This window comes from Zingiber officinale, chromosome 2B (genome assembly GCF_018446385.1).
Source record: "Zingiber officinale cultivar Zhangliang chromosome 2B, Zo_v1.1, whole genome shotgun sequence".
NCBI classification, from domain to species: Eukaryota; Viridiplantae; Streptophyta; class Magnoliopsida; order Zingiberales; family Zingiberaceae; genus Zingiber; species Zingiber officinale.
This window is the reverse complement of record NC_055989.1, coordinates 2,041,927-2,112,282: the sequence shown is the minus strand read 5'-3', so window position 1 is coordinate 2,112,282 and position 70,356 is coordinate 2,041,927. Positions and strand designations below refer to the sequence as shown.

The window sequence follows — 70,356 nt, the reverse complement described above, 5'->3', positions numbered from 1 at the left end:
ACGCTCTACTAGTGGATATGCGATATTTCTTGGACGAAATCTTATCTCATGGAATTCGAAAAAGCAACCTACGGTATCTCGTTCAAGCACTGAGGCAGAATATAAAGCTATAGCAAATACAACGTCTGAGATTATTTGGCTTCAATCACTTCTCTCTGAACTTCATCTTGCATCAAATATTCCACCAAAAATTTGGTGTGATAATATTGGAGCAACATATCTCTCAGCAAATCCGGTCTTCCATGCTCGTACAAAACATGTAGAAATTGACTTTCATTTTGTTCGTGAGCGTGTGGCTACTCAACAATTATCTGTCTCTTATATCTCTGCTGAAGATCAAATTGCTGATATATTTACTAAGCCATTATCCAGACACCGTTTCAACAAGTTAGCAAGCAAACTCAACGTTAAAGATCTCCCGTTAAGTTTGTCGGGGGGTAATAGAGATAAAAGAGAAATTATCTAGATTAACCGGGTCAAATTACCAAATCAACTCAAATTAAGCATTAGGATTATTCTAATAATTTTGTTATAATTATTAGAATAATTCTCAGAATAATTTTTAGAATTATTCTATTATTTGTTAATTGGTTAATTGACCGAATACTTGTTTAAACCCTATATATTGTATTGTCCTTAGGGCAAATATCAATGAACAATAGATTTTATTGCTCTCATGTTATTTCTCGTTCTCTCCCTCTTCTTCTTCTAACAATATCATGGTGCCCTAATGTATTTACGAAGAGGGACTTTTGCATTTGGAATGGACTGGGTATTCCGAGTAAGACTTGAGATCATAGTTTACAAAACCGTGATCCGGATCGTATGATCGTACGATCCTATGATCCGGAAATCCAAAATCGATCCAGGATTGTGCAGAATCGCTTTTTGCAGTAGGATTGCAGTAGGATCGGAACAGAATCGGTAGGATCGGAGCAGAATCGGAGCAAAATCGGAGCTAGATCGGTGAAAGTTTTGAGAGGTCATAACTTTTGATTGGGATTAAACCACGGGGCCTATAATATATCAAATCAAAGCTCGTTCAGATATCTTTAATAAATTTCAAAGTTTATCCTTAACCATGTTATTTTAAACCTAAAAAATATCATTTAAATCATTTTCGGATGTCTAGAAGATTTTATCTTTTTTTTATTATCTTTTTTTCATCTTATTAGGGTTTTAAATTAGTTAAATATATGTTTAATTATTTTTGAGTTAATTTTTTATTAATAATATTCTGTCATTTCTTTTCTCCAAAATAATGAATTTTTGTATGTCTATTGTCTAATATTGTGTGGCATCAACCAGTCTTTAGAAGATTATTTCCGACGTTCATATTTGAATCAAAGGATTCAATAGCTTCTGTTATATATGTTGTTGGTCTTTAAATTGAATTATCTTATAAATCAAGAAAATATTTTTGATATTGAATGTGTTATTATTATTATTGTGTTAATAGAATTTTTATATTTTTTTCATTTTATGATATAAAAATATAAATATTATTACTATGCGAGAATGATAGTTGAATTACAAGTTAATTTAAATTTATACATATAGTAATGTAATTTGAGGTGTTGAGTTTAAATGATTATATATATATATATATATATATAATTAGTTATTTATTTATGTGTAAATGAGTTTTTTAGATATTTTTTCTAATTAATAATCATATATGATAATATTTTAATGGTTTTTGATAAGATCATACGATTCTACGATTCGATCCTGATCCTAAATCAATTTTATGTAGGATCACGATTTTACAAATTATGCCTGAGACAGAGTAAAATAGAGATCACTCACATTTACATTTTACTGCCTGTGTTGAAAATTTCAGCACTGTTTTAAAAATTTTGTATTGCCCAATTTTGATTTTGATTTTTAAATTTCGAAAAATCCCAACAATTTTAGAAAGTATACCTATTGTGATGTTTTGTACAAACAAAAGCAAATTTTGAAAAGCACTTTGTGTCCATGAGATTTTATTCATAAGAATTTCATTCGTTCGTATTGTGATGTTTTGTATTGCTGTATAAAAAGATAGGAAGAGTTTTTCTAAAATGGATAAAGACAACAAGGAGTTGGATCTTCCTATAAGCCTTTAGAAAAAACAAGGTACTTGCGCATGGCCATCATTACCATGCTATGTTCCATGAATTGTATTCTGTTCTAAAATTTAAAGGTAATTAAATATTTGATTCACTTTGTAATATTTCTTTTGGCAACAACTTATTTTATTAGATTTTTTTTAGTATTTTGGAACTTTGTTAGATTTTCTAGTGAACTTAAAAAAAAATAAGAGACTCAGATTTAAATGGATAAGTATTGTTGAGTAGTTAATCTTAACCCATATTCAAATGGAGACTTATTCACATATCACAATGATGTGTCATGTAGGTAACTTTGTTCTCACACTGAGACATGACACAAGTTAAAGACGTCTTCTTCGGAACCCTCGGACCATTGCCCTCTTGTTCTCTTATTTTAGTGCACCCTCCTATCACTATGTACGCTTGAAACATGCAAACTCGTACTATGTGTCAATCCCAACACAAAATTAGCTCAAGTCAAGAAGCTCAAGATTAAACCTGATAGAAAAACTAAGACTTTGAACATTGCAAGTATTGTTTAGTGATAATCTTAGCATATCATTTGATGCGGCGATAGGAGGAGGTTCACCTGGCACGGGGTCAACTGTTAAGGTGGAGGTCAAAGTCATGATGGTCAACGTCCAGGTGTCAAAGGGCCGAACAGAGGGTAAATGTAATGGCCGATGGGGACAAGTAGGTCTCGATCGACGGCAGATATGTTCGAGCAGACAATCCTTCCGACTCGGGAGAATATCATAGGCAGATCTCAAGTCATATTATCAAGACGCTAAGGGAGACCGGATAGTTTATCCGAACGGAGGGAGACAGGTTACTATATAGACACCGCGTGGAAGAGCAACTGAAGTGGACAGAGCGAAGGACTCCCTGCCGAGTGGTTACCCGCTCGACCAAGCAACGGGACCTAACTGTGGACATAGCAGAGTCCTAGCCGAGCTAATATATTTTTATCTTGGCTCTTTTTTTAAAAAAAAAAAAATCCAGAGTAATTTTATGAACCATCTATTTTGTTTACTTGAATTTGGTTAATGGGTATTTTATCTGGTTTAGTAGGAATTTTCCAACGAATCTATAATATCAAAATAAAGAAAGTACTTAATCATTTTTTAGTAATTTAAAAAAAAATGATAATATCAATTAGCCTCATTAACTATCTCTGGGGTGACCGGTCTGGTCCCACGGAAGTTTTCCACTGGTCATCAGGGTAAATCGGGAAGCGCACGCGACGACCAGCCCAGAAGCCCAGCATCTTTTAGTAATTCAAGCACTAAGGTTAGCTGGTACATTTAAAATATCTCTTTGCAAAGTTATTAGTACTTGGTTTTACTAATAATTATTTATGTATTTTTACACTTTATAAATCTCAAGTACTCTGTAGTTGAAATTGATGAAGTACGGTTCAAGTGGGCTGAATGCATGCTAGATTACATTTGAATAGGAAGGTATTCGATTTTTGAAAACTTTAGAGGATGCATGTATTTTCATGGAATGTAATATGTGGATATTGACTTAATGTGTATCTCTACAATATCTATTAGCTTTTTATATTACAAGAAGAATATTTATGTATTGGTTACATCGGTGGATATTAACTTGGTGTGTTTAAATACATCAGTGCATTTTTATTTGTGATTTGCTTGGTGACTTTATAATATTAACTTAATTTTATACTATTGGGAATCATATCAATTTCATACTCTTGCTCAATCACAATTTACAAACAGTAGAAAAAAAAAGTGTTATTACAGTAGTTTTAACTTCAATGACATCGATTTTAAAATATTGTCGCTAAGTGATATTACATCAATTAATAACTGATACGGAAACCGATGTTAAATGATACTACACCGATTAATAACTGATACGGAAACTGATGTTAAGTGATACTACACCGGTTACAAATCGGTATCTAAAATATCAGACTTTTTACAGTGTCTTCATAGACACCAGTCGATTTTGTCATAGACACCGACGAAAAATCGTTGTCTATGAACATTTTTCTTATAGTGCATTACCCGCAGCCATTCTCTTCTCCACCTTTGCCAAAACATCCATGCCACCAACCACTCCAACCCTTCGCCTGTCGGTCAAAAAACGAAGGACTAACTATCAAATATGTTCGGGATCCGGTGTCAGCAGTAGATTATGACGAGGTCTTTGGCCTAGGGACGGTGGCATATCACAATTGTGCCTAGGAACAGCGGTAGAACAGGACAAGGTCTTTTGCCTGGGGATGGCGGCAGATCACGACAAGGTCACAATCTTACCTGGTGACGGTGAAACGCGACGGAGCAAAATCCGTCGACAATCTCTCCGGTGTCAAACAGGGGCTTTGAGGCATGTATAAATTCTTTGATGAATTTCAGCAATTTTGACAACAAAATCGAGTCACTGCAAAATCGCGTCACAGAGAGATCTTTATGCACTTTACAATAGAGATGTTCATAGTTATATGCAATCAAATGATTTTTTTTTTTTTTGAGCTACATAATTCTTCGAAGTGTACATTATCATTTTAACACGCATTGTGAATGCAAACTCGAATAAGCATTTAAAAACTGCTCTGATACTATTGTTATTTGAAATGCATGATTCACAAAACTGGGTGTTCGTAAATCCTTTCCAGTTTGATCTTCTTCCTTGTTGTCGAGAGGACAATTACGATACAAATCGAAAAGTCCTCCCCGAACCAAATTCTTCATCTGTAAATGGACAAACCAAACTTGATTTATTCCTCACTGCACACCACCTCTTAGATTGCCTTGGACGCCTTTCATACAAAAGGCAAGCGACGATAACATCTCTAACTAAAGAGAAGGATGTAAAAAAAAACATAAGGGACGACCTTTAATCTTCTTATCTCCAACACCACAGACAGTAAAGAAGTCTGTTTTTTTTTTTTTTACTTGGGCTCCACATTGATCCCGTAACTAAAATCAAGCTGTAAATTAATTCTGTAATTTTCCAACTTCATCTATTTTAAATACTGTGCAGCAAATGGACAAAATAAATTAGTCCGGAGCAATCGTGTAGCGGCAGATGTCTTCTTAATTTTTCAAACATCTACGATAAACTTTCAATTTTAACCCTTAAAAAAATAAAATTGCAAAAAAATAACCCTTTTAGGAAAAAGATATGGCCCACCCAAAATAAGGAAAATGATTTTTCTCAATCCCATCGAATGCAAGCACCCGTCACTCACTCACCCTTCAATCCATCAGTTTGGATCCTCTCTCATTAAATTTCTCCCTCTTATCAATCAGACGGATTAGATTACATCTCAAAAATATCTTGCACATTATGAGGATACTGCATACATCTTAAGAATGTCATGATACCTTAAAATATAATCTGATCCGTCTGATCGACAGGAGACACAGGGATAAAAAAATTTGAGGACAGAAGATTTGAACTGTTCATCCATGACACCAAAGTAAAATATGAACTTTATTTTTGGTGGTAGGAAGAAAAAACATACATTTCAAAATAAATATTTTTTTATTAATTACTTTTCTTTTCATTATCAGTAATTATGAATAATAATTTTGGACCATAATTATGAATGGAAAAAAGTGAGTAACAATTATTAACAGTATAGTATTTTTTTTTGTTTTCTTCCTTTCAATGAACTTCGCGGTAGAGAAAAATATATTTACAACCCCGACGTTTCTATTGGTGTGTGAAGGGCTGACCCTCTAACTTTAGATAGTCTGCACAGATTTTACATAAAAATTCTCAGATAGTTCACCCTAGGGGTACTTAGATAATGATTGAGGAAAGAAAATAAATAAAATGGAAGAAACATGACATTCTATTTAAGCTTTCATAGTAACGATATTTACAAACGTACACATAGATAATATAATCATAGAAATTACCAACAAACCAAATAAGAACAAGACTAACATAAATATTCATAGACTGAGACTAGTTACATGAATGAAAGAAAAGACTCATACTTGCAAACTGGACTAATAACCTAGTGGTTTGCTTGACGCTTGCTTGCTTGAGAGAGGAGGATGTTCCTTAGTGGAGAAGGGACAGATTTTTCCCCATAAGTGCATGTCGTGGCTTGGTTATGTTGGATTGAGATGCACATGAGAGGGGGTGAATCACATGACTTTGAAAAACTTTTTACTTTTTGAACTAAATACGCAGCGGAAAGAAAATGCAAAAGCAAAAGCAAGTAAAAGACACGATTCAATTTTATTTGATTGGGAGCCTTCAGTGACTCCTACTCCAAGACTCAGGTCTCACGAACCTATCGACGAATAATCCTCTAAAACACCTCTTCCCGGAAGAAGGGATCAAGTACAAGAAAAATTGAAAGAGTGTAGCAAGCTACACTTTCCGTTTGCAGAAATTAAATACAGAACATAACACTTCATTACCCAACACTCTTAGCAGATGATCAACTCAGGCTCAGTGTTGGGTGGCTCCTGAGTAGTAGTCAAACACAGCAACATCATAGTGGAGCACCAGTAGGAAGCTGGAGTAATCTGAAAGCCAATCGGACATGTAGAAGCTCATAGAGAAAGTGTGTATGAATGCTTGGTTGAGACACCCATTTATAGGGTGTGAAAGGCTCCGTCCATAGCCTTGAAGGTGCCTTCCATAGGCCAAATACTATCCCAAATTCGCTACTTCTTATCTGCAATGATGTCTGAAATTTATCCATTGGAAGGCGCATTCCATAGCACCGAAGGCGCCTTCCAAAGCTTAAAGGCGCCTAAGGTACTATTCACCAAAGGCATTTTTACTCCTTTTTCCCTACAAGTTAGGTTATTCCAACATGATAATATCTAACCTACAAAATAACGTTAGCACAATAATAATATGATTAATTTATGACTTAGACTCTGTCCTCTAAATCAGGATCTAGCCAAGGTCTCAATTTAAGTTTCCGAAATTAACCTAAATTAGACATGTAAGTACCCCATGGTAGTATTGATGTGGTTAACTAAGTTAAGTTAGGTCATGTGTATTTGATCCTTGTGTCTAAGTGTGCAGGAGATTAAGAACACAAGAAGTCGAGCAGAAGATATAGCTAGCAAGAAGGATGACACGGAAAAGGAGTCGACGAGCTCGGTGCATCCGAGGGTGAGATACTACAAAAGAGTACACCGATCGACGAGAAAGACATGCACGATGTTCGAGGGATGAGAAGCTGGGGAGGAAGCATGCTTGAGGAGAAGGTCAGAGTTGGGTTCGGGTGAACTCAACTCCGGTTAGTCGGAGAATCACCCAGGTGAAGATATCAGCTACTAAGAAGTTGATCTACCTCTTGGAAGGCGTCTTCTAACTATAGAAGGCGTCTTCCAGTAGTCGTTAGCCGCAGATAGAGTTTTATCCTCAACGGATAAAACTTATCTAATGGAAGGCACCTTGGACCATCTTAAAGGTGCTTCAAGCTGCAGATAGAGTTTCCAGGGCTATAAAAAACCCCTAGAGATAGAAAATATTCAACAACTTCTGTATTCATTTCCTAGCATTTTTCTGAACGTCCAACGAGTGTAAGAGGCTTCTCCGCCTTCAAAGAAAGAGTTTTTTAGTGCTTTCTTTTGCCTTGGATTTACAGCCCACTTAGGTTGTAACCAAGTAATTTTTTATCCTCTTTTATTTTTAGTTGTTCAATTGCTTTATGATAATTTTAATACTAATATGAGTTAAAAGATCAGGAAATGTTTAGATTTTATTTTACAGGCAATTCACCCCCCCCCCCTCTTGTTGGCCCCACTGCTCCAAAAGTGGTATCAAAGTTGAACTGTTTTAGAAGGACTAACTGTCGACTGAAGTACAAAGACGATGGTCGAACCCAACATCTACCCGCCTAAGTTCAAGAGGGAGTTCACAATATAGAAGAAATGCATGAGGTATTTTTTTAAAACTAATTTTGAATTACTTTAATAATAAAATATGATTTTGTAGCTCCCAAAGACCAACACAAAGATGAAAAGGAGGAATACCAGTGGACCAAAAAAGAACAAAGCGACTTCATAGCAAACGGATGAGCCGAGTTCCATTTACTAAGCATACTTCCCCTCTAGGAAGTCAGTCAAATTGGAACCTACGAATCAACAAAAGATCTTTGGGAGAATTTTCTAGAGCTACACGAAGGAACGTCTAAAGCAAAGCTCGCAAGATAAGACCTGCTCCGAAACCAAATCAGCAACCTCCAAATGGAAGAAGGTGAATCGGTTGCTCATCTACACGGAAGAATCAAGGAGTTAGTCACCGAATTAACAAATCTCAGAGATACGGTAACTAATCGGGACGTGTAAAGGTATTCTCTAAATGCTTTCCCAAGAACATCGGAATGGACATCTAAAGTAGACTTCTACTATATCTCCAAAGACCTCAAGGTAAGTATATTAGAAAACTTTTTTTCTACTTTCAAATTGCATGAATCTTAGTGTGCAGGTCAAAGAAAGGGACCAAGTCAGAACCTAGCATTGCAAGCCCAGAAGAGCGAACAAGATTCAAACTCATTGATAGATAAAGACGAAGTGGCCTTCATGGTAAGAAAATTCTTCAAGTTTTTTAAATCTAATAAGTTTAAAAAGTTGTCAGCAAGAAGTTTGTTCGAGGAAAACGGAAAGTAAGGTGCTATAATTGTTAAGAAGAAGGACACATCAAAGATGACTGCTCGAAACTGAAGAAGAAGGAGAAAAACAAAGGGTCAAGCAAACCAAAGTACAAAATTCTGAAGGGAACATGAGGCGAGTCATCATTGGAGTTCGAACTAAAGGAGTATGTTGGACTAGCACTCATGGCGAGTCACCAAGAAGAAAGTATCGATGAAGGGAAAGCTACATCTGAAGAAAGTAGAAGCGAAGGGTGAACATCTAACTTCAAACGTGATATGGTAAGTGAGGTATGTCTCTTACCCCCTGACAAATTGTATTCTGGAATAACCTTAATGACTAGATCTTTATATAAACAAAAATATAAGAATAATAATTTAAAGAAGGAAAATATGGATATGAAATAAAAATTAGCTAATACATGTCCACTAGACTTATTTGATAAACTCAAAAATGAAAACGATAAATTAAAAGAACAAATAGAATGTTTCAAAAATGACTATGCATATTCAACTCCAAATTTACAAAATTGAAATTTTAAAAATTATAAATGGCTAAATTGGTATATAAGGAACCATAGGTGTCAAATTAGAAAAATTCTAAGAAATTATGTTTCACCAAAATTCCTGATTAATCCAATAGAAAATACTTTATATTGGATTCCCGAATCATGCCTAGTATAATTTAAAGTTAATCTTATGCATGCCTTAAATATTAATGTATTTTATCATCTACATTGTTTTAATAAATTATTTAAATGCTTACTGTTCGTATTTCGAGTTAAAAACTTTTGCTATGTTATCTGATGATCTAATCTACAAGTAAAAATTTAAAAAAAAAAGTTTCTATTGAGGAATTTTTTATAAAATTATTAACGAAAATAATAGTTTGAAATTTAAAATAATTTCATATTTAATTTTTTTAAAAAAATATATTTTTCTACTGTTAAACAATGTATTTTACGCATCCAAGAAAATTAATAGAATATTTAGAGTTGAAAAAATATCTTTTAAAGATTTATTTTTAAAAATTAATTTCTATATTAAAAAAATTTATTTTTTCAAGTACAAAGTATTTCTTCATGTAAATTTTTAGACTATTCTAACATTGTCTAGTTGAGGTTGATAAAACTTTTCAGGATTTTTTAAGTAGTTTTTAATATGATTTTTGTCAACACAGAAGATTAATTAGTAAAAATAGAATATTTTTGAGATTCGACGGAATCTGATTTCCATTACTAATCTTCTTGATTTGGATTATTGTGCAAATTTTCACAGTTGTTGTGTGAAATTAAGTATTAACTCTATGTTAATAGGATTTGGTTATGATGATTATTTTTCAAACATTGCTCTTACTAGCGATCATAATGTAAATAATGAAGTTTGGCATGCTAGATTAGGGCATATAGGATAAGAATGAATGAATATATCAGCTAAAGAGGGTCTGCTCAGCACTCATGCTAAAGTTAACTTGTCTATATGTGAGCATTGTCTTGCCAGAAAATCAACTAGAAAACTATTTGAAAAAGCTGTTAGTGCTAAATCACCATTATAATTAATTCATTAAGATATTTATAATTTAATGAATGTGAAAACTAGACATGAAAATTTTTATTTCATTACATTTATTAATAACTTCACACGTTTAGTCATGTATATTTGATCTATCATAAATCTGAAACATTATATTGCTTCACTTATTATTTGAAAATTAAGAATCAATTGTAACATAAGGTTAAAACCTTATGAACTGACCATGGATGTGAATATTTGTCTGATCAGTTCAAAATAATATGTAATGAGAAAGAGATTATTAGACAGCAAAATAGAGTTGCTGAATCGAACTCTTCTAGATATGGTTAGGTCTATTATGGCTCAAGCTAATTTGTTGAACTTCTATTGGACAAATGTTTTATTAATTGCAACCTATATACTTAACTAAGTGTCTTCTAAATTTGTTACATCTACTTCATATGAACGCTAGATAAGTAGAAAACCATATTTGAGCAATCTAAGATTTAACTTAATAGTAATCTTAACGATTTCTCTTAGGAGTAAAGATCATTCGTGATCGATAAAAATTTGATTTGTCTCTATCAATAAGATGCTACAACACTTCAACATATCAGATTATATTGAACAAACACTTATAGGGAGATGTACTATTCTGAACAAAAGTATGTATCTCAAGACTCCTTAAGAAATAACCGAAATGAAGAAAAAAAATCATATGCCAGTGTCATTGGTAGTTTAATGTACACTATGTTATGTACTCGTCCTGATATAAATTGTGTTGTTGGTTTAGTTGTCATTTCTAATCAAACCTAAGATCAAGACATTGGAAAGCGGTAAAGAAGATATTCAGATATCTTAAAGGAATAGTAAATTATTGTCTGTGCTTTCAAGGATAAAATATGAGACTGAAAGGCTACATAGATACAAATTGAGCGAGAGACCTTGTTGACAGAAAATTCACATCTATTTATACTTTCTTGTTGAATAGTAGTATTATCTCATGGAACAACAAGAAACAAGCTTATATAACGTTGTCAACAATAGAAGCTGAGTATGTGGCTTGTACAACGAATATGCAAGAAGTTGTCTGGTTGAGAAGGTTCCTGAATTATTTGAATATTAATGAGGATAGTGGGAGTCTTGTTACAGTGTCTTGTGACAGTCAAACTTGTATAGCTTAAGGATCCCAAATATCATAGCAAGGGCAAGCATTGTTTACAAGAAAAAGATAATTCTTGAGTATATTCCTACACGTGATATGCTTACATATCCTTTTACTAAGTCATTAACTAAAGAATATTTCAAGAACATATGAAGTCTTTAGGACTTCATAAAACGTAACACATAGTAAATATATGAAAATGTCATGATCTATTCAGTGTATTTGTTGTTATATTTTGGATAAAAATCTCGGTGAGCAAGTTGACAGGTTAAGAATAGTTCATTTACATTAACAACTATCTCTATTTGTTAAGAATAAATAGAAGTAAGATAATTACTTATAAGATAACTTATATAACTATAAATGGAGTTGTCTTGATAATTATGCCAAAATGAGATAATTTATGTAGGATTCAAGTTAATGAACCCACCATTTACTCTTATGCCATTTAAATTTTTATGATATTTAAATGAAAAAGAACAATTAAATTAGACAAAGACAAGAAATTACATATCCACTTAGCCATCAACATTGATGACACTTGGTGCAACACAATTGGTACAAATATTGTCCTTATCCCATTCACAAGCGAGGCATCTAGAAAGTTGATACATGGCTCCTAAAGACGAGCAAGAATCCTTTAGTCCGCTTTTAGCGAATCAGACCCTGGTCCACTGTAATGATAGGAGGGATTCAATGATCCTCACCTACTAAACAGGTGAGGACCATTGAATCCCTCCAATCATTATCTCTGGTCTAGAGACGGACCAAAACAGACGAGAAGAGGATGCCACCTGCCTAAAAACAAACCAAATTCACCTTGCATTTAGCTATTAACATGGATTTAAGATTATTTATTTTGAGAATAATTAAGATATCCTTAGATGATCCATAGATGGATATACAAGAGTATCCTCCGAGACCCACAATTGAGGAAATGAAGATGAAGTGATGAACCACTCAACCTAATTCATACACACATATACAATCTAAAAGGAATACACATATGTGGAAAAAAAAAAGTAATTCGTCACTTTCACTTTAGTATATTGACGAAAACATAAAATTTTATTATGTATATCTGTTTGAAAGTAAAAATAAAGTCATAGAAATTAAAAATTAATTATTTATAAATATGATATTAAAAATCAACTTATTCAAAAGATTAAAATAATAAATGTCTGTGGAGTGATTCCATCTTTAAGTATGATAATTGAATAATAATGCATCCATGTCCATGTGTTTACCAAAGTGTATTCGATTCATACAAACAAGTATAAAGATATACCAATTGTATTACATCGATACAGACTTAATAGACATAGTATAACATACATGCCCATGTTTTTATTAAAGTGGTGTGTGTAGATATATATACACACACGTCGAGATTTAATAGTCACCGCATATTGTTTTACCTCCATCGACAGTAATCACTTGACCGGTGATGAAAGAGGAAGAAGGAAGGCAAAGAAAAGCAACCGAAGTTGCCACGTCCTCCGGCTCTCCCACACGCCCAACCGGAGTATGATCACACCACTTTGCTACAAATTCTTCATTCTCGATGAACTATTAAACATAAAATTCTTACACAAATTAAATTTTTATGATATTTAAATAAAAAGGAACAATTCAGTTAAACAAAGACTAAGCAACTACATACCGATTTAGCCATCGGCGTATTGATGAGACCGGGCGCAACACAATTGGTACGAATATTGTCCTTCGCCCATTCACAAGCGAGGCCTCTAGTAAGTTGATTCATGGCACCTAAAGACAAACCAAATTCATGTTGCATTTAGATATTAACCTGGATTTATTATCATATTTTTTGGAAAATAATTAGGATACCCTTAGAAGCTCCATAGACGGACATAAAAGAGTTTCCTTGGAGACTAGTGATTGAAGAAATGAAGACGATATTGCCCCGTCCAGACGCCTTGAGAAGAGGATGAGCGAGTTGACTCAAATGGAAGCCGGCTTCCAAGTTGATGTTCATGGTGTGCTTGTATTCCTCTTGAGTCACCTCTAAAACTGGTTTAATGTGGCCAGACGCTGCATTATTAACCTTCACAAACAAACAGTCAACTGAATTCGGTTAACAATTAGAGAAAAATATATCTAACAATTTTATCAAAACCACAACAAGAACAAATGCCAAATCATCACCAGGATATTGAGTTTGCCGTTGAAGATGGTGCTAACTTCCTTTATCAGCTTCTCCCTCTCCTCCGAGGATGAGACGTCACAGACCGAACCAGTCACCTGAAGCTTCAGGTCTCTCCATTTCTGCAAACTCTGTTTTAGCTCTGCTTCATTCCTGGCGCACGTATGAACTGCTGCTCCAAATCTTGCTAGTTCTTCCACAATAGCACACCTGTAACAACAACAACAGCAAGAATAACAACAACAAACTATAAAAAGAAGATAAACGCAAAATATTTACCCTATCCCTTTGGATCCACCAGTGACCAAGGCTGTTTCTCCTCGAAGAGACCATCTGTTTCCCAACTCCATCGATTGCTTCTATCTGATCAATTCTCAGAGAAAAGCGACTATATATGGACTCTGATATTTCTTATATATATAATATATATTTAGAAAAAGGGTAGTCCACAAATAAACGAAATACCTATAAAATGCACAAAAAATTCTGAAGTATGGATTTAATGCTCTCACCATGAGAATTCTTCTCATTATATAGAAAGTTACAAAAGATATTTTCAGCCATAAATATAGGCTATTTCTAGTTATCTATCTAAATCAATCGGTCTAAATTAGGAAGCTATAGTTATGCTATTAATTACAATATATTTACAGCTAAGGAAGTTACAATTATAATATATTTATAGCTATTAATTAAAGCCTGATATATGTTGTCATATATGTTTGATATATATTGTCATATATGCTATAGCTTGATCTATGTTACCATATATCTTGGCACAAGCATATACTGCATGCTTTGCGAAGAACTGGTACACAATTTCTCTGTATACGTTATTTTTACGACAATAAAGCTGGGAAAAGCATGCCAAGATGGACTTATTTAAATGATACTGATTTGAATTTTTACTGAAAATTTGGTCGCTATTAGTATATTACACGACTCTAGTGATTTAAATTTTTACTGAAAATTGATGGCTGTAGTAAATTATAGGCTGAGATGAAATGGCTCGAACAGGTTTGATCCATCCTTGCACCCAAAAATAACCAGTTATGGCCCTTGCCCTATGCTGGCAATGTTAATGGGAAATATTGTTTGTTGCTCTTATCACTAGCTCTTAGCAACGTAATTGTAAAAGAAATTGTTAATGGTACCTTGCATAGATGATCCATGTGCATTAAATAGAGAAAGACAAGAATGATATGCTAAGATTATCACTAAACAATACTTACAATGTTCAAAGTCTTAGTTTTTGTATCAGGTTTAATCTTAAACTTCTTGACTTGAGTTAATTTTGTGTTGGCATTGACACATAGTATGTGTTTCATGTTTCAAGCGTACTTAGTGATAGGAGGGTGGACAAAATGAGAGAACAAGAGGGGAGAAGAAGATGTCTTAACTTGTGTCATGTCTCAATGTGAGAACAAAGTTACCTACGTGACACATCTTTGTGATATCAGCACCCCCGTTAACCCGTCTCAGGGTCAACACGGGGGAGGTAAATTACCGGTAGCTACTAGCCTTTGGAATATTGATTAGCACATAAGAGAGGCATTTACCTCAGCTTTGCCAAGATTTAAATCTCAGACCTCATGATGATAACACCTCATGCGCTAACCACTAGACCGTCCCGAGGAAATAGGTATTGGATTAGAGAGAGAGAGGGGGGTGTAGAGGTATGCTTTCTAAAATTGTTGGTATTTTTTGAAATTTAAAAAGAAAAAACAAAATTGGCAAATACAAAATTTTTAAAACAGTGTTGCTGCATTTGGTGTTAAACTAAGTGATATCAAGATTGTAGAAATTGAGCCAGATTTAGCTAACATTGCATTTCCTAAGACGTTTGAACATAGTTCTTAACATTTTCTCTTGCTTAGTCGGTTGGTTGGTGTCAGCCAGCTTGGTCTGGGTCAGGGTTCTGTGCTTGCCAAGCTGGCGTGAACATGACTTGGGTCCAGTGGGTTCAGTTACTCAAATCCACTAAGTATCAAGATCTAGCCTTTTTTTTCCGGCCTGATCTAATAGACATAGTGTAACATACATGCCCATGTTTTTATTAAAGTGTACACAATTTATATATATACACGTCGAGATTTAATAGTCACCGCATATTGTTTTACCTCCATCGACGATAATCGCTTGACCGGTGATATATGAAAGATGAAGAAGGAAGGCAAAAGAAAAGCAACCGAAGCTGCCACTTCCTCAGGCTCTCCCACACGCCCAAGCGGAGCACGATGACACCACTTCGCTACCTGTTCTTCATTATCCATGAACTATTAAACATAAAATTCTTACACAACTTAAATTTTTATGATATTTACATGGAAAAAATAACAATTAAGTTAGACAAAGACAAGCAATTACATACCAACTTAGCCATCGGCGTATTAACGACATCGGGCACAACACAATTGGTACGAATATTGTCCTTAGCCCATTCGCAAGCAAGGCATCTAGTGAGTTGGTTCATGGCTCCTAAAGACAAACAAAATTTCATGTTGCATTTAGATATCAAGATGTTTTTTTATTATTTTTTTTGGAGATTCGACGGAATCTGATTTATAGGATTTTCTAAGGATCCTATAACAATCAAGATATTATAGTATTTTCTAAGGATCCTAACATAGTAAGGGCACATAGCTATTAAATATAATTTTTAAGGGATATTATTGATAAGAAAAAAATAGTTCTTAAGTACATCCCTACATATGTTGTGTTTGCAGATCTTTTTACTAAGTCATTATCTAAAATGTCATTTCAAGGACATGTAAAGACTTTGGGACTTTAAAGAATGTAACAAATTGTAAAGACAATAAAATATATGAAATGTCATGATCTATTCAGTATATATGTGTTTGTTACATTTGAATAAAGTCTCGGTAAATATGTTAACAGGTTGAGATTGGTTCAATTACATAAACAATCATCTCTATTTGTTAAGTATAAATAGAAGTAAGATCATTACTTATGAGACAGCTTGTGAAGCTGTGAATGGAGGCATATCTGTAAGTTGGGGTCGCCTTGATAGTTGTATCAAAATGAGATCATTTGTGAATTAATGATGATTGAAGTAAATGTACCCATCATTTACTGAACCTGTTAGAGGTCATATTAGAGTTCATGAGTTGAATTCAAGATTAGGCATTGGGAATGTTTAGATCTAAATTTTTATGACGTTAAAATTAAGAAAAGCATGCACTCTTTATTAGTAAAGAGAAAAATATTGTAGCATGTGATTAATATCACATGTGTTATAGTGACGATGAGGATAGTGGGACAATGGATCTCTACTTCTTCACTATATGAGACTCTTGAAATTATAAGTTAATCTCAATTTTACCTTAAGTGACTATTTAGTTGTCTACTTGAAATTCTAATCAGTTACTGTTATTTTATCATGTATCCTATTAATTATTGATGATTTAGTTTATGAAACATAACTAAAAAAGTGACTAATTAAAATGAATATATTTTAGCTAAAAATGAAGATTAAAATGGATTTATATCTTTGGTATTTATTCACTGGTTGACCAATTTGTTAGGACTCATGAAGCCGGCAAAAAGAAGTGAATTGCCTGTACAATAATAACGAACAAAAATTTTTCTCGATCTTTTGAAATAATAAGATACTTGTATAAAAAGAATTGATAAACTAATAGAAGAAAGAGGCTATCGATTTTTACTTGGTTACAATCGCGAAGATTGTTAATCCAAGTGTAGTGTCCGTAATCCGCCTACGCCAACTCTATGCATAATTAGAGGAAGTCAAAATGTTTAATCTAAATAGCATAGAATTACTAATGATAATTGAGGATTTACCCTATAGAATTTTCTAAAGATTTTTAGGAAGTTTTCAAAGCTTAAGCGGAATTAATATGACAAAGTTAAGGGGGATAAATTCTAGGGTCTTGAGAAAGCCTGATTAAAATACTCATTTAAACGAGGAGTTGAGTTAATATATAAACCTAAGTTCATTAATCAAACCTAAGTTTATTTCCTCCCTATTGATTTCCTCACGCCGCCCCCTCTCCTCACCAAAACCCTTTCCCCTCTCTTGTGCTGCGCGATCTTGTGCAATCTGTCGTCGTCATCGGATGCCGCCCAAGCTCCATCATCAGCGCAGTGCGCCCTCCTCCCACCACCGCACAGCCCCTCTCCCCTGGGGCTGCCTTCTCCCATCTCCCTTCTCCTCTCCTCATTGCCACCGACCACTGTGGCCCGACGTTGTGAGCCCTCTGAGTGCCATGATAAGCGTAGAATTTAAATGTCACAAATGGACTTATCAAATTAACAAATGTATATTCCACTGAACCTCTTGACTACATAATGATGTTGTAATAACGAGCTCAGGGTCGAATCTCTCGAGGAAACTAATAGTAGAATGTTTGTTGATGATTAAGGATAATTGTTTAGGGGGGTTTTATCATAAAAATGGGGGGTTGTTTGGTGCAAGTAAAGGGAAGCTAAATTCCAACCACATATATTCTGAACCTAAGAAAGTAACTAGTCCTGATTGGAACTAAAACTCAACATGAATCTACTAACTTGAGATGCTCATTACAAAGAAACTAAGCTAAATAGAACGAAATTAATCCCTACACTAACTAACCAGAATTAAAAGACACTTAAGAACACTTAAGATCAGGAATCAACTAACCAAATACGACAAGAACTATTCAGCAATCAACAAGGAGTGCATAATTGAAATGCAGTAAATGCAGTAAATATAATGCAATAAAACAGAATTGAATTTTCAGAAACAAATCTTCAACATCTAAACTACAGAATTGAGAATTGAAGAAACAAGGAAATAAGAGCAAACAAAATTAATGTTGCAGAAATACTGAAGTTGCAGAATTGAAATCTAAATTATCCACACTCCACCACAATCAACTTCACAAAACCACACTTCTTGACGTCACACAAGTAGCCGGAGATGACACCCTCAGCTCCGGAAATCAGATAAGAAGAAGAAGAACAGCTGCTGCACTTGATATCAATTTGAATCTTGTAATCTACAACGAAGAAACCCTCTCTGTTGCTGAAAACAGAATCCAAATTGACATTGTAATGCTGGAATCTGGAAACTGCAGATCTGCACCAATCTGCGCAATGGAGGGTTGATGATGATCGGATGGACGTCGAAGATCACCGGAGAACCCCTCCGATGATCGCTGGTGAAGGAGTGGAAAGAAATCAGTGCGAAGACGGAAGTAGCAGAAAATTGCAGAAATGCAGTGAACTCGCGTCGAAACCCTCTCCTACGAGATTCCAATTCCCTGAAGGATGTCCAGCAGTTGCTTAAAGCTTCATTGCTGATTCTTCAGCTTGAGAAGATGATCGGAGGAAGAATGGGGGTCGGAACTCTCGCGCCTCTGCTTGCGCCGCGAACACTGTGTGGAGAATTCGACAAAGCGAATGTACTGTAGCTTCTCTGTTTTGAATCAAATCTCAGATCTGATCAATGGTTGTATGAACTCAGATCTGAATCAAAAACTCTGGATCTTCATCTATGACTGAGATCTCCTCCTCATTAGGTTGGATGGGCCAGATCTTCAATGGATGACTCAGATCTGCTTGATTGTAGATGAGCGGTCCAAATAACTCCAAGGTTTAATCTTCTCGTTTCAATTCTGATTTGAGCACAAATTTGGTCCAAATAGATCCAAATCCAATATCCATTGATGCCTACAAAATAAGAATCAAATATTAGCATCAAATAACACAAAAATATAATAATTTGCAATTAAGTCCAAGAATAAGACAATGCACAAAAATGTGATGTAACCATGATTTAAACCTATGAAATCAACATCAAACCATGCATATATGAATCAAAATAATACAGTAAAATCATGGTTATCATGCCACCCGAATGCAGCCTCTTGAAGCAATACCACCGTCAGCTAAGCCTTTCTTCTCCTCTGCCAATCGCCCGAGTTTCATTCGACCAAGAACGGGGACCCGAGCCCTAGCTCCGATTTCTCTATCGCCGCACCTATGCGACATAGCTCCGACCATCCGAACCTTTTGTCCATCCAATCCTCGCTGGAAACAGAGCTCCCTTACTCCAGATCCTCTCCTCCACTGGGCGCTCGATTTTGGTTGAGTTTTGGTCATCAGTGGCTAGCTGTAGTCATCAGATACTTCACTGCGGCTAACTCTATACCTTTAGGGTTAGCGTTGGAGCTCTCCTCTACTCCGAAGTGAAGTTCTCAGCCAGAATTCATGTATTGGCCAAACATCATTGTTCTGGCCATATTTGAAGATTAATTGGAGGTAAGTTGTTAGCTAAATGTTGTGAATAAAGAATTAGGGTTGAATTCTTGGATGTAGTTGCATTGAGTATGAATTGGGATGTTGGAAATGAAGGGGGCTACAGTTTCATTGTAGCTTTGGCCACAAATTTCAACGGCCATAGTGCCGGCCCTAGCCTCCACTACCACTGGACCAAGATACAAGGCGAGAAAGAGAAGAGGCTTAGTAGCAAGAAGTTGAAGGCATGTTCTTCTCATATTATGTTTTTTTTTTGTTGTTCCTTAAATTCATGCATCTTTAGTTCCCTTAGTAGTTCGATTTTGAGGATTTTAGGAGGCTAGGAAATTCTCATGTTTTGGAAACCTTGTGAGTTGTTAGTTTCGGTTTTATTAGTTTACCATGCCATGAAATCCTCCTCACTGATGATACCTGTGAAGGTTTAAGTTAGGTTCGGCTCCTAGAAATGTTGATATCATAAAATGGAACCCAAGTTTATGATTATTTTTTTGTCATGTATAGGTTCAGATTTTAGGGATTAAGTTACCATGAAACTAATCATCTTGTGCTTAAGATATATGTAAATTTTTGGAATTTGGTTTTGTGATGCCTTCATTTATTCTTGCTTCTTATCATGCTAACTAATGAGTCACATGTTAATGTTAAGGATTTTGGATGTTGGATCTAGTATGCCTAAGTTTCTTCTTGCTTTTCATCATGATAATTTAATGAGTCACACGTTAATTCCATGTGTTTAGAATTTTTAGTCTAGTTATATCTATGTTTCTTCTTGCTTCCCAATAGGAAAACTTAGTGAGTCATATGTTAAAATTCTATGCCTAAGTTTCTTTGGTTTTTATCATGATAATATAAAGAGTCACACGTTAACCCTTTTAATTTGAACTTGTTCTAGCTATACCTATATTTCGTGTTACTTCTTAATGTGATAACATTACAAGAGATATGTGTGATAGTTCCTATAAGCTATGTATGTGTAGAGGCCATGGTGGAGTAGATGAGGTTTTTGGAATTTAGTTTTTGTTATGCCTATGTTTATTCTTGTTTCTAATCATGCTAACTAATAAATCGCATGTTAATTTTATGTGTTTCGGACTTTTAGGGTTTAATATATACACTCAATTATGCTCTGATAACTTAGTATGTTAGATTAGTTTTTTATTTTAGGGGCATATATGTTAGGAAATTGATGATATTATGCATGGGAAATGTGATTCTAATGTGTAACTGATATCATGTGAAGTTATAAGTAGCTCTCTTTACGAAGACAGTTTAAGAACCATATATGTATACTTGTGATATATGAATATGAAAGAGTTATATGGATAAATAGAGGAATATGTGCACATATGGTGACAATATGAGATTGGTGCCTCAGGATGAACTCCGGGGAGGGCCTTTCCAAAAATAAATGATGGTGCAACGCATTGGTTTCGACTAGTGCGAGTTGTATCATAAGTTATATGCTTGTTGCACAACTTATTACATGATCATGGACCAAATGAACGGACTCTAATGATGGGTACCACACCTACGTAATGTTCATCCCTTGTTAAGTTATACATATGTTTTCCTTTTTGTAAAGTAAGTTTATTCTTCATCTTTCCTAATTTTATCGTGGCTTATGTTATACTCTTGTTAGGTTTCAAATCTTTGCATTAGTAATTGCTTAAGATTATATTTGTGTTATGCTTTAATGATGCAATTAATTATGTAGGGTGAAAAGCATGTTAACGTTTATGTTTGGCAAGAGTATGTTCACGATTATGCTCCCCTTATGTTATGCAAAGCAAGTAGCTAGAGGATAAATCAGTTAGTATAAGTTCCCGATAGGATGCATGGATATAAGAACTAATTAATGCATAGTATGGTTTAAATGTGCTGAATCTCTTGACTCACAGATTTTAACTATTTTAGATAATGAGACGAATAAGATAAGAGGTGTTAATAAGTGAGGCAGCTCAGGACAATGGCAGTGCAACCCGAAAATCTTCCAATTTAGTTTCTGCATCAGTTGAATGTTTCCTTTTGTAGAATAAATTCTGGATTCATATGACTAGTACCTAATGTAACTAGTAGTTAAATGTTTTAAGGACTATCTAAGTACCTCAGTTAAATCGAGATATGTTAATGTTGTAAGTGCATTTACGAATGAGGGCGCCCACAAAAAAAAAAAAAAAATTGGGGCATTTCACCAAGACTCTGAAGCACTACTCAAATTCTCCTTTCGTCATAGGCCGAGAAGTCTCTTACAAGCGTTGAAAGCACACAAAGTAGTCAAACACTTAAAGAAACTCATATACAAGTGATTCTGGACTACTAAGATCAGGGCTATATTTATAGCCCTGCTCGGGGTACCTGGAAGGATTACAGGCACCTGGTGAGGGATAAAATTTTATCCCTATCACTACGGCTCGCGCCACGTCGCATTTGGCTAAGTTTTCAACTCCGGGTGTCCGGAACCAAAAAGTCAGCATCTGTTGACTTTTTAGTCCTGCTCTTCCATTTTGGTTCTGTTGGTTGCTACTCGGAAAACCTATAGGTTCCACTGTACAAAAATTTTGTACAAAGGTCTGAACCTTTTCCTAGCTACCATGTGTTTTTTTAAATTAAATTTTGGATCGCCTGCGGAACTTAACACGTTTGATCCAAAACTTAATCTATTTGTTCTTTTAGGTTTTGACTTGGATCTCCTGCGGAATTTAACACGTTCGATCCAAATCACCTTAAGTTATTAATTCCATTAAATATTAATTTCCATAATTGGTTCCCAGTACTGACGTGGCGAGGCACATGGCCTTCTTGGATATGGGAGCAACCACCACCGACTAGACAAAACCTTTTATGGAAAGCTAATATTTAATTTCCTAAAATAACTTTAGGTCAACCGAAAAGAACAATCAAATCACAAGGAAAAGAAAAACAAAAGAACACTATATCGAAAACAAATTCGAAACACTAAAATCGTATGCCTCTTGTATTTGGTATTATTTCCAAAAATAACTAGTATGATGCGGAAAGGAAAAATACTAGTTATACCTTTTAGAAAGACCTCTTGATCTTCTATCGTATTCCTCTTCTAACCTCGGACGTTGTGTGGGCAACGATCTTCCGAGATGAGAACCACCAAGCATCTTCTTCTTCCTTGCAAGTTTCGGCCATCAAAACATCTTCTAGGATGAAGAGGTTCGGCCACCACCACCATGCTCCAAGGGATGCTAGAAACAAAGCTTTCTTTCTCTCCTTCTTCTTCTTCTTCTCTAAACTTGATCCGGCCACCATATGAGTCTCCACAAGAAGGATGAGGTTCGGCCATCAAAGAGAAGAAAAGAGGAGAGGATGGCCGGCCACACCAAGGAAGAAAAAGAGAGAGGAAAAATAATAGAGTTGTTCCCCATGAAGGCACCTCTACCCTCTCTTTTATAATCCTTGGCCTTGGCAAATAAGGAAATTTAAATAAAAATTTCCTTAATTCTTTTGCCATTGATAAGGAAAATTTATTTAATCAAAAACAATTTTATCTCATCAACAATGTGGTCGGCCACTTTAAACCAAGCAAAGGAAATTTAATTCAATCAAGAATTAAAACTTTCCTAATTTGTTTCCGGAAATTTTATAAAAAATTTCTCTAATAATTTTTCCCTTCATGATGATTAATAAAAAGGAAATTTTATAAATTAAAATATTTCTTTTAAACATGTGGATAAAAAGAAAGTTATCTTTAAAAAATTAAAATCTCTTCCAATCTACAAATAAGGAAAGATATCTAATCTTTTCTTAATCTTTGTAGAAGCTTTATAAAAGAGATATTTAATTTTTAAACTCTCTTTTAAATCATGAACATGATTAAAAGGAAAGTTTTTACTAAAATTAAAATCAACCTTTTAATCTACAAATAAGGAAAGAGATTTAACTCTTCTCTTAATCTTTTGTAGAATCTTATAAAAGGAAAGATTTAAATTTTTAAACTCTCTATTAAATCATGCTATCCACATAAGAAAAATTTTAAAAATAAAATTCCTTTTTATTTTAATAGGGCCGGCCACCTAAGCTTGAGTTCAAGCTAGGGCCGGCCACATGAATTCACCCATGAACCAAAACATGACCGGCCCTAGCTTGGTCTCCAAGCTAGCTTGGTCGGCCCCCTATAGGATGGGTAAGAAGGTGGGTATAGGTGGGTATAGTACTCTATAATCAAGAGGCTATGATAGGGACCGAGAGGAGGAATTGGTTTTGGTCTCCCGATAAAATTAAGCATCCCGTGTTCGCCCCGAACACACAACTTAATTTTATCAATAATAATTCATTCCACTAGAGAATTATTATTGAACTACCGCACCAATCCCAAATTACATTTTTGGGCTCCTTCTTATTATGAGTGCGTTAGTCTCCCTGTGTTTAAGATAACAAATGTTTACTGATTAAGTAAGTTACTGACAACTCACTTAATTAATATCTAGCTCCAAGAGTAGTACCACTCAACTTCATCGTCATGTCGGACTAAGTCCACCTGCAGGGTTTAACATGACAATCCTTATGAGCTCCTCTTGGGGACATTCTCAACCTAGATCACTAGGACACAGTTTCCTTCTATAATCAACAACACACACTATAAGTGATATCATTTCCCAACTTATCGGGCTTATTGATTCATCGAACTAAATCTCACCCATTGATAAATTAAAGAAATAAATATCAAATATATGTGCTTGTTATTATATTAGGATTAAGAGCACACACTTCCATAATAACTGAGGTCTTTGTTTCTTTATAAAGTCAGTATAAAAGAAACGACCTCTAATGGTCCTACTCAATACACTCTAAGTGTACTAGTGTAATTATATAGTTAAGATAAACTAATACCTAATTACACTACGACCTTCCAATGGTTTGTTCCTTTCCATTATGGTCGTGAGCTACTGTTTATAATTTATAAGGTACTGATAACATGATCCTCTGTGTGTGACACCACACACCATGTTATCTACAATATAAATTAATTGAACAACTACATTTATCATAAATGTAAACATTTGACCAATGTGATTCTTATTTCTAGATAAATGTTTATACCAAAAGCTAGGCTTTTAGTATACACTCTAACAGGTTCCACTCGCTTGGGTCGAGGTCTTCTGCTCTGGTTCCACTCGCTTGGGTGATTTCGTCCATCCAAAATAGGGCTCACCCAAACTCATTTTTCGACCTTCTCGAGCTACCTTATGCTCCAGCTTCTCGTCCCTCGGAAACATCGCGTGCCTCCTTCTCGTCTGCAACACCTAGTACCTCAGACGCGCCGAGCCCATTGGCTCTCTCCAGTGTCGTTCTTCTCACTAGCTACATTTTTCACTCAACTTACTATGCTCCTAAGTTCTTGCACACTTAGACACAGAGGTTAGACACCAACAAGATCTAACCTGAATTGGTTGATCACATCAAAACTACCTTGGAGTATCAACAATGTCTCCCTTTTTTATGTTAACAACCCAAGTTAAGCTAGGGAAAAAAATATTAATCAATAATAATAAGGTAAATTTTGCAAATAATAATGTGCAAAAATTAATGATACTCTCCCCCTGAAATTAATCTTCACTTCTCTTCCTTTGATCACATTAAAAATGGGGTACTTTAAAATAAAAATCTAAAACAAAGTGTAAGGAAACAAAGTATAAATTGACAATTATCTAGAAAATTAGGAAAATGTAAATATCAAAAAATTGAATAAATAAATAAATTAAACTCTTCTTTCTCTGAAAAATTAAGATTAGATTAATTTCAATCAGAAATTTTGTAACATAATTTATTTAAAAGTATTATATTGTTTTATAACAGTTAAATGTTTAACAGTTAGTCAATTAAACATTCATTTCAGTAATTGGCTTCCAGGATATGATGAGGCACTAGGTCTTATTGGTTACTGGAGCAACAACCACTTCTAGACAAAATTTCTTAAAGAAATTAAATATTTAATTTTCTTTCTGAAACCCCTAAATCTAATGTGAAACAAGTCATGCACAAAAAGATAATTTTAATTTAAATATGACTTTGGAACCCAAAACAGATTCCTTCCTACCGAATTTATCAAAAACTTCTTAGGAACATACTTCTATGTTATTCTTCTAATTTGACCTTTATGATATTTAAGATACTAATTTAGGTTTCTATAATTTTCTAGGTATTTTGATTATCATATGCAAAGTTTCTTAATTTTTCAATTTAGTCCTTCAATTTTTTATTTTCATCTTTTAATTTATCATACATTTCTAGGGGGCATGTATTTGCTAGAATTGTTCTTAGTTCAAAAACTTCCTTTTTCAAATTAATATTTTTCTTTTTAATTTACATAGTAATCTAGTCATGGATTTAATACCTGAGTATAATTGGTTAGGGGGTAGTAAACATGTCTCACTTACCAGATCTGTTCTGAAGTTTGTTTCTTCCTCCTCGCTGCAACTTTCTTCTGAGGAGCCTCCCTCTTCATCTATGCTCCTCCTGGTAGCTTGCCATCAGCACAAGTCCAATGTACACCTCCAGATCTGATTCTGATGATGACTCATCTCACGTCACCTTCAGGGTTTTGTGCTTTGTTGTGGTTGGTCCCTTCTTGTTGTCCTTCTTCAACTTTGATCAATCATCCTTGATGTGCCCCTCTTCATTGCAGTTATAGCATCTTATCTGTCTTGCTCTTCTTTTCTTTTCCTGCACTTGATTAAACTTATTAGTTTTTTAAAAAATTTGAATTTCCTTACCATGTATATTGTTTCATCATCGTCGAAGGAGTTGTCAGTGTCTGATTCATCCTTCTTGGCTTTTAGAGCAATGTTATTTGATTTCTCTATTTTCTGAGAATCTATACAATGAGACTCATGAAGTTCAAAAGTTGAAAATAAGCTTTCAAGAGTACATATCTCAAGGTCCTTAGAGATATAGTAAGCATCTACTAAGGCTGACCACTCTTGAGTTCTCGGAAAAGAGTTAAATGTGTACCTTAAGGAGTCACAATTTGTTACCTTTTCTCTAGGTTGTTGAGCTAAGTGATCAGGTCTTTGATTCTTGCATGGAGTTAGGCTACCTTCTCTCCCTTGTTCATCCGGAGGTTCGTCAGTTGGCTTTGGAGGATGTCTCGGTTTGCCAGTTTGGCTTTCGAAGTACCTTAGTAGAGCTCCAAAAATTTCTCCCAGAGATCTTTGGTGGAGTCGTAACTTCCAAACCGGTTGACCTCCTGGGACAGAAGAACACTGAGTAGATGGAATTCTGCTTTTCCATTAGCCATGAAGTCGGCTTGCTCCTTCTTCGTCCATGTGTAATCTTCTTTCTCGGCTCCGTGCTGATCCGTAGGTGCTACAAAATTGTATTTTATAATTAAGAGAATTTCGAAGTCAATTTTGAAGAATACCTCCATGCGCTTCTTCCAAGTTGTGAAGCCTCCCTCAAACTTCGACGGGTAGATGCTGGATCCGGCCATTTCTTTTGTTTCAGATGGCGGTTAGTCCTACTGAAGCGAGTCTGGCTCTGATACCACTTGTTAGACCCGTGCGACCGACAAGAGGGGGTGAATTGCCTGCACAATAATAATGAATAAAAACCTTTCTCGATCTTTTGAAATAATAAGATACTTATATAAAAAGAATTGATAAACTAAAAAAAAAAAAAGACTACCAATTTTTACTTGGTTACAACCGAAAAGGTTATTAATCTAAGACTCTAAATCACTACTCAAATCTCCTTTTGTCATAGGCGGAAAAACCTCTTACAAGCGTTGAAAGCACACAAAGTAGTAGAATACTTAAAGAAACTCGTATATAAGTGATTCTGACTATTGGGATCATGGATATATTTATAGCCCTGCTCGGGGATCATGGATATATTTATAGCCCTACTTCTGGACCAGGGCCATTGATAGGTGGAATTTAATGGTCCCTACCTGCTAAATAGGTGGAGACCATTAAATCCCACATATCAATACAGTGGACCAGGGTCTGGTTCGCTAAATGCGGCTTGAGCTTCTTTCTATTGACCTATCAAATAACGATTCATTATCTAATCATTGAAGATTCTCCACGTGTCCCTACACTACCAAAAAATAGGCTTTGGGGGATGAATTTTATGACGAATTTTTTTAAAAAAAATTTGTCACAAATTTATTTTGTGAAGAAAAATTTTTTGTTGCAAATAAGGCATCACCAATTTATGTTTCAATGAAAACATGAAAATTCGTTGGAGAATTTGCGATGAATTGTATTTTCATTGCAAAATTTATTGTAATTTTGCAATGAAAATAAAATTCATCACAAAATTATCATACGCAAATCTACAACAAAATTTTATTTTTGTTCCAAATTTGATGACTAATCCGATTTTCATCACAGATTTGGCAACGAAAATAGTATTTGTCACTAAATCTAATTTGTAACAAATCCTCATTGTGTCCCAGATTTGACAACGAATATTATTTTTTGCGCATATTTGTAACAAATACGGATTCATTGTCAATCTGCTAATTTGCCAAATCTGTGATGAATCTTATTTTCCTCGTAGATTTGGCGACGAATCCTTGGATTTGTTGTAGATTTGGCAACGAGTCCATGGATTCATGGCTAAATCGGTGAGGAAAAATGGATTTGTCATAGATTTGTGATACGATAATTTATGATAATTTGATGATCAAAATAATTCGTCATCAAATTCATCACAAAATACTAAAATTTTTGTCAAAACCTAGCAATTTCTCCATTTTATCGTATTAATACAATACATCAACCATTTTCAAACCTGTTTATATAACACGTCCTATTTAACTATACATTCAACCCATCCAATTTAACGACATATCATATTTCACAACATAAGCATCTTATTTATATTCTAAACCAATTCTACAATTATACAAGTCACAAATTGTCAAAATGAAACCTAATAAACAAGTCAATATGTTAATTATCAAATCTATACAAACAAACATCTTACATATCAAATCCATATTATAAGTCAATAGGTTATATCACTAAATCATCTTCTTCTTTCATGACAAACACTTTCTTCTCTTTCCATTATTCTTACAAACAAACAAAAAGTATCATTTATAAAAAAAAAATCCTATAAATTAGCACAAAACTTAATACTTTACTTCCTCCTACGTGGATTTTCAATTTGTATAGCTTACTTGGCCTCCCAATCTTGTTTGAAACAAATTAACGGTATTAATCAAAAATAAAAAATAAAAAGTTCACAATCAAATAATTAATGTTAAAAAAATACTAATTATGAGACAAATAACATTCATTCATAAATAAAGTCATGAATAATCATCACCACCATCATCTTCGTCATTGCCACCATCATCACCGAAACGGGGAAGAATCTAACTTTGAGCAAAGCTCAACTGAAGATGTCACATTAAGAAGTCTTGTTGTCCATGCAAATCGCTACTTTCTTGATTCCTTTGCAACAGTTCTTGTTCCCTTTACAATATTTGTTTTTCCCTATGCAATATTATCTCCTTCAAATAGCTAATCTCTTCAGTTAAATTATTTATTTGTACCCTTACAATTGGTTGAGTGGAAGAAGATGCATGTACTAGCAATTCTATATGTTATGCGCAAGGAACTCATTCTCAATATCCTTCTCCCTTTCATGCCACCCCCAACCCACTATCAGCCAAGATCCTCTGGACTGTAATTACAGTCCAGAGGATCCTCGCTGCATGCAACGCGTCGTGCGGTTCGTCCGTAGGCGCCAATAGCGATTTTTTTTTCATTTTACCATTTGTATTTTTGTCTTCTTAAATACCCCTGAGAAATTTCAAAAATCATCCAGTGTTCTCCCAAATTACTATTAGTTATGAGGCTGATGAGGAGGTGTATCGATCATAATTAGTGTAAATGTACATATAATTAGTCGTTATCTTCATTTTGTCAGCTAACAATACATCGATTACACAAAAGTTAATGACACGATAACTCTTGCAATCGACGATGTTAAACGCTAAGTAATTATTTTGGTGTAAGGTTTACTTAACTAATTAATTATTAGCATTCACAATTCGACCTCCATCAACGGCGATGACTTGACCATTAACATAGCAAGGAACAGGAAGGCAAAGGAATGCCACAACGCCCGACACATCCTCTGGCTCGCCTAGAGAACCAAGAGGCATGCGATAAGTCTCTTCTCTAACAAACTTCTCATTCTTCACTAGCTGCCATAACAACAAGCATAGTTAAGATGTTGATTGAGCAAGTAGTTACTAGAATATTAAGCTTTGAGTCAAATATCGACTTGACGGACTCCATAAGCTTCTCCCTTTGGCTCGGAGATGATACATCACCCACAGACCCTGTGACTTTGAGCTTCGACTCCTGCCACTGCGGTAGGCAACAATCGAGCTCAGGTTGGGTCCGGGAATAAGTGTGCACTTTGCTCCGAGTCTAGCTAGCTCCTCAACCATCGCGAACCGAAATAAATGCTTATGTGTGTGCCAAACACAAAGGGTAAGATATATGTAATATGTGTGGTGCATATAAGCAGACATCAAGGTTTGTATTTTATCATGTCGATATTTACGTCTCTCCCACAACATAGACAAACAACAAGTTCAACTTCTTCCTCCAAAACAAAAATCAAAAGAAATTTAAAAAACTATAAGATTCTTTCTTAATTTTTACTCATATAATTAAGCAGTTAAAAGTTCCAACTAAAAGCGTTGCTTTTGAGAGGGCAAAAGGTCGCATTTGCACAAATTGTTTTGGGCACAACTACACAAGATCACCCATTGACTTTGAAAGAAAGATGAGCATCCATGCTCATGGAAAGATAAAGCTGTGTTTTCATTATTGATGCTAATGGAAAACCCATACTTTGCGAGGAGGAAAATAAAGAGGAAGAGGATAGAATCCCTGATGCTGTGAGAGTGCTTGGTTCATTGTTTCTTCCCGACCCCGTTGGCCATGTTGTACATCCCGCGGCCCTGTTTACAACACAAGGTTTACTCAAATAACAAGCTGAAAGATGCACTGCCGAATGGAAAAGAAAAGATCAGACGAAACCAAAGACGGACAATGAGGACAATGACGGTGCTTGCTAGTGCCAGTGGTATCGCAACCGAAGTTATTTTATCGTACCGCCCCTTCAGGTATGTGTGTTTGTGAGCATTTTGGAAGTACTCCTGGTGCTTCCTCAGCCTCTCCCTCGGCAAGAAAGGTGCTTCTGTCATCATCCTGTAAAATCACCAGACCAAATAAATGAGCAGGTACATGGAATTTGCTACCTAAATAACCAATATGAGGGGTATAATTGAGGTTAGGGCGTCTAGGATATTGTCTGTCAAATTAGGTATGGCAAAGGAAAAACATGTCGGATAGATCGCAAGATCAACCGAAATCTACATTAACACTGGATCACAGAAATCAACGTGCATATTTTCAGTTCACAATCACAAAATTTTAACCACTGATTACTGGAAACCAATTTAACTGATATTTGGCAAACAAATTAGTCACCAACTGAATTAAAGAATTACATAAACATACTATTTTAATGCAACAGAAGTAGTATTAAACAGAACAACCCATCACCATCATGCAACCTTGAGGGAAGAGTGCCTTAAGCAACATAACAGGTATGGACAGTTTTAAATGATAAATACATTTTATAAACCTAGAATCACAATAAGTGGAAGGGCATAATACTGTTTCAGAATGAACTGGAGAAGTGTTTGAATTTTTTTAAAAAAAAATGAATGGAATAATAAGGGAAGCACATAAAAAGGGCATAAGTCTAAAGCATTAATCGATAAGTAGAATCAAAATGAAGAAAGGGTATCTGTATTAGGAGGTCTACAGAATGGTTAATCTAAAGGTCAATTTCCACTTGCAAATGTTTGAAATGGAAACAAAAGAATTTGGAAATGAATACTACTTAGGCATACCTTGGTTGAACAAAATAAGCCACATAATATTCAAATAATAAAGGCTGCGTTACTATACATGGACTAAATTTGTAGGCAACGGAGTCAAAAAAAAGTTTCCATTTTAGTCAGATTACACTTTGAATATTATTAAACAATTCAACTTGACCTAGAAAGATGACGAGATGCAAAGTACAAACCATCTTACAGGTGCATCACAAGAACTATATCAATTGATTGACAAAATATATTATCAAAAGTGAATGCAGAAGGATGAAAAAAAATACAGTGATTAAATTTCAGGTCCTTTTCTAGTTTCCTCCACATTGATTGATAGAGAAAAAAGACTAAGATAGGAGACTTGATTACAGAATACAGGTAGGAATAGGTTGTGACAAGCCAAATTGCTTCTAGAGAATGATATCTTCTGTCACCTATAATCACACGTTTAGAAGTTCTTCCACTATTCATGACCTCCTCACTTGATGCAATCAAAAATAGAAGAGGTGAATTCGTACCATGAACTACAAATAAACCCCAAACCAAATGACCTATAAAGCAGCAAATAAGTTGTATCTTGGGTAGGGATGATGGATTTCACATCCAATTATGCAATTATAATAATGCATAAAACAAGAATTATTTTGAAGGACTTTTAGAAACCACAAAAAAAATAAATAAATAAAGTCTGACTATAAAATAGTTTAAGACAAGTCAACCCAATGCCCTGAAAAGGTACAGGCCATTCACTAGGATGAATGTATTGGAATACATAAAAACTAAAATAACATGAAAACTATAATCGGATAACTAGAAACAGATCTATTAATTAGTATCAGATTAATATCATTATTTTCATCAGACAAATACTAATCAGATAGTTAACAAAATTATATAAGCTAACAAATTGCAGTTATTATTATTATTATTATTATTATTATTATTATTTGAGAGTGGTGATAAGATCGTATCATTGTCATTAATAATTATGCATTATTTATCAAATAATTGTATGTGTGTATTATTTATCTAGCGATAGTATTATATAATTTCATACACCCTTCCAAGTTTCCCTCAATCAAAATTAGGTGATAGCCAGCTCTAAGCAATCTAACTCCTGAATGCAAACTTGTTTGTTCCTTAAATAACACCGATCATTAACTTTGTAACTAATGATAAATCAGAATCATAAGCATAAATGGATCAAATCAGAAATTATTGTTGCAGCCTCTACTAAAGGATGACGACTTTGTATCAAAGGGAATTTTTTGATTGGACCTCCAAATCAAACCAGAAACTGCCAAATCATACAACACCGAATTTCAACTTAGACGGCCATTTCTGAAGAAAGATTCGTAGGTTTGGATAAATGACAATAGCTTTTCTTCTCACCGATTAAACTGTGAGCCAAGGATAAGATTAAGCAAAGCAACTGGAATTTAAGATTCCTGGATACACTATATTCAGAACTTATTGTTTGATCAACACCAATCAAGCCTATAGCAAAACCTCCAATTAGTGAGCACATCGCTAGAAAATATATATAAAAACAGAGAAAATATATAAAACAACGTACGGATAAAACCAACAAATCAGACAACTAATCAGATCCACACAATCTTGACAAGAATCACGCGAAATATGATCAATAAAGTCGATAAAAATTAAAAAATTAAAAAAAAAAAACAAAGTGATATTGCTCAGATCTACAACTACATAAACAAAAATCCAACCGCCTCCTGCGATGGCGTAAAACCCCAATCTACAGATCCAATAACTAGGGAAAAGCATCGAAGATAAAGAGAAGGAAAAGAGAATTACTCGCGATCTCTGAAACAGAAGGCGATGAGGAGACGAGAATCGGCGGCCGGGCTGTCGAGAACGAGGGTTTTCAGCGATGCCGATCTGGTATTTACGCGAGAGGAAGTCCCGAGCCTTGATATAATGCGAAAGATGATCTCGACCGTCGATATGAATCTGAAAAAGTCAAAGGGAGAGTTACAATTGAACCCTCATGTTTGTCTCCCTTCCAATTTTTTATTCTCCGATTTTTTTTGTTTTGTCCCTCAATTATTAACTTTTCTTTGATAATTTAGATTTTTAAAATTTATTTTTTGAGAAATACAGATAAATTGATTTATAAGAACTCCCATGTCCAGACATGGTAGATGATGAGAAGGAGTGGGAGGAGTTCCCTCATTTTCAGAAAGAAACGACTCCCAATTTCTTCGTTTTTTTATTTTTTTATTTTTAATTAATATAATTATTTTAATTTAAATTCAAATAGTTAATAATTTTTTTTTAAATCTTTTATTTCAAACAATGTAATTTATTTTGTAATTATTAATATTATTTAATGATAATTTATGAATTTAAATTTTATTTTTATATAAAATAAAATATAATAAAAAAGTGTGAGATCAATATAAAAATTAGTTAGAGATTTTTTTTTTTTTATAGTGGAGAGATGTGTGAAATTTTTTATTTTTGACGTGATACAGATATGGTAATAAAAAACTAAGGTAGAAATTTCATTACTGTGAATGCCCTAATAAATATTTAAAATCAAATATTTAATTTATATACATATACTATTTGTAAATTAAAGACTAATTAATTGAGGAATACAAATTAAACAATTAAATAAGGTGAAATTAAAATTTTCGGTAATATCTTAACAAATAAAATTCAAATATGAACCAAATTGAAGCTCATGAAAATAATTAGGAACAAATAAAAAACGGTGTCTATGTGTTTTTTTCTTATTTTTTTTTAATGGATGTCTCTTTTATATTTTTAAAGTCTCTTCTCTTATCTTTAAACAACAGTATGTCTAACTCCACCAGCATCTAACGTCTCTAGCCTATTAAATATTATAATTATAAAATATAAGGTTTAAATTTTAATATAGTTGAGATAAATATCTTTCTTATGCGTCAGTTACTATTCTAAATACTAATAGACATTCATGATTTACTTTTTTTCATGTTGACCCTGTTGGATCGTGAAAGTTGATAGAGGGAGGATAAATATTGATCGAAAAAACGTTCATAGAGAGTATGCAGTGGAAAAATAAAAATAAATAATGCTAACAAGAACCAATTTACTTAGTTCAGAGCCTTGATCGACTCCTACTTCAAAGTTCACACTCGTCGAGTGCTTTCGTTGGACAATCACTAATAGTTCGTAAAAGATTTACAAATTTGAGTACAAGAACTTTAAATAAGAAATACAACAATAGAGAAAAGGAAAAAGAGCATGTTGTCGGATAAGCTTCGCAGCGTCGCAGGAGCACAGCGCAGTAGAGCAGATGTCATTGTGTTCTTTGCTCTAGGACTCACCCTCCTTATATAGGAGGCTCTGGGCGCCCGGATCCTTTCCGGAATCCTGGACCATGACGTCGTTGGATCAATCAGCGCGGTCCAAGCTGTCAAGGATAAGTTTTGCCTTCCGGACGCCCGGACCACTTTTCTCCAAAAAGTCCTTCTCCTACAAGAAAACGTTAGTCCGAGCTAAAATAAAAGTTATACTACCCTGCAAAACAAAAGTTAGCGCCATAGAAAAAGAATAGTAATTAGATTCCGTCTCACCAAGACCGGAATATAGTTAAGATCTTAACTTAGAGTTTCGAAATGGTTCTAAGTTGGATCAGCGCTTAAGTTCCCTAACCGAGAACGCGTCCTCACCAAGTCACTCCCCTCCAGTGACTTACCTTAACTTACCTGACAAATGTCCGATCAGCCTGTCGACCCGTCTGGACTTCGTGTCAGCTATCAGGTTAGCCCGTCGACCTAGCTGGACTTCATGTCAGACATCCGGTCAGCCCGTTGACCAGTCTGGGCTTCTTCTGCAACACTAAGTTAGTACAATAAATGAAACAGTACAATTAAACTTAGGGTTACCTCCCTAGGGTTGTCTAGCTTCACTCACTAGGACTTCCATTGCCTAGCTTCACTCACAAAGACTTCCTCCACCAAGCTTCACTCACTAGGGCCTGACTTCACTCACCAGGACTTCCTCCACCTAGCTTCACTCACTAGGGCATGACTTCACTCACCAGGACTTCCACCACCTAGCTTCACTCACTAGAGCCTGACTTCACTCACCGGGACTTCCACCACCTAGCTTCACTCACTGAGGTCCGACTTCACTCATCGGGACTTCCACCGTCTAGCTTTTGGTTAGAACTTACCTTTGCTAGTCATCTAGCCCTGACTAAACTTCTTTCTCCCAAACATCAAGTCTTGTTTGGGTTAACCCTTGGTCATATTGTCAAACATCGAAACTCTAGAGGTCAACAGGCCCTAGGATGAGTTGGCAGGGGCGCTGGGACGAGCGTAGTCGCCTTTATGACACCATATGTCTATGAGTTACTTATATAGATATTACTTTAATAGATCATCAAATTAATTTTTAACGGATATAAAATTTCTTATAAGATACCTCACCTCCGTAATATAAAGGGTTGGTGTATTAAGATAAAATACCTCCATAATTTATCTATTCATATTTTACCATATGACTAATGATACTAAATTATTTAGGGGGAGTGATATCACTTTTTTACTTTAATAGTTACCCTATTACTAAGGTTGTAAACAAACTGAGACGAGCCGAATTTTGGGGTGTTCAAGCTTGTTTGATAAGGTAACCAAGTCAAATCGAGCTGAGCTTAAAATGATCCAAGCTAAAATGTGTGTTCAAGCTTGGTTTGATTTATTTTTTATAAGCTTAAGCTTGTTTGAAGCTTGGCTTGAGCTTGGTTTATTTAGATGTTATCAAGCTCTCAATTCAAGCTTGGTTCGAACTTGATTCGTTTAGATGTTATTTTTGGTGCGATTAGCACTAACGGTCTAACTCAAGTTTTGATGAATGACAAAGCAGGTTAAGTTAGTTTCATTGTGGTCTAACGCTTTGACCAAGTGTGCAGGAGAAGCCCAGCTAGGTCGACGGGCCGACCAGATAGCTGGCACAAAGTCCAGACAGGTCGACGGGGCTGACCGGATGTCTAGCACGAAGCCTAGCTAGGTCAACGAGCCGACTAGATAGCTGGCATGAAGTCCAAACAGGTCGAAGGGCTGACCGGATGCCTGGTACGAAGTCCAGACAGGTCGAAAGGCTGACCGGATGTCTGGTAGGTAAGTTAAGGTAAGTCACTAGAGGGGAGTGACTGTGAGGACGCGTTCTCGGAAAGGGAACTTAGGTGTCGATCCAACTTAGAACCATTTCGGAACTCTAAGTTGAGATCTTGACTAGATTTCGATCTCGGTGAGACAAAATCTAATTAATACTCTGTTTGATTATTATAACTGTGCTAACACTTTGTTTTGCAGGGTAATATAATTTGCATTATGCTTTGGACTAACATTTTCTTGCAGGGAGTTGAAGCTACTGGAAAATGGGGTCCGAGCGCCCGGGGAGGGATCCGGGTGCCCGGAGGTTCGGGCGCTCGGAGTGCAAACTTTATCCTCCTCACCGCTTCGTCATGTGGAGCTCTATGGTTAGCTGGGCTACGTCACACTCCAGGAGCCCGGAGCCTCCTATATAAGGAGAGTGAGCCCTGGAGCAAAAATCAATTCACTACAACGTCTTCCAACGCTTGCTTTGCTGTACTGTGCTCCTGCGATGCTACGAAACTTCTCCGACAACGCGCTATTTTTTCTTTTCCTTATTGTTGTCATATCGCTTCTTTAAAAACTCTTGTACTTTCACTTGTAATATTTTAACAAATTGTTAGTGGATTGCCCGTCGAAAGCACTCAACGAGTGTGGGCCTTGGAGTAGGAGTCGACAAAGGCTCCGAACTAAGTAAAATCGATTCCTGTTAGCTTTGCTCTAATTTTATTCTTCCGATGTGCGCTCTAACTCGATAAATGATTTTATTTTAATCGATATTCACTCCCCCTTTAGCGAATTCACGATCCAACAGTTATCTAGCTCTCAATTCAAGCTTGTTGATTGTTTGAAACTTTTAGTTGTTTGATTGGTTATTGAGCTTCATAATTTAAATTTATTTTTTTATTTTATTTATTTTTATTTATTTAGCATATTGAAAAGAGTTTTATTAATGAATATGATTCATGAATATTGTTCATGAACGTTATTCACAAACGTTATTTACGAATATTAACGAACTGAACACATATATGTTCAAGCTTGTTTGTTTAGCTTAACAAGCTGTTCAAATTTGTTTGTTTAATTAATCTTATGTATATTAAACGAATATAAGTAAACTTTTATCAAGCCGAGCACTAAATTTATTTACAAATACTTAATTCATTTACCATCCTACCTATTACGAATTATTAATTTTCAATAGATGTAAAATACATCGATACTGGACCTCCTATGTAAAAAATAAATATCCTTGTGATTTACCTTTTCAGAGGAGCCGTAAATGTTTCACATTTACTTCAATAATTACCTAATTAACTTCCAATATATTGTTTTCGTATTATTATGTTCCATCTGTCAATAGTATTATTATAATAATTATAATTTCATAACTGTTACTATTATGTTAATGTAGTTATAGTTATAGCAGTAGGTACAAAATTATTAAAACCTTTATATTTAATATATATATATATATAAATGTATAAAAATAAAAAAATCAATTTTTAATGTAAAGTGATAAAATTGTTAGATTATTTAAAATTTCTTATAAATGGGTTTTATTAATTTTAATTTTAAAACATTATTTTTTTAATCTTTATTAATCTTGAGACTTATTGTCAGTAATATTTTATAAATTATTTTTTATTGGAAAAATATTATTTTTATTAAATTTAGTATGTCAACTGTCAAATGTTGTTTTTAAATTATGAGTATATTATTTCTTTTAAAAATTTTAATTCTTAAAATAAATATAAACTATAATTCACTCCCCTCTAGCGAATTCACTCCCCTATGTGATTCGTACAACGGAAATTTCTATATACAGTATAGAGATGGTGGGCATAATTTAGGAAATACTGTGGTGTATCAAATTGGTTTGTCCTATTTTAGAAATACATTGATATTCGTGTAGAGAGAAAATAACATTATAAGAGGTCTCGACCTACAAGTGCCGGTAAACTTTACTATTAGAATGTAATGTTCATCATCCTTGTTATCGACTATTTTCTTCAGCTTCTTGTCAAACTTGAGCTTCGGAGTTCTTGTGCAGGGACCCCTCTCTGCAAGGGCAGAGCCATATATGTAGTTATCCAACTTGTAGTCAATATCCGCCTCAATAGGAGACTAGCTAGATGATCGCTTTGACATCGATAGACAGAGGAGACTAGTTTATGTCGCTATCAATGCTCAAGAAGCACAGCCCGAGTAAATTACCCGGGCTGACTCCGCTATTACCTCCTGACCTAATCACTAGCATTTTCTTCCTCCTTCATTCTTCTTTAATACACAAGCTCGCGCGGGATACCAGATTCCTTCTAATCTGAGTCCCCTCTTAGTCCCCTCTTAACCCACCTCGAATCCACCTGTTCAGCAGGCCAACTTCCTCTATTTCAGAGAGAATCATTAATTGGTGCAGTTGGTAATTTGTTCCAATATATTTGGGTGTAAAGTGTCTGATCAATCATGATTTAATTCTCGATATATTATTTTTTGCTCCAATTTAAATATATAACGTGACGTGCGACTCAATTTGAGTAAGCAATTGCGAATGCAATAATATTATTGAAGTTTAGGGCTTAGAGAAGAGCCACACCAGCATTACGTCATCATGCTTCTAATCCTTCCCATCCATCCAACTGAACTGCTCCGTCATTCGCAGCACCGGCACGGGCTCAAACTCCAGTCCTCGATCCCTCCATTAATTGCCGCACGCTCAAATTCGCTACTGCAACTCTATAGGCATTCAATGCAGTGCTCAATTCTTGTGACATCCATTCGCCATTAACGGAGTTCACGAGGAACTCGCGCCGCGCTGTTGTAATCACGCCTTCGTCGGGATCGATTTCTCTAGCTATATAAAGGGACGTCGATGCGGAGGCAAAGATTGCTTTTTGAGAAGATTTTTGACGCCTCGGCCCGACGGCGATGGGAGTTCGGTGCTCCGGACGGTCGTTATGCTGGTGGCTCGCTCGTGCCCGCTCCAAGTCGTCCGCGCTGGAGCTCGACGATCTAGGTATTTAGCTGCAGTGTAACTGTTCGACGATTTGCCCCATCGAGGGGTTTTGAGTTCCCATCCGTTGCGAATGCAGAGATTGCTGGCGGAGGTGATACCGGTGGCGAGTCTAAGCCTTTGTTCAGGGAGTACAGTTTGGAGGAGCTGCGGGTCGCGACCGACGGCTTCGCCTCCGATCGCATTGTGTCGGAACATGGCCAGAAGGCGCCCAATGTCGTCTACCTCGGCCGCCTCGACCGTGACGTGGCCATCAAGCGCTTCAACAAGTTCGCGTGGCCGGACGCCCGCCAGTTCCTCGTCCGTCCGTCCGCCCTCCTCTGTTCTCTGGCTATGTTGATTTTTTCAATTACCCATTCGAATTTGGTTGCGATGGCGTAGGAGGAAGCGAGGACTGTGGGGCAGCTCCGGAGCGGCTGGCTCGCCAATCTCATCGGGTGTTGCTGCGAGGGCGATGAGAGGCTGCTGGTGGCCGAGTTCATGCCCCGGGATACCCTTGCTAAGCACCTCTTTCATTGTACGTGACATGTTTGCTTTATTTACGCGTGCATTTCAAGCTTTAATACTAGTCTAATAAATTAATTCTCATTTGCTTCTATAAATTTGATTTCTATGCTACAACAAAGGTTTTATTTTTGAGCCTTGTGATCATTATCGGCTGTTTCATCGGATTATGCATCATGCTATGATTGATGAATACATAATACTCAAAAATCAATTCTCATAGCCTTGATTTGAATAATGCCGTTTCCTGAATTTTCCCATCAGGCTGATTAATATCATAACATAAGTGATAACTGCCATGCTACTCTTTACAGGGGATGTGCAACCTTTGTGCTGGCCCATGAGGATAAGGGTGGCACTGTACCTCGCACAGGCACTTGAATATTGCAGCAGCAAAGGTCGTGTTTTGTATCATGATCTCAATGCCTACAGGGTTCTTTTTGATCAGGTGATATTGCCGTAACTCTCCCTGTTGTTTTGTTCTGACACTTAGAATGTAATCATCCACCACCTCCATTGACAGGATGGTAATCCCAGGTTGTCGTGTTTTGGTCTCATGAAGAACAGTAGTGATGGGAAGAGTTACAGTACTAACTTGGCTTTCACACCACCAGAGTATCTTAAGACGGGTTAGAATTCTTTAAAGTATTGAGATTTGTTCTAGATGTTCTCGTTTAAGCAGGGCAGTAAACTTAAAATATTCACTTTTTATTGTTTTTTAAAAGGCAATGCTTGCCCTAATTGCTTGTTTCATTGTCCTAAGTTGAATATGCATGAATATAAAATGATTTCAACTGTGACCTCCAACTTATGGACAGCTAGATGTTTAGGTATGTCATGGTTCAAGTTGACAAAAACAAGCTTTACTTTCCTTTCCACGCAATTGATCCTCAAAGGTAGCATTTCTGGGCTTGAAGTTGTAGCAAGTTCATTTTCAAGCATTAGTCATGAGTATAATCGGAGTGAGATTGCATTGTCCTTCCTATCATTATAAACTCAGAAAAATTTAGGGCATTTGACACTTTTATTCAAATCTTAAATGTAGGATTTCTGTATTTGGATACACAATGTACTTAGTATTACTTCTGGAGAACCAAGATATTGTGCATATCTTTCGTTCCTTTTAAATGTTGACCATAATTAAGGTATCCACTACAAAATGAACTGTCAATGTTTTGCTCTAAGATATTAAACGAGCTATTTTTTGAATTCATATATAGAAAGATTTTATCTCTTTAGTCACTATCAATATTTCTTGGATTGATTTTGCAGGGAGAGTGACACCACAAAGTGTAGTCTATAGCTTTGGAACTGTTCTTCTGGACCTTCTTAGCGGGAAGCATATTCCTCCGAGCCATGTAGTTTTTTTCCCTTCCAAGCTTCTTTGCACTTTGAGCTAGATGTAGTATTGTTATGGTCCCTGATTAAGGACTGAAATATCGAGTGCTAGAAATGTTTGACTTCTAATGTTATCATCCGGTTCTTTTGTGGTTTATCTCCCTCAAAAAGCTTTCACACTGCCTTTGTCTACGGAAATCACATGGCGATGCCAAATCATATGATTGGCTCCTCTTTCTTCTAACTGTTTATGTTCTCACATCTTTGCAGGCACTTGATATGATTAGTGGTAAAAATTATTCATCGCTAGTGGACTCTTGCTTGGAGGGGCATTTCTCGAGTCATGATGCGACTGATTTGGTTCAATTGATTTCTCGCTGCTTGCAATACGAACCTCGTGAGAGGCCAAATTTGAAGTGGCTCCTCACTTGTTTGGGATTTCTTCAAAAGGATGCAAGCGTAAGGCTTTGTGTAGTATAAAATCATTCTATGAACAAATGACAAATTTTGTAACATATGCAGGTGTCATCATACACACTAATGGGGCTTGCCGATTCTTCTGTGACTTCCAAGCAATTGCTCGAACTATCACCTTTTGCTGAAGCTTGTGCGAAGTCGGATTATGTCACTATATATGAAATGATGGAGAAGGTTGGATACAGGGATGACGAGGGGTTAGCCAATGATGTAAGCCAGTGATTCTTCTTAATCTTCTCTTTATCAACGACACAAGGATGACGAGGTTGATGCACGGGTTTAGTTTTTTCTCTTTTGCAGTTTTGTTTCCGAGTCTGGAATAGCCAAAACCAGGAGACTTTGAACTTTAAGAAGCTCGGGGACAATGCTTTTCAAGCAAAAGATTTTGAAACCGCAATCGTTCACTACACACAGGTCTTAAGCAAATGATCAGATTTTTAACTTAATGTAAACTGACCAAATGTCTATGGACGTGCAGTTCATTGACGAAGGCACAATGACTTCTCCAACAGTGTTGGCGCGCCGTTGCTTATCGTACCAAATGACGAACCTGCTACAACAAGCAGTTAGAGATGCTGAGCAAGCACAAGTGTTATCACCCGACTGGCCTACCGCCTTTTATCTCCAAGCTGCTGCCCTTTTCAGGCTTGGAATGGGTAGTGAAGCCCATGAAATGATCAAGAAGGGCTACAAAATAGAGTACAAAAGGAACAACAGAAACTGATGCATGAAAATGTGATTCAATTCCCTTGTGTTTAGGCTTTTGCTGTCTACTCTTCTCTTGTTCATGAGTTTGCAGACTTGCGTTGTAGTTTACATGTTTAGCAAGTAGAGCAGCAAAGGAAAGATATCAGAAAACTAAACTTTCCTGTACACTTGCATACAGATTGTAGTTTTTTTGGATAATTAAAATTTTGTAGCACTAGTCAAGAGTTAAAAAACCAATCTTTACGGCCTACTCATGTCTGACGAAATATCAGATAAACACCCAATGACCAATTTATATGAATTTGTACATACATCCTCTCAATTTCTAACTGTTCTTCAGTAAAGAAATTTCTATTTCGATCTCTCCATATAAAATAAATCATAGATTACAAGACTAATCCTTGTCAACATCTGCTCCTACAGAAATACTTTTGAAGAGTTTCAACATCCACCTGTTGGTGGACATTTCGGATCGTATATGAAGTAATTTTCTGATCCTCCTCCGTAATCTCTCAATAGGAGGACACTCGAAGAATAGGTTTATGAGTCTCTAACACTTAGCCATTACTATCGATCCTCCAAGTAATCTTTTTTGTTTCAGGTAGGGAGATGCCTTTGTACGAATATCCAGAAGGTAGTTGCATGACTCGACTGTAGGTAAGTCTTCCATACTATCCGAGCGAAAAAATTATATGTCAATGCTAGTCTTTTGTTTTGATCAAACTAATCTGCCCGTCTTTGTTCGGGGCCCAACAACAAATAATATAATATCTCATATTTATAGTAGTCATTTGATCAAAGAAATCTCATATTATGTAGAGACACTATTTGAAAAGGGGACAGATCTTTTGGATGACCTGTCCTAATCCACTCTTAGACTAGGATAGACGGATAGGTGGGAGGCAATGACCACCACCTGTCATTATCTTCCACCTGTTAAATAGATGAGGGTCATTACCTCTCATCAATACAAATATTAGATCAGGGGTTCAGAAGATCTCATCTCCTATTTGAACCTATTTTATGTCTACCCTAAATATTCATTTTTAAAAAAAAAACATATAAGTTGGTCTTTAGTATACACATGGCACTATCTGAGTGGTTCAGATAGTGCCTGTAGGGTAGCATCAAACTTATCGTCACATATTGATGTAGTTGTGAATAGCTGTATGTTATGAGGAGCAATTCGCCAATAATAATAAATAATAGCGTAATTTAGAAAAAAGTCATGAGAATGCGAATTTACAATTCGCTGCCTAGAGTGAATAAATTTGTGAAAGTCAAGAACTTGAATGTTAATAAGTTAAAATTTCTGGGCCAGATCGAAAATTTACCATAAAGACGAAACTACCCCAGTTCTATTATCGCATCGCTCTCGTTCGCTTGCTTCTCCTTTCCATTCTCCGAAGAGGGCGATAGCGATGGCGAGGAAGGAGGCGGCGCTCGTATGGCGTCCCATTCCGGGTCTCCGTGATGCGGAGAAGGAACGTACTCCGGCTCGAATCGCTCTGTTCGCCTCCGTGTCCAACGGCGGTGCTGCCTCGGCTGTGATTGAGAGGGAGAAGAAGGACGCGCGGGAGAAGGAGGCGTTCCCGTCCGCGGATCTGCTGTTTCGGCATCCTTTGGCGATTCTGGCGCTTGTTCCAGATGGGGCGTCGCTATTTGCTGCAGCGGCCATCTCCGGTGCCGCCGCAAAGACCGTTACCGCGCCCCTCGACCGCGTCAAGCTCCTCATGCAGGTTGCTACCGTGACTGATTCTGCATCTGCCCTAATTGTTTTCTCCTATCACAGAAGCAAAAAAAAAAAAAGTCGTTTCCTTACGCAAATTTCGTGCACGTTTCCTGATTACACAGTGCTTTATCTTCCTGATTTTCTGTTAATATGGTAGAATAATTATTTTAATGAACATACCTCTTTACTGCAGACCCATGGACTGCGTGTTACTCAAGGAGCTGGAAAGAAGGCATTTAGCTTCATTGATGTATGCACTTCTATGCTGCTTCATTTTGTGATCCCAATTATGCCCTACCTCTATTCTTTGTGCATCTTCTTTCGTTATCTCCTGTCTTTATGACTGCAAATAGGATAATTGTTTTCATGAAGGATATTTTCCAACAGCTAAGTGTTAAAAGTAATATTTTTAGTAGATTGAGTTGTCTAGATCTTTGGAATGCGCCAATTTTATGTTCTAATATTAATATTATAATTTTATAAATTTATATGTCAGGCTTGAAATTGGGGTACTTGGTGAAAAGACTAGCAGAAAAAACAAGCATTATAGGCATTAATTTAATATGGAAAACCTTGGTGTTTCTTGTAGTGTGCAAAGATGATTATTTAGACAGGGAATGAATTTACTTGACAAGCGCATCATGGCTCTAATAGACTTTGTTAACTTTTTTTTTTCACAACATGCTACTATTGATGAGTAGATTAAAAAATAGCTGATGTGGTGTCTATCAAGAACCAATGTGATGGTTTCAATGTAGAAAAAGTTTGGAAGAATCTATTTATCCTTATGATCTCTCCTAATAATTCAAGAAAAGTTCATAAACGTTTTTCCCGATTAGACAGTGAAAGTAAATGGTTAACTGATGGATCTTTAGTGCATAGCTAGTCATGTGACTGGCCTGTGCTTTGAGTTTGTCTAATATGTAATCAAGGTTTTAAGTTTGAAGAGATGGAGCAAAGACATCCTTGCATATAATCCCCCAAGTTGGATTTGAGATGCCCACTTGTGTTGATATTTTTTGTGCTTCAGTTTCCTTTGGGCATTTCCTTTCTTCACGTGTTATCAACTTTATTTCCTTTTTTGGTTTAGAAAGTAATTTTTCATACTGATAACATATTCTAGCATGTTTTAACCTTTTTTCCCTTGTTTTTTTTCCTCTGCCATTTATTGCTAAAACAACATATCATATGGCATCTGAAGCTCTTCAGAGACCAAAATATGGTTGTTTATGTTTAATCTATTGTTTTCATTCAGGCTATGACATTGATAGGGAAGGAGGAGGGGCTTAAAGGCTATTGGAAAGGAAATTTACCACAGGTACTTTTTTCTCTCTCCCTCAGTCATGTTGCATATCAAAGATTAATTTTACTTTTCCTGATTATATTCAATTCTTGAAATGTTATAGGTGATACGGATATTACCATACAGTGCGGTTCAACTCTTTTCTTATGAAATCTACAAGGTACGGATTCTTGCATGGCTGTCTACCATTGCTCTATCTTATCTAATCTACTCTTGACACATGATAATGTTTCTGTTCATTTGGTTTTAGAGACTCTTCAGGAACAAGGACGGGGAACTTTCTGTTCTTGGTAGGCTTGTTGCAGGGGCCTGTGCTGGGATGACATCCACTCTAGTGAGTTTTTGTAGGCAAAACATGTAACACTTTGTTTACTGTTTGTACTTGTGTAAATTTTCTACATTTTGCATGACTAGATCAATTATTATATTGCCTATTAAGATGTGTTGAAGTAATGCCAAAGTTTTGGAACTTCTGGTAATTTAGGTAACATATCCGCTGGATGTCCTAAGGCTTAGGCTTGCGGTGGAACCTGGTTCTAAGGCCATGTCCCAGGTAATGGCTGTTAATGTCTGTTTACTAGTTTATGTGTGTAAAATCTATCTAAATAATCTTATTTTTTTCAGGTGGCTCTTAACATGCTAAGAGAAGAAGGGTTTGCATCATTTTATGCTGGTCTTGGTCCTTCTCTCATATCGATAGCACCTTATATTGCTATTAACTTCTGTGTTTTTGACTTGTGAGGTTACTCATTTTATTTCCATTAGTTGCTAAGTGAAAGCTTACTCAACTATTAATCTTGTTGATCTTGCTATTATTAATCGCAATTGTTAGGTTCAAGAAGTCACTTCCAGAAAAGTACCAAAAGAGGCCAGAAACATCCCTTGCAACTGCTCTTATCTCAGCAACACTTGCTACCTTTATGTGCTATCCTTTGGACACTGTGAGAAGACAGATGCAAATGAAAGGTTCACCTTACAACACTATACTAGATGCTATCCCAGGTAATAAACTTATTTGCGTTTTTTTTATTGATGCTAAATGGTTGAATACTTTGGTTTCTTTAATGTGAAATCTATGATGTCCATTTCTGATATGCCTGATGGCGGTCACATCTAAGTTTAGGATGGTAAGAAGATGGTTAGGATTGCCTTAAAGTTGCTTATGTAAGCAGAGATTTGACCATCAAAAAACAACTATGTTTAGATTGCATGAGAAAGCTTAAAAACAATCATGCTATATCAGGTGTTGAATTCAGTTAAAATTATTTGGAGCACTTTCTACCAAGGGTTTGAATCGTTAGCAAAAGTTCTGCACTACTATAATAAATTTGGTAGTTATCGATGTGGAATGAAGAAGGAACTGCAGAAATTTTCTTTTCATCAAGTAGTATGCTGCTCAACCCAAAATACAGTGCTATGGTCTTGCCATCTGAGAATTGTGTTTTTCATATTCATCTGTTAGTTCTTTCCTCTTCTATTGAAAAGCTTTCGCGGTTGCTCATTGCACTCATGGACCAACTGCTCCAGTGGAAATTATCTTCTAGTCTGCCCTGTAGTGGTCAGACCATTTTACATGATGTTAACTATTACCATGAAACTTTCAGGAATTGTGGAACGTGACGGCATTATCGGCTTATATCGAGGTTTTGTGCCCAATGCATTGAAAAGTCTGCCAAATAGCAGGTTGTCATTGTTTTTCCAGACATATTTCTGCAATTTACCTTTCCATTTGCTTAGCCCTTTTGTTGATGAAGACAAGTAATTGTTTGCAGTATTAAGCTCACTACATTTGACATTGTGAAGAGTCTAATAGCCTCCGGGCGAAAAGAACTCGAGAAAATTACTGAAAGCAACAAGGAAAAATTGGCGAACTAGTTCAGTCATCTTGCCACTTCATTCAGTCATCTCTTTTACAGATTCTAACAGGGGATTCAAGCTGTTGGATGCTGAACTAGGAATGACTGACTTTTGGATAGATTTAGATGAAAGGCATGCTGTTTTTTTTCCTTTTCTTTCTCAGGGATCGTTTGCACTTTGAACACAATTTTTCTTCGTCATATATTTCTCAGATACTGTCTTACATGAGAAGCACTGGTGCATATTATCATCAATGTAATTGTAGTTATTGATTTTATTCTAAAAATCTTGTTTGGATAGTCCATATTTTCAGGAGATTATGACTATTTTGTGTTTAGATGAACAATCTCTGTTCTTTCTTAATTTTGATCTTGTAAATATCTCATTTACTATTACTTAAACCCTTCTATATATAAGGTCATGAACCTTTTTCATTTTTTCGTTATGTGTTAGTCATTATTCCAAAGGTTAATAGTCGTCTGTGATTTATCTCTTCCATGTTGATCCTGAGACGGATTGACGGAGACACTAGGATGATTATATCCTTTTCATTTTCCCCCACGGGTAGGATCAATCCTTTAGGAATTAAAATCCCTTCCTTTAAAGAGTTCACTTTAATTTACGTAAAGGATTAAAATCCCTTCCTTTAAAGAGGTCACTTTAATTTACGTTTTATTTTATAGGCTGACGATTACTTCCTTTATGAGTACGAAGGTAAGTGAAACTCCATTTATTTTGTGCTAAATATAAAATAAAAATGTAATATTATAGCAATTTCTAGCTTGGAAAGTGTTTGACGACTTCGCTGACTCTGTTCCTTTCCTGATTCCTTCCAACCTATCCTATCCGTCCATTGCCCATCATCACGTCCTCGCACGAATCATAACGTTCCCATCATCACGTCCTCTCCCTCCATCTCACGGTCTCGGTCCCATCTGGCCGTCCATTTTTTTTTCTCTATAAAGCTCATTCCCTCCCTCTCGTCTGGCAATCTCTCGCGCGCTCCACCGAACTGTTCACCCCTCCGTCGCCTGCCCATGGCCGTCGCCTCCTCCCCTGCCTTCAACTCGGTCGGTTCCTCGCATTCCCGCCCCCCTCCGAGACCGTCGGTATGGGGTTCGATCGCGTTCCGTAGCCCCCGCGGCGGCTCCAAGCTACAGATCCTCTCGAAAATGTTCGACTCGAAGGCGAAGGATCACAGCGAGATCGCCGTCATTGGTGCCAGAAGAGTGGCGGATTCAGAGGCGTTGTGGTCGGGGAGAGAGGGAGTGGGGCCGAGGACGAGGCGGAGGAAGGGCGGGGTGGCGAAGTGCAGTGCCGAGGGGATCGTGGAGCGGGCGGAGCAGCAGGCGACGCAGATCCCGGAGCGGGCCAAAGTGCTGGCGCTGCTGGCGATGGTCATGTGCCTCTGCAACGCGGATCGGGTGGTGATGTCGGTGGCGATCGTCCCGCTCGCTTCCCGGTACGGCTGGAGCAGCTCCTTCTTTGGAATTGTACAGGTATCCTAATTTGCGATCTGTTCTCTCTCTCTCTCCCCCAACCTCTTGATTCGCGATGATTTCTATCTTCCATTTTCCAAGTTCCGACTCTCCAGCGCTAATCTTTCTTGCACGCGTCTCAGATTCGATTCTCATCGATGATTTGAAATTGCAAATTTATTGGATCAATCGATGTTACTCTTGAACATTGTGAGGAGACCTAAGAAGTCTCTAAAAGGATAGTAAATAAATAATCACTTCCTGCCATAATGTTTCCAGTCCCAATTCCCAAATCCCTTTTCTACCATTTTTTTGCTCCTCCGCCGCTCTATCTCGTTCGGTCCACCATGTGGATCATGGAGGCGAGCCCTTTCAGGAGTTTGTTGGCCTTTTCTTGGTCAGAGACTTAAAGTGAGAGGAATTCGGAGGACGCCGATCGGCCCGATCCCGCAGTCGTCGCACTAATTCAAAGAAAATTTCTTAGGATCCTACGCATGGTTGACGCTTCCTCTGGGGGGAGGGCAGGGCATCTTTCTGCTTCAGCCTAAAATTGCTACATCTTTAGACTGAATCGCCCTTAATAAATTCTTGCTGACTTATTTTGGCGTTGGATCCACGCAACTTGGAGTAGGTAGGTAGGTAGCTGTTTGTCGCCTCTCACCTACTAAATTTTTATGATTTGAGAAGGCAATACTCTAACCAGAACTCTAAATGCAGATTCAACAGGTCCATATGGAAAGATCCATCGCCGTCCACAATGCCAACTCTTGCTGGATTTTTCAGGCCGTCTGTCTATAGTGACTACTTCCTAATTTATTATTTAATGGAAAGGGTTTGAGTTGAGCTTACAGTGTGCTATGGCGAATCAGGAAAGCATGCTGGAAATTTACATGAGTTTTCAGATTATATCAGCTAAACTGGCCAAAGTGCTCTCGTCCTTGTCGAACTGGTTGAGTAGTGTGTGAATGATTAGCTGATCCAAGAGCCTAAACCCTCACTGTCAATGGTCGTCAGTATTTTCAGGTTTGGAGTAGCATGCATTTCCAAAATTTAGTCAGAAAAACTAGGAATCGGGTGTATCAGGATTGGCCCAAAACATTATTAAAATATTAATGTAGGTCTTGTGATAACATATGCCTAACTTTAAATGAGGTGATAAATGTTTGAGGGATAATGCAGCTGCTTAAACTGTTCTGTTGATTGATCTGAAACTCATACCATTAGGCGTGCCTTGGTGAGGTTTGTTTTATGCATCTTTCAGAATTACTTTTTTCTTTCAGAAAGAGAAAGGGAGGATCCTCCATTAATGCCCTAATTGTTTCTTTTATCTCTATGTTGATGACTTCACTTTTTGATCTCATTGCTAAACTTTTCATAAGCTTGACAGTCATCATTCTTGTGGGGATATCTGATTTCATCCATTGCCGGAGGAGCTCTAGCAGATAGATATGGTGGCAAGCGGGTTTTGGCATGTGGTGCAGCAATCTGGTCACTAGCTACCTTGCTCACTCCTTGGGCTGCCAACCATTCCACTGCCATGCTTTTGGCCATTCGTGCACTTTTTGGCCTGGCTGAAGGAGTTGCCTTTCCTTGCATGAGCACTCTCTTGTTCCGGTGAGCCACCTATCTGTCGTGAGTTTGTTTCTGAAGAACAAGTCTCCTTGTTAAAAAACATTGATTCATTTGTACTGAAATAATGCATTTAGATTTGTTTTTTTGGTATCTAGCAGTGATTGCTATACTGTTATTTTGATTCAGATGGTTTCCCTGCAACGAACGAGCCAGTGCACTTGGCATTTCCATGGCTGGTTTCCATCTGGGAAATGTAATAAGCTTCCTGGCATCACCAATTATATTGTCAAGCATTGGGCTTAACGGGTCCTTCACCTTCTTTGCCTCACTTGGGTTCCTCTGGGTATTAGTATGGTTGGTTGGAATCACAAATGATCCTCGTGATAGCCCTCATATTAGCCAGGCCGAGCTGCAGTTGATCCAGGCCGGGAAGAAGGACTTGAAGATGGAGAAAATCCCATCTTTTAGCTACTTACTCTCCAAGTTACCAGCTTGGTCATGCATCCTTGCCAACATGACTAACAATTGGGTGAGTTCAATCTCTACTTCTCTTCTTAAACTTCCTCTATTGCCCTGTACATACTCAAACAAGTTTGCCTTGAAATCCAGTTCAAAGACATAACATGAGGGTTCTTTTAATCAGCAAAAATTTGTTCCACATGGACATGTACTGTGATCCATTATATCTATATATCAGAATGATTTGGAATGATGTCCTCTAATGTGACTATTCATTTTGAGAAGGAATGAATTCTTGCGTAAAAGGTGTGTGTTGAATCAAGGATGCTCCATACCTATTAGTCTCACATGGATTAAGTATGGTGATCTATTTATATCTATGTATTAGAGGAACTTCTCCCTCTCAAGTGACTAAAATCTTCTTAGGCTTTTCTCTTATTCATTGTTATCTTAAGGCCAAGCTGCAACTTTTAACTAATCCATCTTCCACTGCAGGGCTACTTTGTACTTCTGACATGGATGCCCATGTATTTCAAGACCGTATGTCAAAACTTCCTGTGTATATAGATACCTATATTTATACCTATTTCTTTGCTTAATTTTCTTCTTGATCACACAGGTTTATGATGTGAATCTGAAACAAGCGGCATGGTTCAGTGCTGTACCTTGGGGGGCAATGGCTCTGTCTGGTTATGTTGCAGGAACTACTTCGGACTTCATGATCAAATCTGGCTGCAGCATAATAAAAGTGCGAAAGATCATGCAGGTTTCCCCATCTTTTCTTTCCACCTCTAAATCACACTTCAACTACTGAGTCAATCTAGAAAATCATGAGTAGGGAAACCGTCAAAACCCAAATGTTAGTACCAAATCTTTTGTCTTAACATGTTACAGTCGATCGGCTTTATCGGACCAGCTCTGTCGTTGTTGAGCTTGAGGTATGCGCAAACATCAACAGGAGCAGCAGTGCTCATGACTCTAGCTCTCAGCTTCAGCTCTTTTAGTCAAGCTGGCTACATGCTCAATATTCAGGTACCATCTAAATTGATTTCTTGGGTTACTTGGTCTTATCTCATTGTTGACTTACCGGATTTTTCCTAATTTGTGTATGCACAGGACATTGCTCCAAAGTATGCAGGATTTCTACATGGTAAGTTTCTTTGGACAGAGAAGTTCAAGCTTGGAATTCTTCGCTATCCACTCTCAAATGACTAAAATTTTGATCGATTAAAGTCTTTTGAGATGCTATGTGTTGCTTTAAACTTATAGCTTCAACTTTAAATACGATATAGTCTAACATCTAACGTATATGTCTGAACAGGAATAACGAATTCCGCGGGGACATTCGCAGCAATTATCAGTACAGCAGGAACAGGCTACTTTGTCCAATGGCTTGGATCATTTCATGTCTTCCTCACCCTCACAGCAGCTGTCTACTTGACCACCACAATTTTCTACAATCTACATGCCACAGCTGAACAAGTATTCTTCTAAATTTTTGTAGTTATTTTTATTTATTTACTAGTGATTGTTAGATTCGTCGAATAAATTTGCAATTTTTGATGGATCATGAATGATATTGATCGCCCGTGTCTGCCATTGATAGATGGCAAGCACCAATAATAGGCGACCAATCCATCTATCAATTGTTTATGTTGATGATCAACTAAAATTAAATTTTACAGTGTAGTCTGAATATTCATAAAGTATATTTGGAAAGCAGATGAATCTCATCGGATGGTTTAACATCGATTTGATATATTTATGAGACATTTAAATTTTTATTATATATTGGACTGAGCATTTGGTTAAAACTGAAGTAATTGAATCAATTGAGTTTGCCAACTAAAGCAAATAAATCGGACTGAATTAATCAAAATTTTAAAATTAAATTAAAATTGTATTTAATTAATTATATATTTTATTTAATTAACTATATTTTAAAATAAAAAATAATTAAATTAATATTCATATTTGATCTATTCAATTTATTCGATTTAATCCAATAATTTTAAAATCCGAATTGAATTAATCGGAAATACAATCGAATTTATAAAATAAAAATCAAAAATTTTAATTCGATTAATTTGAATAATTCAATTTTGTTAAATTTTTGTTTCCCTAATTGCACGGAAGTCCATTCCATTCCATTCCAGTTTTGAAGTCAGTTTTGAAGTCCATACGGAGAGGCGGCCTAAAAATAAAAGTATGAATCCGTTTGGAAATTTTAAAAATAAATTAATAAAGTTCAGGGAGCAGATTGAAAATCACACTCATTTTTTCCGTCCTCTCTCGCTCGAATCGGAACCGGCGGGCCATCCGTTTCACGGGCGTGTTTACTCTGCTCGGAAGAGCGAAGCAGCGGTGGCCATGGCTGAGCTGTTTCGCCGCTGTCCCACTTCTTCCAATCTCCAGTGGGCGACGAATAAAAATACGTAAGGAAAACGACGGGATCCAAAAAAGAAACCATGGGGCGGCGCTGTTCTGCCCTTTTTAAGGCCCACCGCCATCCTTTTTCGACCCGCTGTAGCCACCCGATCCAGAGAAGAAGTCGGCAGCGGCGACGACGACGAGGAAGAAGTCCGAAAACTGATTTTTTGGCCTGATCCATCGCACGCCGATCATGGTCTTCGTTCAGTACCCTCGATCCCTGGAAGCGTCGCTTCGATCCTTGCAGAGGCAACGCCCTGTTCACGAGATTCTTGGTGGAGGAATCGGTAAGTCGCTGCACCCTCGATTACTTCCTTTCGTTCGTCGAATTCGCTTTTGAATGCAAATCGCTAAGAAAGTTTGTTGGGTGGAGTCTAATTTTGAAGGTTGCATGATCTTGTCCCAAGTGCCTTTTTTTTAGGGTTGCATAGGCTTTCTGTTAACATCTGTATGGAGGTTAATGGATCTATTGGAACTATGTGTGGCAGTTGCCGATGTGATCCTTTGGAGGAGAAAGGATGTCGCGCTAGGGATTCTGCTTGGAGCACTGTCTTCTTGGTTGCTCTTTGACGTATCTGGGTACACTGTGGTATCGCTTGTGTCGAACGTTCTGCTACTCTTGTTCTCCATATTATTTGTGTGGACGAAGGCTGCAAGAATTGTCAACAGGTAACTTGTCCTTCAATTCACGCAGTTGTTGCTTTCGTCCTTCATTTTATGAGTGCACTGGTTGAATCAATTAGGATATAATATGTCAAGAGTAGATGGTGACCTTGACCTAGTTGATGTGGTAAAAATATTTTGGTTATTATGAGTGTACTAACTACTAATACAGTCTTGCCTAGAATTCAATGAGGGATAAGATCCATGTAGCCTAATGGTTGGAACAAATATAACCTTACACTGAAAGGGTTCTGAACTTGAATTCTTCATTAGCGAAGATCTGTGCCTATGTTAGAGGAGACTATTTGATCAGTAAGGAGAAATTCAGCTCAACTTCTCTGTCGAGAAGAGACGTGGCTTGCCATTCATTTTTCAAAATTTTCCTTTTGGTAGTGTAGCATAGTTTTTCATTTGTATGGACCATTTGTAGTGTATGATTGGCGGATTGGGATAGGATTAGCAGGAAGAATGTTCAGGAATTCTCTATCGATAAATCATCCTGCAAAACAGTGAAAGAATATGGGTTGCTCAAGAACCAATCATTAATTGGGAAAAGTATAACTTTGGCACTCCTAAATTGTTCTGGTGTAAAGATTAAGCATAATAGGACAGTAAAATTAGAACTCCTTTGTTCACTTCGAAACAAATCATGGCAGCCCTGATAAAATAAATCTCAGCAGAAACAAATGTGAACTCTCTGGAAGAGAAATAGCAAACAAGAATGATAATATGCACTCATTTACAGGGGTTTATATAAATTCTGCTCTGCTAAATGAGGAACTTAGAGCCAGAAAAGAAGATTGACTTGCTGTTTTTAAAAGGCCATTTTCTTTAAAAAAAAAATCAACTTTTGATATCATTTTTTAGTTTTTCTTGAAAAAACACAAATCTGTCAATTGTGAGGTGGTGGTAAATTCAGGTAAAGTTAAGCATATAAAAACTCCTTGGGTTCTTTAGTTGAGACGAATATTCTCCCATGTATTCCAATGCTTTTATAAATAAAAACTGATGAATATATTTGTTGAATGACATGAATTGTGCGTTTTCTTTTTAGAAAACTGCCAATCAAAAGGCATCTTTTTGATTACCAAAAGCTATTTGCAATTTTTGAATGACATGAATTGTTTGAATTCTAACAATACCAATTTTGACCATACTTGAATCTTAGGAGTACCAATTTTTACATATAAAATGAGTTGCTAATCAAATGTTTTCTTATTTCCATTTGTAATTTGGTTACTTTATAAAAATTCGTTGCAGTTTGTATTTCCCATCCCACTTCTACTCCAACCTTGGTGCATGTTTAACAATCTTTATTTATTTGTTGACATGAATCCAGACCTCCTCCATCCATTCCGGAAATACACCTCACAGGAGAAATGGCCCATGAAGCTGCAGCTTTTGTTGGTTTATATGTGAATGTGATCCTATCAACTTTTAACAACATTGTAAAGAAAAGAGATACCAAAGTCTTCTTTAGAGTAGCTTTGTATTTATGGTTGATTTCTCTGATCAGTGGTTTTGTTGATCTTCGTACATTGGCTTACTCAAGTAAGTGCTTCTCATGGCATAGATGCTTCTTTATCAGCTAAAGAAAGTTGAAAAATCAACGTATTAATATAGATTTTCGTTAAAGATGTGAGAAATTACAAGGTTGAAAGTGTTGGAAAACTGCAATGTTGCATTTGCAAGCCTATTTTGATGGTTTCATAGATTATTTTTCCAAGAGCATTGGTTTTTTAACATCACTTCTGGAATTGATCTTCACAAGATGTGAACAAACTGACTGCTCATCGGTTTCCCTTACTCTTGTTGACTAACAAAATAGATAGGATTCATTTCTCTCTTCTACATAAGCAATACAACTTTTTAATCCCTTCTTTTCTTCCTGCAGGCCTTGTACTCATTCTGACAGTCCCTGCATTGTATGAGAAGTATGAAGACGGTGTTGACAGATATTTTAAGCTCCTCCATATGGAAGTCCAGATGTATGAGAGAGTATACACCCAGTGTTTCAGCAAGTACTTCTTCAGAACTAACAAGTGGGTTCTCGATACGAAGAAGTTGCTTGTCGATGCATGAGTTGTGGTATAATTTCATGCATATGGAAGTTAAAGATATATGATAGCATACACTGTGTCCTCCAGTGCTTCATCAAAACTAACAGTCGCTTCTAGCCGCGAAGAAATTACTAGCCGACGAGTGTTTTCGGTATGATTTCATCAATTTCACCCCTTGATTTTGCCATAATTCAAGATTGTGAGCGAAGTTTGTAGCATACATCAGAGTTTTGTGCCGTTTGTTTTTTGTGTTTTTGGTTGGTGTGTGTGTATTCTTTAGCTTATTTCTAACTATTGTTATTAAGTTTTTGAAGGTCATCCATAACCTTGTGGAAGCTTGGAAGATATTTGTTTCTAAATTTCTTAAATTTCATAGAATGCAAGTGGCATTTTAATTTATAATTTAATATTTATAATAATGAATAAATTTTGAATTAATTTAATATTTACGCAGATTGTGTCTATTTAAGAAGGGAATTTAACATTTTTGTTATAAAATTAACTACAGTTTAGAGATTTTTTTTTTCTAGAATTAATTAATAATTTTTAGTTATTTACTACAGTTAGTTTAAGATTCCAGTCGTACTATTATGAAAATTTAAATAGAAACAGAAATTCATAAGTTACCTTGTATTAGTCATTAAATAAACTAGTAATAATAGTGTAAAACTTAAGACTTAATTTATAGATATGGTTTAATTTTTCAAAAATATTTTTTACAATAAGTTTTTTTTGGGGGGGTAGTTTTTTTTTTTTAATTGCTAAGAGTTAAAATAAAAATGTAATAAAATATTGTTCTGATATTTTAAAATTAAAGCGCTCTTTGTCCTTTTTATGTTTGCTCTATAATTTTTTATAAATTTTAGAAAAATCATTTAAATACCCCCAACTTCAATATCTTTAAAGCCCTCCAAAATTTTGTTAATATGAAAAAGCTCCTTTACTATCACAATGCCTCATTAAACCTGGGTCATTTCAAAAATCACCCAAAGTTTAGCAAAAATTTAATTTGGCCCTTGCTTAATTTTAAGGTCTACCTGCTGTTCTTATTGGAAAGCAGCGGCCGCGACCTTGTCGCCACCGCGTCGAGGTGGCTCCATCGTCGCTCCGCCGCTCCTTTTCCTACCGTATTTTCCATCCACGTCGCGCTCAAGACATGGGAGTAAGGTTTCGATTCGATATGTCGCTTTTGCTTCCTTTCTTTTCTAGGGGTCCCTGATTCTTTTACTCCGGAAGTGCCGCTCCCTTCTTCGTGTAGATTCCGGACTGCCCGGGACTGGAATTCGAGGAATCGAGGCTGTTGGTATCCTCGCCACATCCTCATCTTCCTGCTTTTCTCACGCCACCACCTCTTCCGAAATTCCTGTGGACGAGGGGGGAGAGGAAACCTCGCTGTTGGTGGCACGACGCGACAGGGAGGAACCCGGGAAAGAGGCGATGACGGCGGCGGCGGCCGGGGCCGGAGAGGAAGACTGGGACCCGTGTGACTACGAGATGCGGATCGATGTGTCGGACGATACGGCTCATCAGATTAGCACCGGTAAATTGCCTTCTTGTGCTCGTTCTTTTTTACTCAGGATGCTTTTCTCCCATTCCTTCCAAAGCCTGCTTTTTTACTGTTGCATTTCTGATGATTTGTGCCTTTCAAGTTGACTATGTTTTACATTTCGTGCAAACGCTTCATGATAATCTGATGACCAAGTCAGAGATTGTAATACTGCACTCATCATCAAAAAGCAATTTCTGTGTTTCTAGTCTTGACAATAACATGGCTCATTTTAAAGGAATTTATCCTCCATTTCTGTGATTGGATTTCCCAAAACTTTGTTTCGCAGTCTATAGAGTATGAATTTTTCAGTATGGAGTTTTCATATTCCAGTTATTCTAGAGTATCATTTGTTTAATGGAAAGTTGTCTGTTCTTTACTTCTGTAATTTACAACTCACCCACCGTTCCTTTTCATCTGATGGATTTTCAGATCCTTGGTACCAAGTCGCCTTTGTGCTCACAACTGGGATAAACAGTGCTTATGTCTTAGGTTATTCTGGATCGATAATGGTTCCTTTGGGTTGGATTGCTGGTACGACCGGCTTAATTTTGGCTGCTGCAATATCTCTCTATGCTAATGTTCTTCTAGCACGCCTCCATGAAGTTGGTGGGAAACGACACATCAGATACAGAGATCTTGCCGGCCACATATACGGTAATGACAACAATGTTTTTTTATTCATTCGCTATTGTTTCTTAACTTGTCCTACTTAATATTTTAAAATGCGTTAGATGCAATTAGGTTCTGAGAAGTCATAGGGTCTACAAGCAAGGTGCAAAACATGCCTAGAAGAAAGTGAGACACCTACTTTCAAAATATTAAGTATATGATTTCCATCTATGATATATAATTACATGACCATGGCATTTAAACATTATCCAGTAATAAGAAAATCAATGCAAAATAAGTTCGAGGATATAAAAGCATCCTAATGTAATGTTAAAAATCATGTATTAAGTAAACTTATAACAATCACAATCAATACTTTTATTATGACTATTCCATAAAATTTTACAAAAGTATCAATATCACTAATTCACAATCCCTTATTATCTTAAGATCTTGGTAATTTCAATGATCTAGAAAATGCAATCACCATCTCCATGAGACAAATTGAATCCTTCGATGTGCCAATGTCCTTCTCTTGTTTTGTCTTGTGATTGATCATGGGGGAGCACCAGGAACAACTTTTTAGTGATTTCTTTTATTTGGTGGCATATCACAGGTAGGAAAATGTATTCTCTTACATGGGCATTACAATATGTTAATCTTTTCATGATCAACACGGGATATATCATTCTGGCTGGGCAAGCTTTAAAGGTGAGACTTTTTTACCTGCTATTGTCTCAATCTTGTTGCCAAGATACAAGTTATTACGTAAAAGTCATTTATCCATTATCTTCTATTGTTTTGAGGGTATGGATGCTAGTCCATTGTAAACGTGATTTCCTATGTCACTAAAGTACCTCCTTTGCTGTGCATCTCCTTATTTTGATATCGTTCATTTGTTATGCAGGCCACGTATGTCCTTTACAGGGATGATGATATCTTGAAGCTACCCTACTGTATAACTATTGCTGGATTTGTTTGTGCACTTTTTGCTTTTAGCACACCACATTTGTCAGCTCTCAGAGTTTGGCTGGGGTTTTCAACATTTTTCAGCCTCATATATATCATTGTAGCATTCATGCTGTCTCTTAGTGATGGTACTATGAATTTACCTTGACTCCCTTATTCAAACTTTCAATAGTGATACGTTCAACTTAGTTCTAAAGTTTTTCACAGCCAGCGTGATAACTTTCAATTATTATATCTACTGATTACATGGGGAAAGACTAAAGAGTTTGCAAAGAGGACCAAGAATGTCTGGCCAATAATTATGGAACCATATTTGCTGGAGTAATTGCATACAAAATCATTTATCTTGTTAATTAGGAAATCAGGTTTAGAATTTATCTGTCATTCTTGGAATTCCTTAAGATTTCAGAGTCGATTTTTTTGTTGATTGGATGCACTTCCACCGAATCCATGTGCTGTTAATATTTTCATTTCACAATGCTACTGTATTTTACCATTAATTTCCTGCATTTCTGAAAAGCCAGCTGGGAATCAACTCCTAGCCAATCAATTTATTATTCCCTTGTAAGCAAAAAATTTATACCAAAACAGTGAAGGGGAAAAAAAAAGATGATGAATATAAACATCCATAGAACTTAATTTAATTATCTGTCTATGAGCTTCCTGTCACAGCCTATCAATTTTCAAACCCTGGAGAAAATCAAGCCCATGGCATTATGCAATGAACATTAGCAGTTATTTTATATGCTCTATCAAATAATCTCAATTCCTAATGGCCAACTTACATTTATGTCACTCCTAGAATCAGATGCAGAAAGCAACTATGAAGTGGTACTCTCTTTTTGGTACTCCTGCGGTCCATCAAGCATGAATATGCTTATAAAGTTCAGAAAGTGCTGTAGCACGTGCTACTGATACAGCCTCCTAATTTATGAAATGACTCCTTGTGTTTTCTATTATTATTCCTTTAGGCACTTTGAGTTTATAAAATACTTACTGTTCTATACGTGCAGCTTGTGTGCAAGTAAACCAGCTAAAGATATAGATTGTTTATATAATTTTGCTTAATACAGGAATTAATTCTCCCCCTCGAGATTACACTTCTCCAGGATCACATACTAACAAGATTTTCAGTTCCATTGGTGCAGCTGCCAGTCTTGTTTTTGCTTACAATACAGGCATGCTACCAGAGATTCAGGTGAGAGGTTCAAGATGCTTATACCTCATGCAATAGGAACATGTTATGTTTATCAATATAGAGACTTGATTTCGTTGTATACATTTTTCATCTGGAAAACATGAGCGATCTTAAGATGCAAAATCGTGATTCATAATACTCTATGCTGTTCAGAACTTAGTTTATTTCTTTCAATTATTGGTCATAAGATGGCTGTGCCTCTAGATTTCTTGATCATGAGATGCCCCTTCTTCTTGTGATTTCTATCATAGAATAAGTATAAATTTTGCACTGTCTTTTCTTCAGGCAACAATAAAGCAACCTGTTGTCAGAAACATGGAGAAAGCTCTTTGGTTTCAGTTTATAATAGGGGGCTTGCCACTCTATGCTGTTACGTTCACGGGCTACTGGGCTTACGGATCTTCATCTTCGACATACCTACTCAGTAGTGTCCATGGCCCAATTTGGGTGAAGTCGGTCGCAAATGCTGCGGCCTTTCTTCAGACAGTGATTGCCTTACATGTAATATACTCTAACCACTTCAGATGCTTTCCAGTAACATCATGTTAATTTAGATACCAAGATAAATTGACAGGTTTTTCCCTAGGCAACTGTATTAGTTCACAAATAACACCATTCTTTGTTTCAGTTTGTTTAGAGTTCATAAAGGAAAAACATTTCACACCTGATCATCGTTAGACTGCTTCAAATGTTTACAGTTTATCAAGAGATTTGTTAATTACATATGCATAATTAGGCTTTGTCACACCCCAAATATGATGGATGGGTACAATTAAAAAAAACTGAACTATACTTGAGAGAAATCAGGTGTAAATCCAATAGATTTTTAAATGAGAGAGAAAATAAGTTGCTATGATACAGATATGTTCAAAGAGGGCTAATAAATTTTACAGGTAGAATAGTTAGCTGGTTAACTGTGCATTATTAGGTTATATATTGACTGATAAGATCTATTCTTTGTATTGTTGATCCTCATTCATTTTGGAGCTAAAAATTTTACCTTCGATTTATTTTTGAAATGTCTTTTTTCTTATCGCATTCTTCCACTTGATCTATACAAGATATTTGCAAGCCCTATGTATGAATACTTGGACACAAAGTTTGCAAGAGGCAAAGGGAACCCCTTTTCCTTCTACAACGTCTCTTTCAGAGTCGTCGTGCGAGGGGGATACCTCACTATAAACACATTTGTAGCTGCCCTCCTCCCTTTCCTCGGCGACTTCATGAGCCTCACGGGCGCGCTCAGCACGTTCCCCCTCACATTCGTTCTCGCAAACCACATGTACTTGAAGGTGAAGGACAAGCTCTCCCTGCCTCAGAAGTCTTGGCACTGGCTAAACATTGTGGGGTTTAGCGCCATGTCCCTCGCTGCAGCAATCGCGGCTCTATGGCTCATTGCGAACGATTCAAAAACATATCATTTCTTTGCGGACCTGTGAGTATTTTTGATCCAGAAGTGTATAACTTGTGATCGGGTCCTCAGTATTTATGATGTGGATATAAAGCAAGTGTATGTATCCTCATAATTGAACTGCTATGGGACGAGTTGACAGGGGCGCCTGTGCGAGCAAATTACCCTTCTTGTTTTTTTGGGGGGTTCTCTTGCATCAGCTAGTCAATGTATATTAAAATTGTTACTTCATCTTCTACTCGTATGTTTCTTGTGTGCTTAATAAAAATACTCTCCTCTTTGAACTTGTGAAAAAACGTCAAAATGGCATTGAATTTTACATTTGAAAATGTCAGAATGTCACGATCGAAATGGTGATCAACGACGACAACAAATCTCAAGCAGCTCCTTGTAAGCAATCCACTATATTAACAGTACTTCTCTATCATGTATTCCATAGATATGAAAAGAGGTGTATATAGGTACATATGCATTAGGCGCATGATAGAGTAAATTTTAGGTCGTCAGTTCCTGAGAATCGATCCCTGGTCATAACACCAGATATGTCATGCGCTTATCGTCTGTGTTATGCCCTGAAATTCCTTGTAAGCAATCCAATTATCACATGAAAGCGCCCTACAATCCACCCACTATATTAACAGTTCTCTAGTATCGGTCTCATGGATATGAAAGGAAGTGCATATAGGTACATATGCATCAGGCGCATGGTGGAATAAATCTCAGGTCGGTAGTTCCTGAAAATCGATTCTTGACCATTATACCAGAAAGGTCATGCGTCTACCGTCTGTGCTATGCCCTGAGGCTCCCTGTAAGCAATCCAGTTATCACATGAAAGCACCCTACAATTCACTATATTAACGGTCCCCTAGTACCGGTCCCACGAATATGGAAGAAGGTACATGCAGGTAGAGGTGAGCATTCGGTCAAAACTGAACCGACCGAACCGAATAGACCGAAAATCGAATAAATCGAATTTCTTTTCAACCAACCGAACCGACGAAATTTCCCTATGAAACTGAACCGACCGAACCGATAAGATATCGGTTAATTCAATTTTCGGCCGAATTGACCGAATTAACCGAATTTTAAAACCTTATTCGGTTTTACCTTTAAAAAAAATGATTTAATTAATTATATTTTAAAATAAAATTTAATTAAAATAATATTCTTATTCGGTTTAACTGAATTATAAAATTTAAAACCGAAACCGAACCGAATTTTCAAAAAAAAACGAAAACCGAATTAACAGAACCGAATTTCTAAATTCGGTTGATTCGGTTCGGTTAATTCGATTTTTCTGAATTTTTGCTCACCCCTATATGCAGGTATACAGATTCGTCAGTTCCTGAGAATCGACCCTTGACCATTATATCAGAGATGTCATGTATTTATCATCTGTATTATATTATGAGAACTCTTGGAAGTAATTTAGTTATCACATAAAAGTACCCTATGAATGTGATGATGTGATATATTTTTTTTAATCCTGGTATCTTGGCTGTTGGGCCCGATTAATTTCGTATGTGACTAATCATGTCCTAATTTTTTGAATTGGTTAATTCTAGAGATAATTTTTGGTCTCGTTAAATTTACGAGATTTCTCATGACATTAGGATAAATCTGAGAACCAATGAGTGGTCTGACACTCACGGGGTAAATTCAAAAAGCGATAATTGTATCGACACTTGTGGCCAGACTTTCTAAGAATTAATAATGTCTTTGCTAGAAATTGATCCCACTTATATTGTTCATGTCTTCCCACTTGCGCCGTGTCTAGACAATAAAAGTACTATTTTTAAATATAAAGAATGGTAATTTATTAAAGAAGATACTCATATTTAAATATAAATTGATCGTATTATATTTTATTATTTATCAAGCCCCACTCAATTTATTATTCTTCCTCTTCTCTTCCTCAATTATTTATTTTCTCTTTCCTCTCCAATACATACAATTACTCTTCTCTTTCCTCTTATATATATATACAACCTTTTTTATCTTTCTTCTCTCTTTTAGATATATGTATATATAATGTAATCCTGATATAATTTTGTATTAGACCCAAAATGGATATGATATGATTCCTCAGGCCCACAGAGATTAGAGTTTAGCTAATTCTTTCGATAAAATTTTAACACCTTCAAAGAAACCGAAATATACAATGGGTGATACCGTTAGACTCTTTGTAGTCTCTGAAATCCACATGATTTGAAATTGATCCAATCAGACCTGTTTAGGTCCATAAGTGAGTTTTGGTCAAAATCCAATAATTGACTTAGAAATCTAAAATTGCAACCATTTCAGATTCTGTGAATTTTTGTGACTGCAAGGAGTCAAACGGTGTCATCCATTTCATATTTCGGCTTTTATGAAGGTGTTAAAATTTTATCAAAAAATCAGCTAAAGTATATCAATTCATTCTTATCAAATCCACATTGGGCTTGATATGGATTCATATCAGGCCCATGGGGTTACAATTTTTTTGATAAAATTTTAACATCTCCAAAGAAGTCTAAATATGCAATAGACGACACCGTTAGACTCTTGCAGTATTAAAAATTCACATGATCTGAAATGGATCCAATCGGATCTGTTTATGTCAATTAGTGGATTTTGGTCAAAACACACAATTGACCTATAGATATCATATTGCAACCATTTCAGATCTTGGGGATTTCTTAGGCTTCAAAGAGTCCAATGGTGTCGTCCATTGCATATTTCAGCTTTTCTAGAGGTGCTAAAATTTTATTGAAAAAATCAAATAAACCACAAATGCATTCATACCGTGCCTACGAGGATTAGGATTTAATTGATTTTTTTGATAAAGTTTTAACTCCTCTGGAGAAGCCAAAATGCAATGGATGATGTCGTTAGACTCCTTGCAGCTTTAGAAATCCACATAACATGAAATGAGCCTAATCGGGGATGTCTAGGTCCATAAGTGAGTTTTGGTCAAAATTCACTGATCGACCTATATATCTCATATTACAACCATTTTTGGTTCCGTAGATTTCTGAGACTATAAGGAGTCCAACGGTGTCATCCATTGCATATTTCGGCTTTTTCGGAGGTGCTAAAATTTTATTAAAAAATAAGCTAATCCATAAACACATTCATATCATGCCCATGAGGTTATGGTTTAACTGATTCTTTTGATAATATTTTAACACCTCTAGAGAAGCTGAAATATACAATGAACGGTACCGATAAACTCCTTACGACCTTAGAAATTCATAGGACCAAAAATGGTTGCAATCTAAAGTCTCTAAGTCGATCAATGAGTTGACCAAATTAAATCCACTGATGGACTTAGACAAGTCTGATTGGACTCATTTCAGATCCTATAAATTTTTGAGACTGCAATTAATCTAACGGTATTATCCATTGCATACTTTAGCTTTTCTCGAGGTGTTAAAATGTTATCGTAAGAATCAGCTAAATCCTAATCCCCGTGGGCCTGATATGAATGTGTTTATGATTTAGATGATTTTTTTGATAAAATTTTAACACCTCCAGAAAAGATGAAATATATAATGGGCGATACCGTTGGATTCTTTGAAGCCTCAGAAATATACAGAACTTGAAATGATTGGAACATGAGGTATATAAGTCAATTAGTGCATTTTGACCAAAACCGACTTATGGACCTAGACAAGTCCAATTGGATCCATTTCAGATCCTTTAGATTTCTAAGGTTGCAAGAATTTTAACGGTGTAGTCCATTGCATATTTCGACTTCTCCATAAGTATTAAAATTTTATTGAAAAAATCAACAAAATTGTAACCCCATGGGCCTTATATGAATCATATCAAGCCCACGTTTAACCTGATATTTTCCATATCAGACCCAATATGAGCCTGATATGATTCATATCAGGCCTATAGGATTATAATTTTGTTAATTTTTTCTATAATATTTTAACACCTTCAGAAAAGTTGAAATATGCAATGTATAACACTGTTGAACTCCTTGCAGTCTCAGAAATCCATAAGGCCTAAAATGGATCTAATCGGACTTGTCTAGGTCCATAAGTCTGTTTTGGTCAAAATGCACTAATTGATCTATAGACCTCAAATTGCAACCATTTCAGGTATTGTGGATTTTTGAGGTTGCAAAAAGTCCAACGGTACCGTCCATTGCATATTTTGACTTTTCCGAAGGTATTAAAATGTTATCAGAAAAATCAACAAAATCATAACCCTATGGGCATGATATGAATCATATCAGACCCATGCTGGGCCTGATATAGAAAAATATTAGGGTATGATATGAATCTATATTAAGCCCAATGTGGGCCTGATATGAATCATATAAGGCTCACGGGGTTATAATTTTGTTAATATTTTGATAATATTTTAACACATCCAGAAAATTCGAAATATGCAATGGACGGTATCGTTGGACTCCTTGCAACATTAAAAATTCATAGGACTTAAAATAGATTCAATTAGACATGTCTAAGTCCATCAATGAACTTTGATCAAAACTCACTAATCGACCTATAAACCTCATATTACAACCATTTCAGGTTCTGTAGATTTCTGAGACTGTAATGAGTCTTACGGTGTCGTTCATTACATATTTCATCTTTTTAGAATGAGTTAAAATTTTATCAAAAAATTATCTAAACCATAAACACATTCATATCAAGCCTACGAGGTTAGGGTTTAGTTGATTCTTTTAATATTTTAGCACCTCTGAGAAGTCGAAATATGCAATGGACGGTACCATTGGACTCCTTGCAACCTCAGAAATTCGCATGAACTAAAATAGTTGTAATCTAAAGTCTCTAAGTCGATTAATGAGTTTTGGCCAAATTAAAGCCACTGATTGACCTTGACAAATCCAATTGGACTCATTTCAGGTCTTGTAGATTTCTGAGGTTGGAAGGAGTCTAACGGTACCATCCATTGCATATTTCAGTTTCTACGTAGGTGTTAAAATGTTATTGGAAGAATCAACTAAACCCTAACTCCCATGGGTCTGAAATGAATGTGTTTATGATTTAGCTAATTTTTTCGATAAAATTTTAACACCTTCGAAAAAGTAAAAATATGCAATGGATAACATTGTTGGACTCCTTGAAGTCTCAGAAATCCACAAGACTTGAAATGGTTGGAATCTGAGGTCTATATGTCTATTAGTGTGTTTTGATCAAAATTTACTGATCGACCTAGACAGGCCTAATTGGATCAATTTCAGATCCTGTGGATTTCTAAGGCTGCAAGGAGTCCAACGATTTTGTCCATTGCATATTTCAATTTCTATGGAGGTATTAAAATTTTAACAAAAAAATTAACAAAATTATAACCTCGTGGACCGAATATGAATCATATCAAACCCAACATGAGCTTAATCTGAATGGATTTATATACTTTAGCTATTTTTTTGATAAAATTTTAATACCTCCGGAGAAGTCAACACATGCAATAGACGACATCGTTGGACTCCTTATAGTCTTAAACATTTATAGAACCATAAATGATTTTAATATGAGGTTTCTAGGTCGATCAGTGAATTTTGACCAAAATCTACTAATGGACTTAAACAGATCAAATTGAACACATTTCAAATTCTATAAATTTTTTAGACGGTAAGAAGTCCAACAGTGTAGTCCATTATATATTTTGATTTCTTAGAATGTGTTAAAATTTTATTATAAGAATAAGCTAAATCTTAATCTTCATGGGCTTAATATGAAATCATATCAGAGTCATGTTACGTTATGCATGCATCCAAAAGAGGAGGAAAGACAAGAAAAAAAGAGAAAAGAAAAAATAAATTACATCCCTAAGAGAGAAGAAAGAAATGATTGAGGGGTAGAATAAAAAAATTATTAAATTAAGTGTACCCTTTAATAAATAACAAAGTATAATAAATTTTTAGTTAACAATAAATCTAAATGACTATAATCTCACCCGCAAAACAAGTCAAATTCTAGTCATTTAATAGGGTCCCGTGGTCAATTCGTAAATCTGCGTGGCCTTTGGTAAATTAACGTATAAAGAAAGAAATGGGACTTTTTTTATATTTTTATATTAATTTCTGACCCACATCTTGCATAGACTAATTGGTCTTTTAATAATTAATTTGTGCGAAATTTAAAGAGAGATGAAATTAAGGCAGGCTTCTGGAACATACGATGCCATGTCCTCGGGTTACAGTGTCTCAGTGGGATATTCAAATTCTCATTCGGATATTTATTGTTCGAATTTTGATCTTTTTATAAAAAGGGTAAATTTTGTTGGCTGATCAATTAGAAATTTTTATTTATTAATCATAATACATGTATATATATATATACATGTAATTAATATGTACATATGATATTACTAAAATGTCCAAATATACACATATATGTATATGTATTCTGGGTGACTAGATTATAGCCATTTAGCATTACCCTTATAAAAAAAAATTCTTAAATTAAGGGACATAATCAAAGGATGTTGGATTTCTAGACTGACCGTGTGTACTTTCCGTTTTATCCTGATGATCAATAAAAAATTTTCATATAACCAAATCAATTATCCCAGAAATAATCAATTAAACTAACTAAAATTATCAATTTTTTTTTTACTGAAACATACAAATATCCTGCATGTCTCACTAGGATTTTCTAATTTACTTTTTTCAATAATATCAATCAATCATGAGAGCTATCAGGTATCTGTATGAACCTCCCTCTATATTCATGGGGCCGGCACTAGGGGGTCGCTAAGATAACGAATCTACCTTTTATCATGTGACAAATTTCATCTGTTTTTTATTAAAACAAAATATACAAACACTAATCGAACGGATGGATACATTTAATATTTCTAATGAGCATAAAATAGACCTCCCTTATATAAAATATTACTGTACTAAATAAAATAATGATAAATTAGAGAAAAACTTTCAATCATAAATTTAATTTTGCATATAATTATTACGTCAAAAAAAACTTTATTTTCATTTTCTTTATATAAAATTTCATTTGCTTCGCTCATGCAAATATCATTACATAATTGTCCTTTAAATTTTTTAGGTACAAAAAAATCTAAAAATGAGTATAATTCCTCTTAAATTTAACACTTTAAATTAAAATCTTATATATTTCTATCAAAATTGTTCCCTCATATTTTTTAGGTATAAAAAGTCTAAAAATAAATATAATTCCTCTTAAATTCGATACTTTAAAGTAGAATCCAGTATATTTTCTATATTTTTTTCTATTTAATATAATTTTTTCTAAATTATGCATCATTAAAAAAAAATCTAATATATTTTCTATCCAATTGAATATTATTTAAAGAAAATCTAGTATAATTTTTATCTAAGTGGAAAAAAGTTATGCTCAATTTGATAAAAAATATATTAAATTTTAGTTTAATGTGCTAAATTTAAGAAAAATTATACACATTTTTAGACTTTTATACTTGAAAATATCAGGGATAATTAGATAAATTAGTGTCTATTACATTTGACTAGGACTGGAAATAAAGATTTTGGTTAATAAGGACGACATGTAAAATTGAATTTATGATTAGAAATTGCATGTAAATTTACCCATAAAATATTCATGATTTACCTATACCTTATTTTAGGCTAGTAATATTATTATCTTTTACTCCAATTAAACATATAATACTGATTGCTGGAGTTATGGAATAATGGTTATATTTTTTAAGTGGTTAATTAGACATTTAAGATTCAAATATTACATACGACGCATGTAAGAATTTTTCTTCTATTAAAATAATAAATTTAAGAATATTGATAGTTTAGATGAACATTTTTAATTTGTTTTTAATGACTGATAGAAATTTTTTATAATAGCTATAGATTAGTCAATTTGAAAAATTAATTTATGGATTGGAAGAGATGAATTTCTGAATAAAAAAAAACATGCACACCAAGTTTCCCAATTTGGTAAAAGTTGAAAATGAGGGGCTTCTTCTGCTTAATTGCCAGGGGGGTTGCAAATGGTCGCATTTTATTCCGTCCATTGTCGATCACGACGCTTGCAGCCAAAAAGGCCAATTGGAGAGGATCCCCAAATCGAGATAATCTCCTTGGCGGTGTTGCTCTCGATCCCATACCATTCTCGGGCCGCGATTAGGGGATCTGTGGACTCTTGAGTTCGGATTAGGGCTCTCGTGATGGGTTCCAAGGATGAGAAGCCTTCGAGCAGTGGCTTCTTCTCCGCG

At 35.8% G+C, this 70,356-nt stretch overlaps 8 protein-coding genes across 11 annotated transcripts in view; 6 read left to right on the top strand and 2 right to left on the bottom strand.

Moving 5' to 3' along the window:
- Positions 1-12,614: 12,614 nt before the first annotated feature.
- On the bottom strand, positions 12,615-13,928 carry LOC122048926 (tropinone reductase homolog At5g06060-like). Its single transcript, XM_042610437.1, has 5 exons — positions 13,821-13,928; positions 13,544-13,751; positions 13,226-13,442; positions 13,038-13,144; positions 12,615-12,943 (listed from the first exon to the last, which is right to left on the bottom strand). Exons 1-5 carry the CDS (start codon positions 13,889-13,891, stop codon positions 12,767-12,769), a joined length of 780 nt encoding a protein of 259 aa, XP_042466371.1. The 5' UTR covers positions 13,892-13,928; the 3' UTR covers positions 12,615-12,766.
- A 16,515-nt stretch (positions 13,929-30,443) lies between these two features.
- On the bottom strand, positions 30,444-33,696 carry LOC122045043. Its single transcript, XM_042605092.1, has 3 exons — positions 33,541-33,696; positions 30,871-31,030; positions 30,444-30,780 (listed from the first exon to the last, which is right to left on the bottom strand). Exons 2-3 carry the CDS (start codon positions 31,027-31,029, stop codon positions 30,733-30,735), a joined length of 207 nt encoding a protein of 68 aa, XP_042461026.1. The 5' UTR covers position 31,030; positions 33,541-33,696; the 3' UTR covers positions 30,444-30,732.
- Positions 33,697-39,136: 5,440 nt separating this feature from the next.
- On the top strand, positions 39,137-43,090 carry LOC122045040 (serine/threonine-protein kinase BSK5-like). Its single transcript, XM_042605088.1, has 10 exons — positions 39,137-39,849; positions 39,926-40,146; positions 40,228-40,363; positions 40,665-40,798; positions 40,874-40,979; positions 41,623-41,708; positions 41,959-42,147; positions 42,211-42,375; positions 42,466-42,579; positions 42,644-43,090. The coding sequence occupies exons 1-10, from the start codon at positions 39,762-39,764 to the stop codon at positions 42,887-42,889; spliced, it is 1,485 nt and encodes a 494-aa protein (XP_042461022.1). The 5' UTR covers positions 39,137-39,761; the 3' UTR covers positions 42,890-43,090.
- Positions 43,091-44,235: 1,145 nt separating this feature from the next.
- On the top strand, positions 44,236-48,069 carry LOC122045041 (thylakoid ADP,ATP carrier protein, chloroplastic-like). Its single transcript, XM_042605089.1, has 10 exons — positions 44,236-44,612; positions 44,799-44,855; positions 45,861-45,923; positions 46,012-46,068; positions 46,159-46,242; positions 46,393-46,461; positions 46,533-46,645; positions 46,741-46,910; positions 47,513-47,591; positions 47,681-48,069. The coding sequence occupies exons 1-10, from the start codon at positions 44,295-44,297 to the stop codon at positions 47,781-47,783; spliced, it is 1,113 nt and encodes a 370-aa protein (XP_042461023.1). The 5' UTR covers positions 44,236-44,294; the 3' UTR covers positions 47,784-48,069.
- A 696-nt stretch (positions 48,070-48,765) lies between these two features.
- On the top strand, positions 48,766-53,033 carry LOC122045037 (probable anion transporter 2, chloroplastic). Its single transcript, XM_042605083.1, has 8 exons — positions 48,766-49,264; positions 50,631-50,857; positions 51,002-51,344; positions 51,770-51,814; positions 51,894-52,040; positions 52,169-52,306; positions 52,391-52,424; positions 52,596-53,033. The coding sequence occupies exons 1-8, from the start codon at positions 48,803-48,805 to the stop codon at positions 52,766-52,768; spliced, it is 1,569 nt and encodes a 522-aa protein (XP_042461017.1). The 5' UTR covers positions 48,766-48,802; the 3' UTR covers positions 52,769-53,033.
- Positions 53,034-53,573: 540 nt separating this feature from the next.
- Positions 53,574-56,437, top strand: LOC122045042 (reticulon-like protein B12). The gene is made up of 3 exons (XM_042605090.1): positions 53,574-53,991; positions 54,193-54,373; positions 56,262-56,437. Exons 1-3 carry the CDS (start codon positions 53,898-53,900, stop codon positions 56,296-56,298), a joined length of 312 nt encoding a protein of 103 aa, XP_042461024.1. The 5' UTR covers positions 53,574-53,897; the 3' UTR covers positions 56,299-56,437.
- An 842-nt stretch (positions 56,438-57,279) lies between these two features.
- LOC122045038 (probable proline transporter 2) lies at positions 57,280-62,459 on the top strand. Of its 4 annotated transcripts, none has more exons than XM_042605084.1 (8): positions 57,280-57,589; positions 57,664-57,967; positions 58,406-58,630; positions 59,202-59,296; positions 59,493-59,682; positions 60,628-60,752; positions 61,038-61,253; positions 61,814-62,459. In XM_042605084.1, exons 1-8 carry the CDS (start codon positions 57,584-57,586, stop codon positions 62,189-62,191), a joined length of 1,539 nt encoding a protein of 512 aa, XP_042461018.1. In that variant the 5' UTR covers positions 57,280-57,583; the 3' UTR covers positions 62,192-62,459. The 4 variants fall into 4 exon arrangements, with proteins under 4 accessions (XP_042461018.1, XP_042461020.1, XP_042461021.1 ...); XM_042605086.1 differs by having other exon boundaries at positions 57,289-57,589; positions 57,686-57,967; XM_042605087.1 differs by having other exon boundaries at positions 57,289-57,594; positions 57,686-57,967.
- A 7,679-nt stretch (positions 62,460-70,138) lies between these two features.
- The window catches only part of LOC122045036 (oxysterol-binding protein-related protein 3C-like), a 9,656-nt gene continuing 9,438 nt past the window's right edge, over positions 70,139-70,356 (top strand). Inside the window, exon 1 of the mRNA XM_042605082.1 lies at positions 70,139-70,356. This exon is cut by the window's right edge and continues 53 nt beyond it. Coding sequence (XP_042461016.1) covers positions 70,309-70,356 — 48 coding nt within the window. The 5' untranslated portion in view covers positions 70,139-70,308.

What these genes read in the sequence shown, in the direction of transcription:
- LOC122045038 (XM_042605084.1), top strand. An exon ending in GCATGCTACCAGAGATTCAG is followed by an intron (nt 60,753 to 61,037) that starts GTGAGAGGTTCA and finishes TCTTTTCTTCAG; the next exon opens with GCAACAATAAAGCAACCTGT. An exon ending in AGACAGTGATTGCCTTACAT is followed by an intron (nt 61,254 to 61,813) that starts GTAATATACTCT and finishes GATCTATACAAG; the next exon opens with ATATTTGCAAGCCCTATGTA.
- LOC122045037 (XM_042605083.1), top strand. Translation starts at nt 48,803, where the DNA reads ATGGCCGTCGCCTCCTCCCCTGCCTTCAACTCGGTCGGTTCCTCGCAT. An exon ending in CCAACATGACTAACAATTGG is followed by an intron (nt 51,345 to 51,769) that starts GTGAGTTCAATC and finishes CTTCCACTGCAG; the next exon opens with GGCTACTTTGTACTTCTGAC. An exon ending in GCTACATGCTCAATATTCAG is followed by an intron (nt 52,307 to 52,390) that starts GTACCATCTAAA and finishes GTGTATGCACAG; the next exon opens with GACATTGCTCCAAAGTATGC.
- LOC122045043 (XM_042605092.1), bottom strand. Translation starts at nt 31,029, where the DNA reads ATGATGACAGAAGCACCTTTCTTGCCGAGGGAGAGGCTGAGGAAGCAC. An exon ending in GCACCGTCATTGTCCTCATT is followed by an intron (nt 30,781 to 30,870) that starts GTCCGTCTTTGG and finishes TGTTGTAAACAG; the next exon opens with GGCCGCGGGATGTACAACAT.
- LOC122048926 (XM_042610437.1), bottom strand. Translation starts at nt 13,891, where the DNA reads ATGGAGTTGGGAAACAGATGGTCTCTTCGAGGAGAAACAGCCTTGGTC. An exon ending in GGTGGATCCAAAGGGATAGG is followed by an intron (nt 13,752 to 13,820) that starts GTAAATATTTTG and finishes TTGTTGTTACAG; the next exon opens with GTGTGCTATTGTGGAAGAAC. An exon ending in ATACGCCGATGGCTAAATCG is followed by an intron (nt 12,944 to 13,037) that starts GTATGTAGTTGC and finishes TATGTTTAATAG; the next exon opens with TTCATCGAGAATGAAGAATT.
- LOC122045042 (XM_042605090.1), top strand. Translation starts at nt 53,898, where the DNA reads ATGGTCTTCGTTCAGTACCCTCGATCCCTGGAAGCGTCGCTTCGATCC. An exon ending in GATTCTTGGTGGAGGAATCG is followed by an intron (nt 53,992 to 54,192) that starts GTAAGTCGCTGC and finishes TATGTGTGGCAG; the next exon opens with TTGCCGATGTGATCCTTTGG. An exon ending in GCTGCAAGAATTGTCAACAG is followed by an intron (nt 54,374 to 56,261) that starts GTAACTTGTCCT and finishes TTCTTCCTGCAG; the next exon opens with GCCTTGTACTCATTCTGACA.
- LOC122045040 (XM_042605088.1), top strand. Translation starts at nt 39,762, where the DNA reads ATGGGAGTTCGGTGCTCCGGACGGTCGTTATGCTGGTGGCTCGCTCGT. An exon ending in ACAGGGTTCTTTTTGATCAG is followed by an intron (nt 40,799 to 40,873) that starts GTGATATTGCCG and finishes CTCCATTGACAG; the next exon opens with GATGGTAATCCCAGGTTGTC. An exon ending in CAATCGTTCACTACACACAG is followed by an intron (nt 42,580 to 42,643) that starts GTCTTAAGCAAA and finishes ATGGACGTGCAG; the next exon opens with TTCATTGACGAAGGCACAAT.
- LOC122045041 (XM_042605089.1), top strand. Translation starts at nt 44,295, where the DNA reads ATGGCGAGGAAGGAGGCGGCGCTCGTATGGCGTCCCATTCCGGGTCTC. An exon ending in AACTTCTGTGTTTTTGACTT is followed by an intron (nt 46,646 to 46,740) that starts GTGAGGTTACTC and finishes CGCAATTGTTAG; the next exon opens with GTTCAAGAAGTCACTTCCAG. An exon ending in AAAAGTCTGCCAAATAGCAG is followed by an intron (nt 47,592 to 47,680) that starts GTTGTCATTGTT and finishes AATTGTTTGCAG; the next exon opens with TATTAAGCTCACTACATTTG.